Genomic DNA, 72,089 nt, shown 5'->3' with positions numbered 1-72,089 from the left:
AATAAGGATATTAAAGAATTACTAACACATTATCCTGTTCCTTAACACATATTTTTTTTATATTTTTTTACCTTCAAAATGGAGGCCATACAAGCATAAATAAACGCATAGCGTAACTTCAAATGATTAATAACAAAAAGACATGCTAACATAGAAATTGTTTGCGCTGTGTGGGTCTATGTATGTCTTAGGTCTGTTAGGTTAGTAAACAAAATAGCTTCCACAATTCTGCTGCCGCATGGACCAAAATGCTGATAACAAAGCAGAGTAAAAAAAATGTGTAGAAATGCTAAACACACTTCTCAATAAATGTGAGTAAGAAAAAATGTTCGAATTTTTGTAGATTTCACATGCGCACTAGCACATCTGAAGGATATGAATTAACATAGTGAGTAAGAGGCTACATGGTGTGGTCCACATTTGTTTTTGGAGATACAAAACAAAACAAAAAAATCATTTTATATTGAAAACAAAAAAACATACAACAAACGTGAAGCATTTTTTTCCATTTGTCTATATGTCTGTTGGAATGTTACTTCTCTAGATTTACAGATTTACAGTATTCACACCCAAATGCAAACAATGTGTGCACGGCAAACTAAGAGTATTACACAAACAAATAAAATTGGTTTACTTTAAGGACACACATAGTAAAATATCGCAAACTACAATATCAAGAGAATCAACAAAATCGAAAACAATCAAAAACAGATTCTTTTCTTTTTTATTCTGATTTTTAGATAAAGTTTTAAAAGTGCTTTTTAAAACTCAACTTTATTGAAATTTCAAGGAATCATTCACTGTTTATTCCTATGCATACATACGGGTAATTGTATCGTCGCATCCTTAAAGACAAAAGGGAAAGTTTTCGTAACTGAGGAATTTCTGATTAGTCAAATAAAACTGAAACCAAAGTGAAAGATATATGCAATTTAATTTATATACTAACATACTTCACCCAAACTTTATACGGATTTTGTCCTTTTTAATGCCACTTTTTTTCACTTGAGCACATCTCAGTGCAAAATCTTACAGACAAAAACTTACACACAAACTCACACACAATGCCACCACGCATACGTATACTATATGCACACGCATTAACATTTTAAGATTTATTTGCCATAAAATACGTGCATATGTAGGCATATATTTTTGCAGAATTCTTTTACACTCGTATATTCTTTACATGTACGTGTGTTGTGGCCTACACATAAATTTCATATATATGAAGTGTATTTTATTAGTCTTCAATTAAGTAAAATAACAACGACAACACAATGATAACGGCAGCACCAAAAACAGCAACAACACCAACAACAACAGCTACAATAACAGCAACAATAACAGCTACAATAACAGCTGTAATGACTTGAAGTAGAACGGCAACTGACATTTGTTTTTAATAATGTAATGGATTTTATGTTTCATGTTAAATTGCTTTATTTATTTTTTGTAATTCATGCATTCACTCGCACTACTTTTAATTACATTTAAAAAACAACAACAGCAACAACAACAACAACACCAATTCTGGTATTATTTATACAAAATAAGTTTGAGAAATACTTAAAGTTTTTTGAATAAATAAATGCTTTTGAAATTTAATTGAAAGTTATGAAAGTTATAAAATATATTATACCATATATACTATATATATAAAGCATATGTTATGTACGTGTGTAATTTATTTTACTGAAAATAGTTTTAATTATAGAATAGAATTTCATATTTCATTAAAGCCACAAGCATTGCAATTTTAGCATGAATTTAACAGATTCATTTAATTTATTTTTAAGAATTTAATGATATTATATACTTTTGATAAATATAATAACAAATACTAAAATGTTTATATTGTTGACTTAACAAATTTAATTTGATTTTTTAACATTAAAAATGTCTTAAATAACAGTAACCAGCATATTTGACTTAAATTATTTGAGTGCAGTTCATGTAGTTTGATATATTCGGAGAGACTATAATATTAAATGGCTCGGATGAGGTTTTTCACAATTCTAACGAAACTAGTGTTGTTCCTGAACGTCATTTTATATAGGTATATCAATTTCATATGTAGTGGCATGAAGAATTATTCTAAACGTATTGTCAAAAATGATTTTGAAAACGACAAATAAATGGTCTGTGTTAATTTGTTTTTCTTGGATTTTCTCCAGAATTTGACGACCAGTAAATAATGGATCTTTTGTGAATGTCTCAGGTCTGAAACCACACTTGATTGACTTGATTGGTTAATGATTTAAATTTTTCACATACTTCGTATAACAGAACCTATGAGATATATAAGACACAGAACTCGAAATAATTGATACAATTTACAGAATCATCTTTTTTATAAATTAATCAAAACACACTTAAATTCCAATTTTTAAGTAAGTAGAAATATTGAATTAATGGTAATTAAATATTAACACAATATTATTATATTTGTTCAAAGTGATAGTACGTAAACGTCACTACATATAAGAAGCTCTCTTTTATTTTAATAAAAAGGTACATCGTTGCGTATGAGTGATTATTTTTGAAAACTGAAAAATAATCAGTAATAAATGTAAAAACCTATTAATAGTAAATGTGTATATGTTTGTATATATATATATATTTATATAATGTATATATATATATAATATATATTATATATATAATTTATATAATTTTGGTGTGTTTTTTTTTATACCTAGATATAAATTCTTACAAAATAATTACTCTTTATATCTACGTACCAAAAAAAACACACCAAAATTATAGTAAGGATACGAAATTGACAAATGTGACATGACACTCTCTCTAACCACTCTCTCTACCATTTGGTGATGACCAATATAAGAACAAAAAACATAAAAAACATGCCATGACCTTTCATCAAATGACTGTCTGTTAAGCATACCTCTTACTAATTTACTTACATATTTGACTTTAACATATATCAAAATAAAAAACTGTTTAAAAATACATACGCTACAAAACAAATTTATATTTATATTATATATATAAAAAATTAAAAATAAATAATTCTTTTAGACACACTAAGAAACATAATATCACTATTTCTTTTTTCATTACAGTTAGTTAAAACTTAAATCAAAACTTAACTTTATTTGATGAGATTAAATAAATAAATCATTAAAATAAAACTATAAAGTGTTTTGCAATAAAAAAATAAAAATTTAAAAGTTTTTTTAACTGTTTATTTTAAGATAATTTCAATTACCTTATAATAAATTTAGTTATGTAACACTTTTTCATAGTTGGTTGGTTGCAACAGAAATCTTTCCGTTGACCAAAATTAACGATTCGTCGCCGTTTTACTAACACATTTCCCGCAAGAAACCTTAAAAAATAAAAAAATACTAACCCATCCCGATGAATTTAAATAATTTAACAGATTTTTCAAACCTTACCGTGAAATAGTCTAACATACCATCTATAAAATACTTTCCTGAAAACCTTTTTCCTTTGGAGACCAGACCTAGACCTTAAGAGTGAAAATGTTTAATTGCCTCTTTTTTCGTAGGTTCCTATAAACCTGTGTCCAGAGAGAACTATAGTAAGACTTGCAGTACTTACGCGGTTCCTTTTTATGAATTTCCAAGATCTGGTAAGCTAAGTGTCTTTAATTTATTATTGGTAAGCTAAATAAAATTGAAGTAAGTACTTCTTTAAACGGTCACCAGAGAAACATAAGTCGGAACCCCAAGGGTGACAGCTAGAAAAGTGCTAATGCCGACCAAATCGCTTTTCATTCCCTTCAATAATCTTATTTACAGGAAATCAGATAAGAACATTACCTGCTAGCTGATTTAGTTCGTCAATAGCCTTTCTACATTCTTTAAATAGCTTTAATTTTTGGATGAAGAATTGAACAGTGTGATTGTCAATAAAAATAGTAACACTACATATGTCTTTGATGTGACTTACAATTAGCCGACATGCCACTCTAATAGCTGTAACTTCAGCTTGAGAAAACGTAACCCATTAGGTAGCCCAAGGGAGTGGATTATATCCTAAGGAAGCCCGAAAATGTTTGCTTCTATCCAGCGCCATCTGTCAAAATTGATACCTCACAGTTTGCCTTAAAGTCTCTTCTTTTCCATTCGTTTCTTGATAAAAATATTGTTGGAAAATTTCTTTTAAAGGAAAAAAATGGAAAGTCAGCTAATTTCATGTCATCATATATGGACAGTTTGGATCTGTTCTTAGAATCCAGTTATGTTCATACATTAATAAAAGAATATAACTGTATTTTATAATTTTTTAAAGTAATTGTGCTTCATCTACTACATTATAACCTAATAAATTAAGAATGCAAGTATTTTATTATTCTTAACTAAAATATTTTTTGCCTAAACGGAATTTAATTTTAAATTAAAGAATTTGTGTTTTAATAAAATTGCAATTCATTTGCGCCATCCATCCTTCACACCACTAAAAATGGAAACCAAATAAAAAATTGAGTATTCTCCTCTTCTTTGGTTTATGAAATGGATGATCTACTTAAACAAAAGCTATATTGAATTAAGATAATGAATTATTTAGTTGCATTCATTGAAGTATGGTTTGAAACTTGGCTTAATGCATTAGTAAAAAAAAACTCAGTGTAGTAACTTTAGCAAGTCATTCATAATTCATTCATAATTACGAATTTTAAAAGCTTTTTTTATAGCACCTAAAAATAAATTCCATGTAAAATAATTTGTATTAATTGGAAAAAAAGGGGAGTATTTTAATTACTTTCTCAATAACTTTAACTTTGGTATTTATGAACTCAAACTGATTAATTTTAGTTTCATTAAATTCTGCCTTTATTTATTAGGTCTTTTTTATGCGTTATTTCTGTAAGGCAAGTAAACTTCACCATTACACAGAAGTTACGACCGTACATAAAAACTAAATTAAATATAGAAAGACTAAATACAACACCCTGTACAATTAAGGACAGTTCCATTCGACGGATTCAGACACCCACCATTTTGCTAATAGTGTGTAGGATTTTATGAATTTGCAGATTTTTACGCACCTCAAAGGCCTTCATGCGATAGCTTATTTGTGCTAAGCAGTTTGAGTTTTACGTATACACTTTGTTCATTTCATTCGTTTGTGTTCGTGTCGTTGTTCGTGCATAATTTAGTTGGCATTAAATGCAGCTACATTAACAGTAAAAGGACAACACTCAAAAACTAAGTCCATCCACTACAAACAAAAGCAACGTTGCTCATAACCAAAATCAGTCAACTCGTGCTTGTGCTTGTGCTTATGCTTGGGCTCGTTTTTATATGCAACCAACGCTAACGGCCAACAGCCAACAGCTAACAGCTAAGAACTAACAGACAACGAGCAGTAGCAGCAACCTACAGCAATAAAAACAACAAAAACAATGACAAAAAGAATTTAGCGTATAAACGCAGCATAGCATCATAAAAATGTCATCATGATGACAATAATGAGGCGGAGAACACATATAAACACATATAATATATACTAATAAGCGAACACACCAATATACATACAAAATTGTTGTCCAATGTATGAGAGTTTGAGTGTCTGATACTCTGTTAGTTTGCACGTAGAGAATAGCAAAAATTTTACGATGCAAATCTAACAATCACAGCAGAAACAACAACAATAAAATAATACAAAAAAAAACAAAAAACAAAAAAAACAAAGAATTAATGAAAAACTTTGCATATTAAATGCTTCCCCAAACGGTGTAAAAGCATAGAGTTGTTGTTGTTATTGTTGTCGCTTATATTATACGTGAATATAATAAAATGACATACACACATATGCATACAATATTTTGTAAATAGCACTAGAATTCTGATTTAACTTGATTTTTCTTCATATAGACACACATGACCACTAAAAACTCGATTATGATTTCTTACTCCTGCATAGATTATTGTCAAGGAAATATGTTAACTTTAGCACAATTTTTAAAGAATAAAGTTTTTTAAACAAAATTCATAATTTCAGGAAAACTGAAATTTAAAATTGAAATTATTAAAGTAATAAAAAAAAAACATTTTGCCTTGGGACTGGAGATTATTTACATAGTAACATCCGTACAAAAAGCTTCTACATCATAACAAAATCTCTTTCTAAATTTTATTGTGTGTGTTGAATGTGATCTTATAGGAATACAAAAAAAACTTATAGTAACATAATACTTATAGTATGTTCCCATTGCTCTCATTAAAGCAGTTCACTTCATTTAGGTCGCTAATGAAGTTGTTTAAGCGCATGAAAAGTATTCATGATTTATACTATGTTCAGACACACCTTAATTTTGCAAACATCTTAATTTCGTCTCCATTTCTGGGAAATTAAGTTGTTTCGTCCATACAAAAATCAGTTTCAAGGTTAGAGCGAAATTAAGGAAAATAGCCTTGATTTCGTTGAAACGAAAACCGAAATTAAGGGAAATTTCAAATGCAACTATGCGTAAAATAAGTTTTAAGAAAAAGATAAGCTAGCCCCACCCATGATCGCTGCCATGATTAGCCCTACCCATCATCACACTTCGCTTTAAAATAGGTATAAGGTTAAAATAAGCGTTTAGTTCAGAATACATATTATTAAACCATTAATATAAAAATAAATTAATAAAGTTATTAGAAATCTGCTTTATTAACAGGTACTAAAGACCTAAACTACTTGCTTAAGGCAATACTGCTCTATCCACCATTAGAAACCTTTAAATTTATCAGAATGTTGTATTAAGATGTATGTTAAAAGTTCTATGATATATCAGAAATGAAGATTTACCCGAAAACTTTAGAGTCGAGAGTGTGCAAAAGTGCATCAAACATAAAGCGTTGATATTTTGTTGGTCATATGGTCCTTCTACTTAAGATACAGATGTTTTCTAAAGAATTTTTCACCAACGGATACTGAACCAAACACTTTTCTAGCCGACGCAATATCTTCCATTCATACAGTATGGTGAAGCCAGTAAAGTCGCTGTAGTTTTATGGTATAGCTTATACAGCTTATTATACCAACTAATTCGATACTCGTTGTCCACACATAAAGGGCCATAGTTCTTTAGAAGAATTTATCTCTAAAATGCTTATAACGCCTTTATATCACTGTTGATTATTACTATATTCCGCTGCACCATACAACTGAATAGGCCGGATAACAGACTAGTAGATCGTGAGTTTTAATATCGAGAGACTGCTTTTTTTCTCAATTGCCAACTTAACCCAAAGATGTGTTTACAAGAATGATACTTTGTTGAATCTCTGAACTGACATCATTTTTACTTTTTACTACAAAGTCTTACACTTTAATTCGAACTTATAGCTGTCCATAGTGACTTGGGTCCCAAGATACTTAAAAAATTTGTTAGTTGCCAGAAAATACTTTGTTTTTTCCTCATTTATCACAAAACCCATTTATTTCATTAGTTTTAACATACTTTAACTTCCACAATATATGATATAATATATAGTAAATGATATAACTTTCAAAATATAAAACTTTCTCTGATATATGAAAAATGGCAAACAAAATTTTTTTATATTTAATTAAGCAATACTCCAAATCTAAAATAAATAGTAAAAAAAAAGAAAAATGTTAACTAAATTGAGGCATATTTTATGAATACTCCCACAATTTTTGTGCTTGATAAAAGCACAGATTACTGCCATTTCCTTTTCCCTTGCATTTGCACTTGTTTTAGCTCTACTATTGTACTTTTTCCTGACATTTTAAAAAGGGTCACAGAAACTTTACTTAAACTCTCAACACCAAAGGTTCAAGTTGTCTTCATCTACTTTGAAAAATTCTCTATTAAAATACTTGTCCCCACGCCCATACATATACACACACACGCATCCATACGTATGTATGTAGACTGTAATTTACATATCCCCCAACAGAGGCACAAACACGCATTGCCATCATCACTTACACAAATTATTATAGTATATCAGGATAGTTTAGTGCAAATAATTGGGGTTTCCCGTATTCTCACAAATGACGCAAGCAAGTGCGTAATATGAAATTTAAAAAGAAAAAATATATACGTAATATAGAAAAAAAATAAAAAAGTAAAAAATAAAATAATTGAAAATAAAGGAAATAAAGAAAAAATTTTAAAAATGTAGAAAATAAATTTTATGCGCAACACTTGATCACAAAAGCGGCATTTCCTGATTTTTTTCCATTATTCTATAAAAATTTTTCTATTTTATTTTACTTTCATGCTTATCACAAAAATTCAATTCAGCCACACAATAACCGCATTGAAGAGCAAAAAATAAAATAAAATATTATAATATCTAATGCAAATGGAAAAAATAACTTAGAATAGTAGAAAAAAGGCAAAAAAATAGAACAAAAAAAAAAAAAGAAACTAAAGTACAAATACGTTTTATGGTCTTTGGGTCAGGTTTGAAAAGTTGTGGTTCACTTGGGTTTATTCAGGACAGCAAATCAGACACATCGATCTTAAAAAAATGCTTTAGTACTGCTACTACTATTGCCGCTACTACTGTTAAAAGATAAAAATATATATAGTAGTCACTACCTTAAAAGGACCACATTTATATTGATACGAAACTACATACTTTAAAGTGTAAATATGTATTTGTGTGACAGACACACACACACACACACACAGACAAATTGAAATTTTAGGTCTATACATTTAGGCATTGAAATAAATACCTTAAGGAAAGTGCAAGTTTGGCACTTGCCAACGCTTTGTAAAGACAAATATGTCATATTATTCTATTTCTTTCGTATTCCAGTTGCATATCTGCAAGTTTACATATTTATGTTATATGTACAGATGTATAACATAGCACTGTGTGCGCATACATGCATGTGTCAAACATGTAAAATATGAAGTATGCTCTGCTGCAGTAGTGCTTATGGGAATAGTCTGCAATGAAACAATAGAAGGCGAAGAAACAAAGGAACAAACAAAGCGTACAGGTTACGTTATTTCTCTGCGTAACAAGCAGCCCAGGAAATAATATTCTGTAATCATTTTTGAATGTCAGAGGAATTATGTACCATTGTCAACACCAGTCGTAGATATGTATATAACAGCAATGTAAGCATTAAATGTCTGTAAAGACTAAAGATTTCTGTGCAATTATCAAATTTGTACTAATAATTCAAAATATATAAGACATGTTGTTTATTAGTTTATAAAATCATTTATGAATTTATATGTCGAAAATTTATAATAAATTGAACTCATCATAAATACTCTAATATAATTTGTATATAATAAAATTTGCTATAAATCATAAGTAAATTATAAGTAAATAAACTCAAGCTAAATTGGTTGCCATCAAACTCAGTGCTCTTTCCCGATGATTTGTAATTTATATAGAACACGCTTTTGTATTGAATCAGGATTTGTTAGTCCCTAAAGTACTACATTTGCTCTAAACCAAACCTTAATCTAAAGTTAAACTTCTTTATGTCTAATAAGGAAAATTAGATAAAGTGATTTATGTTAACATAGTAGACATTTACACTGGAGACTCTAAAATAGTTGGAAGAATCGTCAAGAAGTAAAAAAAATAAATCAAGTCTTAAAAATGCATATTATTTAAAACAAGCGAATTTAGTTGCAACCTGACTCAGTGTTCTTTCCTGCTGGATTGTAATTGACAATAGACACACTTTCATACCGAATGAGGATTTGTTAGTCCCTGTTTTAAAGTACTACATTTGCTCTAATTCAAACCTCAATATAAAGTTAAACTTTCATATACCTAGTAATAAAAATTAGATAAAGTGATTTCTATTAATACGGTAGAGATTTATACTGGCGACGCTAAAATAGTTGAAAGAATCGTCAGTGGCATATTTTCGAATAAACTGGTTTTTCGACTACCAAACCATTGCAATGCCTTTTCGGCAGAAGTAATGGTGATTTACTATCTAGCATTGTATGTTCTAAGCAACAAGATATAAATATAGATGAACGAATTAGCAATGATATATTTTCTAATAAACTGGGTCTTTGACTACCGAACCATTGCAGTGTCTTTCAGGCAGAAGTAATGGTGATTCACTATCCAGCAAAGTGTGTTCTAAGAAAGAAGATATGAATATCAAAATCTTTTTGGACACCCTAGTTGCAACTAAATCTCTAGTAGGCGATACAACCACATCCTTAAGAGTTCAACCATAGTGGTTTTCTCTTAATAAGCTAACTAGACCTTTCAGTATCTGTTTTACATGAGTTCCTGGACACAGCGATATCTCGGGCAAAGACAAATGAGCTTATTAAGGCAATCAGTCTACTTCCTGAAAAGTATTCAGATAATTATCTCAGATATTGGTATCGTAATCTTACTAAATAAAAATTGATAATAATTTTGCATATCTTAAAAATCTAACATCTATTCTATTGAAATAGCGTCAGTTTCAAGATAACTGGTATCTATGAAAATAATTTATGTTATTTACAAATATTGACATTAAAGACAATATTCTATAATTGTGTGTAATATAATAATATTATTGTGTCTTAGTTTACTCCAGTTCTCCTGAGAATCCACTCAAGCCTATTGGTTCACTGTGCTATTGTATCTTACTGGTACAGTAAATAGATATAGTAAATAAATTGTGAGTAATATAAGAATATTTTTGTATCTTAGGTTATCTTAGGTTAGAGATCCCGAGGACACACTTAGGCCTACTATCGGTCCTGTGTGTTATTGTATTGTACTAGTACAGTAAATAGGTACAGAAAATAGGTTGTAAGTAATTTAAGAATATTATTGTATCTTAGATTATATGTTACCAGCAACCCTGAGATATACTTAGGCCTACTATCGGTCCTTTGTGTTAATGTGTCTTACTGGTACAGATAATAGATAATACTTATTCTGGAAGTTTTTAAAACATTCGTAAATAAAATTTTGTGTCTTTCATTTTTTAAAGGATGCATTAGTTCTGTTTGTCTTATATTACGAAAATAAAATCAGCTCCAAAAAGACTGTTCAAAAACTATATTGTAAACACATCACATCTTTGTTTTTTCGTTATATATATTTTTTAATGATAACTTGATTGTAAATTAGTTTTATTTTTATTGAGAGATACCTAATTCAAGATATAAATTAAGTAAAAAATCTATCTTAAAAATGTGTCAGAAAAGCGTTAATACATTATTCTCATCAGCCATCAAATAACGTTACTCATACGATATGTTGTACAAAATTTTTCACGTATTTCTTTTATAAACTCTAATATACTTAGTTTATAAATAATATTATAATTTATTATAATATTTGTATACATTAAAGCTAGCACTCACCTTTCCGGATGACGAGATCGTTGATGCCGATGGTGTACCCGATGATTGTGCACTTAGAGCGGTTCTACTGCTATTTGATTGCATTGCACAGTTTCAGAGGAGCGCGTTCAGACGCTGCAGATTTGCATTGTCGCGTATCTTATCAGGACAATTTTTTTGATAGTTTGTGCATTTTTTGTCGTATTATTACTTCTCTATTATATTCTTATATGCTATTTTGTGCGTTTTATGAGACTACAACTAACCTTGTTTAAAAAAGTTTAACGTTCATTGAAAATTTAGAAGCTTAAGAGGATTTGCTAGAATTAAACAGAAATTTTATTTCGTTTTTTTTTTTGTGTAAGTATCTAAGTAATATACTTTGATAAATATACAAACACACAAATATACACATCATTGAGCATTAAGTATGGTGCTAAATAATCGTGAAAAACATAAAAACAGAAAAAAATTCTTTCAAATTGTGTTTTAAAATTTTTGCACACGCGATATTTTTATGCAGGACCTAATTCCTATATAAGTATAAGCCACCTAAAAAAATATGTGCTATTTTAAGTAAAAATTGATGATAAAAACACTTCAGTTTTATGCACTCATTTTAATCCTTTACGCCAACCAACGCATTTACAACAGGGGGGAGAGCAGGAAAATCGCACAAGAACATTTTTAAATTTTCACATATTTTTTTTTTTTTGTTATTTTTATATATCCGAGAATACAGGTATGAGTACGTACGAGTATATTTTTTTGTACTAAATTCAGAAAAACAATATTAAATATACAGAATAAATAAATAGTCCATAGCTTAGAATTTAAAAATATGCTCAAATGCTGTATTTTTCCATCAGAAAATAAATATTGCAATGAAAATAAACAAATGAAAGATTAAACTTTGAAGCGTTAGAACTCATATTAATCTATATTTATTAATGCGAACAAAATAATTTATTATAGGATTATTTATTTGGGAACGCTATATATAAATAAAACTTAAAAATTATGAGCCAGTGCTAGATGCAGAAAGTACTGGCTCTCTTTTAAAAAATGTGGTCGACTAATTTATAATATATTGTCTTTTGAGATCAATAAATCATGTAGACATAAATGATGAATTATTATCATTCGTGTTCTTAAGAAAATGAATATTGCTCTCATATTAATTGGAATCCGCTTAATCAGATATATTTCAATGGTTAGTAAATGCTGAGAAGATCAAGGCAATGTTCATTACAACTCCTAAAAAGTAAAATCCAAAGAAAATAAAAGTCAATAAAATGGGAAAATAATGGAATGCTGAGAAGATCAAGGCAATGTTCATTACAACTCCTAAAAAGTAAAATCCAAAGAAAATAAAAATCAATAAATTTGGAAAAGAATGGAAGGCAACGCAAAATACTTTGTTCTAACTTTTGACAGAAGACACACTTCACTAAAGAATATATTTGTCAATATAACTCTGCTTGTAATATAACTCTGCATGCCCTAAAACCAGAGCTGCTCAAGCCACCATTAGAAAACTGCAAACTTTTTAGAATACATTGTACTGAGATGTAAACTTAAAGCTTTATTGTACATTAGAAATAAAGATATACACAAGGACTTAACAGTCGAGAGTATACAAAAGTATGTCAAAGAACCAGCGTTGAACTGGTTTGGTTTTGTAGATGCTTTCATTAATTTAAAATTGCAATCTCTTTAATCAAATGTAATATATTTTTTGTCAGGAAAATATACCGGGCTGCAAACTATATTTCTTTAAATTCACCTGAATAACTCATTATTTAATTCAGCGGAGCTTTTGTTACATGGAATCAACCAAGTGGTCACAGATTACTGAGTAAAAGTGTTTTAGACACTAACTCAGGTTTCAGCAAGCAAAGAAAAAAAAGAAGTTTTATCTTATTTTATATAACTAAACTGAAAGAAACAGTTACCGCAGCAAAAATATAAGAAAATTTCAATCCACTTGCGTTCAACAAAATCATCTACAAACTACTCTGACTAGAACCGCTATTAGAATTCAGAAAGGCTGTTTAACAGATTATATACATATGCTATTGGAAAAAAGATGCTTAAAAGATATAGATAAAAAATTTAATAAAAGAAAAACTCCTAAAATAATATTGTCCACATATTATTAACACTGATTGATATATCAAATAATAAAAAAATCTGACGAAGCGGTGGGTCAGAAATGAAATCAGAACTGAATTCATTTTCTTAGTAACCATTTGAGCTCAATTTATATCCAGATAATAATATTGTTAATATATTTTTAGCAATATCTATCTAATATGAAATAATAAAAAAAAATCTTGATGAAGTAATTAAGTAAAAAATCTGACGAAGAGGTGGGACAGAAAATGAAGTCAGACCTGATTTTACCTTCAGGAATCTTAGTAAGCAATTGAGCTCTATTTAATTCCGTATAATAATGCTGTAATATTATTCATATATAATCGGTAACGCCTAGAGTGATCCAGAAGAACCAATTAGTAAATTGAGTAAAGAAAAGTGATGTTATGAATACCTATATGAAAACGTGCATTACTAAAAAATTTGTAGAGACAAATGGAGAAGAGACTAAATTACACTTGGAAATTTTTATAATAAAAATAAATATTTAAATAAAAATACACACAAGATTTTTAAATCTTAACGAACACATTATTAATAGAAACGAAAGTGGACTCAAAACAGTCAATTAATATTAATTTTATTTTTTTTTATTAACAAAATAAGTGCCATTAAATGCAAAACTATTTTACCGGCACTTGACTAAGTCCACTACACATTTTTCGTAGACTACTTTTGGTATAGCCTTCAAGAGGTCTTTCTCGGAGTAGTGAATTTAGGTTTGGGAGCGTAGAAAGATTGGTGGAGATCATCTCAAATGGGTAAAATGCTCTTGATCTATCCCGTTTATTGAGTTTTTTCCAGAAACTTTTGCATAACTCATTATCTCTGGTATATTTTCGTTAAATAATAAATTTCTGAATCTACATAAACTAAAATAAATAATTTCGAAAATTTCAGACACCTTACTACTTTAATGAAACAAAGTTGCCCCATTACGACTCATATGTATTTATATAAATGGTAAAACAATTACATAAATAAACAACTATATATGATGTACATCAGTAACTTGAACCGGTTTATAAGTCTATTATGCACATAAACTTACAGTTACTTATATAAGTTGAGCGTGTATAGTTCTAACGGCCTTATACAGTCGGATAGTTTTTCGAGATATATGAGAATAATACACATTGAAAGAAATTAACAGTGAAAACAAGACTGTAGGGGAACTTCCTAGGTTGGTAAACCGGAAAAAACACATAAAAGGATATTTTATGGATCATAAGAATTCAAGATTAGGAAAGATAGACTGTGTACTGTCTTTCATAAAAGAAATCGGACTTGGAGAAACACTCTAATCCGACTAAGGGGGACACAATAGATCTTGTGCGCGATCCCTTCTTTTGAATAAACTATTCTTAATGTTTTTTTAATATTCTGTATATCACAACAGACCATTTTTTGGATTTTAGAGGGTTTTGGCCATAAGGCCGATACTTCTATCTAATATTGTATATGTTATACTTGCTTGTCAAAATTATTTGGTGCCCTATGACTATTGCGTCCAGTTCAATTTGTTATATAGAGCAGCATTTACAAGTTTTTAATTTTTTTTTTGGTGTTTTCTTGGAAATATACTATATAAGAACGAAAACTTTATGAACTTCTATAAAGTTAAAAACTGTTGCGATAAACTTTAGAAAATTTTATTCTAATTTTCTTTAAAAAATTTTGTACATAATTTTTATGTATATTTATTTATTTTTGTTTTTTTTTTTCTTGGATTTTTTTGATTTTTTGATTTTACTAAATAATATTTTCAAAGTTTTCTACTTTGGAAATGCTTTATTATTTTAACTTTTTGGCCACAGACACCAAAATTACGAGAAATGCCAAACCGAACCGACAAAAACTTTTATGAAAAGCACAAAAATATGTGAAAATTTGTTTGATTTTCAGACGAGCGAGCCACAATTATCTACATTTACATACATTTCAAGTATACATTAAATGTCCTTACATGGGAAAAAATTTAAAACTAACTTTTGCGAGGACAAAAAATAGGGCTAGGTCACTTGCAAGAAATTCAACTGAAAGCAAGAAACACGAGCAGGGACACAGCAGTGAATACACTGAATATGGCCGACAAAAAATAGAATAGGACTTGGATAGAGGTTAGAAGGTAAAAGATAGAAAACAGAGGATGTAAGATGGAAGATGGAAGACTATGGCAAAATACACACAAACAAAAAAAACTTGCAATCAGATGTGCTCATGTTTGCATAAATATGTTTAGAGAAATAGGAAACTGTGTTTGCATAAGTTTTTTTATGTGTCTGTGTGTGTGTGTCTGTTTGTAGGCATTTGCACGAGCACATGTTACCGAAAATCTTTCATTTTTAAACAGACACACACATACCTATACACCTACAACAGCATTGCCACAGTCATAGCCACAGCAATACTTACGAATTAAGCATATGACGACGGTTGTGTTGACTGACTTAACTGACTGGCTGACAAAATGTCGATTGGTGTTCGCACAAATAAGTAGCATAAAATCAACAACAAAAAGCAACAACAACAACAACAAACAACAAATAAGTGAAACAAGAAGCTGAGGAAAAAAAAGCAGAATCAAAAGCAAAAGAACGGTAAACCACGAAGTTGAAGAGGCTCTGCACCACTAAGAATAAAGATGTGCGCTTCGCGTTATCGTTTGCTAATGTTGGTGCCTTTGTGTGCACACACGTGTACATTTATAAATGTTTGTTGGTATATGTGTGTGTGTGTGTGTGTTTATCTGTTTTAGACTTATACTCATATATACTATATATATATGTGGAGTACTTATGGTATAAGTTGGTAAGCTCGCATACGACATTTTGTGAATTTATGGAGCCATCGTACTTTTCCTCGCATACACATAACACTTGCAAATATTTAGTTTATGCTGCATGGAATTGAATTTCAGCGTAAATTAAGCCATCGAATTAAATAAAAATCAAATACACAAGCTACAACAACAACGACAACAACAACAAGAAGAAAAAGAAATTCAAGTTGAACATTCTTAAGCTGTGTGCAACTTTCTCTGTTTTGTATACACTAAAGGGTTAATATGTTAGTAAGTCAAACAATTTTCTAGTGGAATAGTGTTTGCGTGCGTGCAATTTGTATGTTTCATATAAGTTTATATGTGTGTGTGTGTGTATATTTAGGATATAAATGAATTTATTATTGTGCGCGTGCAGAAGCCGCCAAATAACGTTGTCGCCACAGTCTATGTAGTTAGCGTTTAACGTTGCCGTTGCCGTTGCTGTTACTGTTACTGTTTGTGTTAATGTTGTTGTTGCTGTTGCTGTTGCTGTTGCCAGCGCAATAAACAAATTAGCGGTAATTTTTCATATGAGCAAAATGAAATTTTGGAAAATTTTCTATTTATTTTTGGTAAATTATGTGTCAAGGTAATAGTAATGCATAAATTTTGTGGGCGTTTCTTAATGGTTAAGTAATCACTACAAAATGTTTTGTAAGCAAAAAAAGGAGCAACCGAAAATGCGTAGGTAAGCGCTTTGACTAAAACTTTAGCACGTTTCAGATTTTCAATAAAGTTTCAGTTATTTTTTTTTGTAATTTTTTTTTGATTTAAATTTTGTTCCAATTTAATTTTTATTTTTTAATATTTTTTTTATAAAAAATTTTTTTTTTCATCTATATAATATTTTTTTTTAAATAAATATTTTTGTTTAAATGTTATATTTTAATTTTTTTTGTTATTATTTTCTTTTTTTATTCTTTCTTAATCAGTAGATTTTTATGCTTCGTAATTTTCGTTTGGTAAGCAAATGTTTCTGCTGCCACGTATCTGCCCAATGCCCACCCACATCGTGCAAATTGTATGTGTGCTTTACACACAAAGGCGTACACAATTTTTTGTTTTCATTTGTTTTTAGTTGAGAAAAAAAAAATAAATAATTTTTAAAGCACTCCTTTTGCCTTATCCCTTCAATTGAGATATTAATTATTTTATTTTTATAAAATAATTATTACTTAAATGCAAAATTATTGCTAACAATTTTTTTCCAAAAAAGGCATATATTATAAAAAAATATTTAACACACGCCGCACGTTTCACGAGTGTACAATTTTTGTGTAAATCTTGCGCGTAACTGAGCACAATTCTTTGAAATTTTTCCTTCCTTGGATGCTTGGATGCTTGACACTCGTTTGTGGATACAGGATACACGAGGTTGCAAAGGATGCTGCGTTCATCCATTGGTTTGTATGTGTGTTAGCACACAGATTTTTGTAGAGTTTTTACTATTTCACTCTCAACGATACTCTCAGTAACACTCTCAGCTGTTCTTGAATTGTATACTCTCACACTTCGGAATACTCATACTACTTTAGTATCCACAAATTGTTTGTGGAGTGTTACCATACATAAATAATATTTTAAACTGAATTACCGTTACATTTACCTAAGCATTTAAATTTAAATAATATACGCTTAATATTTAGTATGAGATTAACATTTAGTATGAGAATTATTACGAGATTATTGACCGGTCACTGCAGATTGAATAATCACCTATCGTAGTTAGGAATTCTAGCCAACTCAGACTGCAGATACTGTAGAGTAGAGAGAGAAACTGCATACCATGTGTTTGGAGAGTGCCCGACACTGATGCACAAGCGAAAGAAACACCTAGCAGGGTATTTCATAGATCATAAAGATTCAAGACGAGGAAAGATAAGCTCTATATTAACTTTCATTAAAGAAATTGTACTTGGAGAAACACTCTAACCCGAGTAAGGGGCACAATAGATCTTTTAGGTCGCAGTGCACAATCCCTTCTTCTAATAATAATAAAAATAATAGTATAAGTTTCAGCGTTTATTGTGTTTGAAAGAAGTACATGTTATCTTGAAAGTACTGGAAAAAGTAAGTTTTGAATCTTCTTCTTTTTTTGTGGAAACGCAAGTTAGAGTTTAAAGCCGTGTGTGAATTCGAGTGAATTGATGGTAAATTTAAAGAAATATTAAATTATGTCGGTATAACAGCAAATCTTGGTATTTACAAAAATTTCGAGTAGGGTAAATTAAATAAAAATTAGATAAATTAAGTATTACCATTGTGAAAATTTTATAAGATGTTTAATAAATAAATAAATAAATTTGAAAACTTTTAAGCAAAAATAAAATAAATATATAAAATATAATAAATATAAAAACATAAAATATATAACAAAATATAAACTTCAATTTATTTTACCTAAATTTACTCGAACTCGCACACGGCCTAAAGCACTTTTACTTTATAATATCTGAGACCACTTAGATGATGTACTAAAACAAGAAGTCTATTAAATTATGATAATGAGCTATTCAGGTGAATATACAGAAATGTGTTTTGAAGCCCAGCATATCTTCAATCAAGAAGATTTCATTTAATAGAGTACAATTCAAAATGAAGTGAGCAACCTTAGAATCAAACTAGGTATATCAGCGCACTCTCTTTGATATATATTTATAAACTCTCGACTTTCATGTCTTTGTGTATAGGTTCATTTCTAAAGTGGAGTTTTTAACATACATCTCAATAAAATATTCTGTTAAGCTTGACCTTTTTTTATGTTGGATGCAGCAGTACTGGCAGTCATAAAGTAATTTATATCTAATTACTTGCTTATAAAGTAGAGTTTTACACTCAACTTTCCTTATGCTGACAATGAGCATTCAGTGTAACATTACAAGCCTGTTTTGTTTTTTGACCTTTATATTCTCAAGCGAAGTATATCTCTATCAGAAGTTAGACCTAACTATTATACATTGTCTTCCTAGTCTATTTCACATGATTTATCTTTATTTTCCTTGAAGACTTTTAATTTCAAGTCTTGTAATGAACATAGCTTTCGTTTTTTAATATTCACTCTGATTCTCTACCTTCTAAAGTACCTAATTATCAATGGGATAGTGAGGTTATCCTTATATTATCAATTTAAATGAATAACTAAGAAAAAACATAATTTTATTTAACCGAACTTAAGGTCGATTATTTACTTCTCAAATTGTTAATAAGTTACGAAGGCGGTTTGATAAGTCAGTGGCTTTTTGAATTTCCCGCGCAGTTACTCCAAATGCAACAGTGCTGCCGCCAGCTGTAATCTACCAGTGGGCAACTTTTTAATTTTGAGAAAGCTAAGTCGTTCAGTTGGTGTTTGATAGCCGTTCAAAGTAGACAACCTCGTGAATTTTTACAAAAATGGAAAAAAGTGAATTCCCCAAAAGAACTGCGTACAGACAAACCTGAAAGGCACAAGTCCCCCATTCAAGTGAAAGAGAAACAACCTGACAAGTCTATAAACTTTGCCAAGTCTAAAATTTTGCAAGATGACAACACATTCATATTGTTATGAAAAGGGAACCAAAGATTTTTAATCTTCTATTGACCAAATATGGGTATTGATAAAAAAATGGAAAAACAGACTATTTCTCCATTTCAGAGCTACAACTTCGACAAAAATCATTATAGAGTAGATACAGGTTCATAGCATGACTTCCTAGTACAAACAACACTAAAAAGCTCCACTTCCCCATTCAAATCGAAGTAAACCAAGTATATAAGTCTACAAACTTTTCTAAGCCCCTAATTTTGTGGATTAAGAGTTATGCTAGGTTAGTAAGAGAAGGGTCCGAAAATTTTTGAATCTTCTTTTAGCCAACGATAGACATCAATACATGAGGTAGAGTTAAATATCCTCCTTATCCGTTGAGTCAATATTGAATAATCAGCAAGACTTTGATGGTGAAAATGAGAGCCTAAGACCCAATTTTTAAAAAAAATATGCCACTATCTATTTATATTAATCTATTCTATTTGTCACAGCATCTATTTAACATTAAACTTTATTTTGTTGGATTGAATAAATTCTATTATTCGAACCGTTTGAAAAAACTGAAAAATTATAGAATCAAACTTATTCAGCTGAAAGAACAGTATGTTGGTAAATAAAATCAATCAATTAAAAAAATAGAACTAAGGTCTCAATGACTAAGACAGTTAAAGAGATCTCAAAAGTCTATTTTTGTTAATTTTGAAAGGCAGTAAAGAAAGTCATTAACATTAGATGTACTTCATCTGTAGTCCCACCAGAGACATAGACAATGATTGACTATTGCTTTTCTCAAAAGTTTGTTTTTGTTAACTTTTCCAGGCAGTGAAAAAACGATTTCCAAGACATTAAAGCCGCTTCATCTGTAGTCCCAGCCAGAAATATTGAAAGTGACTGATTATTGTTTTAATGTTTCATCATGTTACCTCATACGCAGTCCGCTTGTTGAAATATGTCAATGTTAAATCGTTGGTACAAAAGTATAGTGCCATGTTTGTACTCCAGTAACGACACGAAGTATGAAATTACTGAAGCCCAAAATTAGACCAAAATCTAATCCAACATAAAATTGTATTGTGTTTGCACAGCGTTGGACAATGACAGTGGATTCATTATTAACAGATTTTAAAGCAAAGGAAACACAATATTAGAGAAGACAGGAGATAATTAAAGAAAGATGAAGAAAAGTGATTAAGAATTTCAAATATTATATTATTCAAATATTATATTATCAAATATTTTATGCCTTATAGAGAATTAGAATTAGAGAAAATGTTTTGTATCTTTCTTGTTTTTTGTAAGCGGCTAATATAACTATTTTTCCCAGAACTCAGAGTTCTATAGTTCCTAATTCTAGAGAAATCTTAGATTGAAAACAAAAGCAATAAAAATAAAATCTAATTTCTAAACTTTCTAAATTATAAGAAAAAATCAATAATACTCACTGTTAAAAATAGTTAATCGAAAGAACCCAGTGCACCTCCTAGTACGTAGTTCATACAACTATTTTATCTAGAACTCAACTCAGTTTGAAATTTTAGTGAAAATAATATCTTATTTCTAATCTTTATAATTTATCATAAGATTTTAATAATAACTTTTGATAAAAATATACAATATAGTAAACCCAATTGATGTCCTGGTGCGCATTTAATATTAATAGAAATCAGCTAGAGTAAGAAATGTTAGATTTGAAGTAAAACCAGTGAAAATAAAATATAGCTTTTCATCTTTGTAAGTTTGTAACCCAGTAGACGTCCTAGTAAGTGATTAAGTACGTGATTTTTCCTAGAACTTCGCTAGACTTAGGAATATTACAATTACTTACCAGTAAAAATTAAATCTGATATTTTATCTTCTCAACGTTGCAAAGAATATAAATAATATCACTGAATAATATCGTAGATTTTTTTTAAAAGTAATAGTATATTTCACTTACTTCATTAGATTCTTAAATACTTACTTGAGATTCAAGAAATTCAAGCAAACTCAAGTAAGTTAACTTGTCTAACGAAGCCAGTGGAAAGATACTATAAGCAACAGAGAGTACCTAGAAGACGTAATGGAGATGACTAAAAAGTTTTCGATCTACTTAAAGAAGGATAAAAAGTTAAATGAGATTAAAATAAAAAAAAAATACTGTTAACTAAAAAACAACTAAATAGCAAATATGATAAATTTATATTTTAGATAAATATCATGCCACAAATCTTATTTGAATATATCTCATTTTGGAATATGTATGTATATTGCATATTTATTTTAGGTATATAAAAAAATAAATACTATAAATTCATCACTAAAAGTTTTTATATTATAAATAAATTCTAATAAACTACAAATAAAAACTCTTAAGTTTTGAATTTTTCTGAGACAGGGTTGTTTTCGTGTCATGTTACTTATTATCAAAATATGCTGTATATAATCAAATAATATGAATTTAAATTATTGAAATAAAACATATTTTTTTATTTATTAATAGAAGAAGTAACTAATTAATTCAATATATTTATTTTTTTCAGATATACAAATTCTGTTTTTAAAATTTTTTTATTACATTCACAAAATTATTTCATTTAGCAAATACACGAACCATAACCATCTGACATTTGAATGTTTTGACACATATGCAAAATCTTCAACATTACCTTTTCGTTTGACATTTGTTTTGTACAAAATTTGTAACATAAAGAAAATCAAAAATAAATGGCGAACGAAAAGAACACAGCAGCAGCGAAAAAAACGACACAATAAAAGCAAATGAATAAAATTTGCATTAAAAATACGATTAAAATAATATAAAATTAATAAAAAACGAAAATTTAACAAAAATACTATATGAAATAAATAAAATTTGTATATTAATATTAGAATATAATAACGAAATCAGTGAAAGATTTTCTTGTGTCTTTTTTGTGTGAAAAACGACGAACGTAAAAGAAAAAGTAAAAAATTAAAATATTTTTATTCGAGTTTCAGACAAGTTATGTCTGCAATTTCATAATATGTTACTGTGCTAATATTATTTTATAATTTGTGTTTAATTAAATATACGTGTTTACATACCGGAATTATAGTAACGGTAGGCGTGGTAGTCCAGATTATATGTATATTATAATATATATAAATATATTTCCATGTTTTTTTTTTATTATTGGTGTCAAGTGCAGCCACTGTGCAATTGTCAATTTGATTTTAAGCAGCGCGGCGCTACAACACCCCACCCTCTTTGTTGCATTATTAACTGTTTGTTGTTGTTTAGCTGCTTTCATGTTTTTGTGTAGTTGCAATTTAAAAAATAGTAAATAATTGTTTAATTAAATATGTTTTTGTTGTTTTTGGTTTAAAAGTTTTAGAGCGTTTTAACACGTTTTGCATTTGTTGTAAACTGTGTACCGAATATACGGGTTAATAATATATTTTTTTAATTTGATAATATTTACAGTTTATGAAATTGTGTACATGATCGGAGACATGAAAGCATTTTACGCATTTTGGCAATCGATGCTTCAAAACCGCGGGAGGTCAAATTTTTATTATGTTTTAGAGACAAAAAAAGAAACTCCGCACTTTCTTTAAATATGCAATATAGAAAACTAGTTTATGTTGGTAATTAATTTAATAAAACTATCACAAAACTATCACAGCCCTGTTTGCGCAATAATAATTAATAACTATTACTTTTACGATTACGTTTTTTTGCTAATCCGCTTTTATCCGTTAAGACGCTTTGATAAAGCAACACTAACCGTGCATTGCACTGCAATTGTAAGAAAGGCTTTACGATCTCCTTTTGTCATCCTCTTCTTTTTCCCCATTGAATAAGGGTTTAAGGTGAACATAATAAATATTTTAATATTACAACAACAACAATAATATTTGAAATGAATGAATTAATTGCTTCAAAAAACAAACGGTTAGAACCGTTTGATATTGGCTTGGTATGCATACGGGGGTAGTCATACATTTCCATTGGAAAAAACTATTTGAAATAATCATACAAAAATAAAAACAGTTGTCATTAATCTTCTAAAAAAAAAATTCATGCATTTTATGTAATTAAAATTATAATAGCAATTGTAAATATAATTAAACAGTTCTTCAATATAATATTTTACTGTCGTAGTTATACTCGGACCATTAGAATTTCTCTAACGATTGTTCATAGCTGTGGATATACTAATGTAGCAAGTAACAAGCATGCAGATGAGCTAGCTAGACTTGACTTCTCTTCTATGGAACCTCCCATTTTAATCCCTGCTCCTACTAGCCACAGACAAAAGTTGACTTATGGACTTACAACCAGTTTTTGCTGCAGGCAAATAGAAAACAGACTCATATATCCTCTAGAGTCAGTCAGAGTAGAGTTACTTTGCTCCTGTACTTCAAATATAGAACCTCCGACTTGTTTCATAGAAGTAAATCGGAAGTAACTATGTTAATATCTATGCTAACAAGACAGTAGACTATAGGACGGCATGAAACCAAGCTGTAATATAAGTCTACAAGTACTCGAAGAAAACACACCAAAACAATTGTGTCTATGAGTATGTTAGTATTATCTAGAAACAAGCTTTAACTATTAGCCACCCCAGGTGTTATTTTCAGAATTAGCATTAGCCAGATGCTTGCGTTTATTAATGCGTTTGACTGGTACTAATATGCCTATTCTTTTATCTGGATTTAAAAACAATGTGAAATCAAAACGGCTTTCTTAGATAATAGAGAAGACGCTGTTGTTGTTGTAGCCCACAAGGATCTGCTATAATTAGTTAAATAACTTTTAGAGATGGAGAACGGATCTTCATTGCCGTGATGAACGAATAGTTCCGGAGCGTTAATCTGACTATTATTGAAACCTTGAAAAGTCGTTTCTCTTTACCGACCTACTTATCTACCTTCCACTATTGTGTTCATTTCTATTATGTATGAGAGTATGTATTTAGGTGCGGAGAAAGGTAATATGCATATATAATAGATCTTTTCTTACCTAAACAGCAGCTTACTTTTCTTATTTAAATATCAATTTGATTTTTTTTATCTATGGAACGAATTACTTTTCATAATAAAATATTTTTCTGCGCCTAGGCTTTTACTGCTATTACTTTTTAGTTCATTCGATTCTTTCAGGTGGAAATATAATTACTAGCTATTACCAACTTTATTAAACCACAATTTATTATTATTTCCGTACTCCATTAGGAGCTTAAGTAATCTACAAAAGTTTTCCACTGGTTTCTATTTTGTGCTCTGAACTCGTTAAACGATTTGCCCGTCTCCTACTAAACTGTTTTTCTCCAGGTCATTGCTGGTCTGAAAACCACAATTTACCATAATAAAAAACATAATTAATATGTTTTTCAAATAATTAATAATACTATTTAGATAAATGTTTGGATTCGCTATAAGCGATATATACTTGCGGATCAAAATTCAGTTCAACTATATGCTTGGCACTCAGTAGCTATTGATGCTGCCAATAATGAAAAAGAGATGTTAAGAGTATTGGACACATTTTTTGCTAAAAGTTTTATCAATGCATATGCATTGGTTAAAAGTCAATAAACTGTGATGAAATTGTCAGAGTGTAGAAATCAATTTACTGGTTTTTGAATGAGTTTTAATAATACATAGGTGCGTTCTACCAGCTACCGTCAGAAAAAGACTAGTACAACTCAAGCTCTCTTATGCTTGTATGAATCAAAGTAACTTGAAGTCACTTAGAGAAGTTGTTAGAACAAACCTAATATTTCAAGACACGTTACAGTTATTTTGTTTCTTCTTCTTTGTTAGATGTAGAGAAAGTGGAGATACATTGTAGATATTCTGTAAATCTTTTGTTAGACCTGAAGAAAGTAAAACTCGATATATTTTATTATATTTTTTAGTAAAAATCAATAAGCATGTGTTAATAATAGTTAATAAATTGTGTAGAAATATATGCAGATAAAGATAAAGAACAATATCAAGTTATTTACATAAATTCTTTTCGATTTTATGTTAATAATTTGTGTTTAAAAATAAATATAAAAGTAAAAATTTTGAAGCCATCATCTTCTCTATTGATAAAAATAAAATTTTGACAATGAATTTTTATTTATGCTGATGGAGCAACATAAATTGATACTGCGTATCAAAAACTGGTCAAACCAATCAAACCAAAATTTACACAATCTTTTCTTTTCAACATTTACCTTGTCTAATCTTTATAGACTTTTTCAAAAAATTTTATTTGTTTTTATCATAAAATATTTTTTATTTTTATTTTTTGTTTTTTTCTTTCAGTTAACGAAATTAATTTGAGAGTGAAATCACAAATTAGCACGTATGGCTTACAAATGGGGCATAGGAGAAACGCTCATCTATAGCAAAATAAGAAACGTGCAGTATTAGGAAGAGAAGAGTAGCAGATTTATTTGTTAAGTATCGGAAAGGATTTATGCCTACACGTAAGACCTCAATAAACAACAGTAACATTAACCAAATGCTTGCCATAAGTGAAGAACATCATACAGATTCCGGCACAGTTACATCAGATACCACCAATAATGGCAACATCAATTCATCCAACATTACAAACAACAACAACAACAATAACACAAATAGCATCAGTAACTCCACGATGCCACCATTACCTGATGGCAGCTTGTGGACAGCTTTATATGATTATGAAGCACAAGGTGATGATGAATTATCCCTGCGATGTGGTCAAATTGTGATAGTATTATCGATGGATAGTAATATCTCAGGAGATGAAGGCTGGTGGACTGGAAAAATTGGTGACGAGGTAATGTGTTGAGATTGCAACGAGTGTATACGTCACTTCCTCAAAAGCACTTCATTATATTATGGCATAATAAATTATTTGCTACAATTTCCAGTTTTTATGAGTATAAATAAATTATATCGAGTTACCTTAACGCTTGAGAATAACTCACCACTTAAGAGTTTGATAAGCTTTTATTTATTATTTAATATTTATATTTGATAAGCGTTCGCTTATCTCGTGGAAAAATATTAAAATAGAATATTTTCTAGCATCTTACTAATGCAATACTTTACTTAATATCTTTAAAGGTATTGTTTGCTTAAATAAAATAAAATGAAAAAAATTTCAAATCAATTAGTAAATAATTCATAGTTAATCTTATCGATTAATTGGTATTTATTGCATATGAAATAAAATTTAGAATGCTTTTATATACCACTCTAACATATTGTTAAAAATCTGTCCCTGACCTTTGAAATACAAGTTTTTTTTTAAATAATTTGCTATGCCATATTAATTTTATGCTTTTTTAAGTTAGTTACCTTACACTAACATACTGCCGTTTTCATGAATTTCTACTAAAATTGTATATTTTCTTTAGGTTGGCATATTTCCTAGCAATTTCGTTACGAACAAGGATCCTATGTTATTAAATGTGCCTTCAGCGATTGGTGATATACAACCGCGTGAAATCGCTTACGAGGAATTAGACATAAAAGAAGTAATCGGTATTGGTGGCTTTTGTGAAGTACATCGTGGTTATTATGGCAACGAAGAAGTTGCTATAAAGGCAGCACGTCAGAATCCTGATGAAGATATGCAAACCGCACGCGAAAATGTTTTACAGGAAGCCACACTTTTATGGGCTCTAAAGCATGAGAATATTGTCGCATTGCATGGCGTGTGCTTAAAGTCAAAATTATGTCTAGTTATGGAATATGCACGTGGTGGGAGTTTGAATCGTATTTTGGCTGGTCGCAAAATACCGCCCGATGTGCTGGTTGATTGGGCAATACAAATAGCACGTGGCATGAATTATGTACATAATGAAGCTAAAATTTCGATTATACATCGAGACTTAAAGAGTTCAAATGGTGAGTGAAAGTGCAGAGAATTAGCAAAATGTATATTAAATTTACAAAATTGTTTACTTTCTTAACACGATTATTATCGGATCGATTATTACCTATATATAATGTTTATATTTATTATTGCTATTTTTGTTTATATTTTATCAGTATGCACTATTGATAACAGTCACAAATGTTTTACAATGTTTATAAGCAATTATTATTTATTTCCTATGTATTATTAAACAGAGTATTAATTTAAGATAATTATTATTTAATAGTTTTACTTTTTGTAACTTAGTTTATTTTATTATATTTTTTTTTTTAACAATTAACGGTAGCGAATCGTCGAGGTTTTCAGGGTGTGTAATAAACACCCATAAGTATTTAAATATATTTTATATATTGCTAAAAGCTTGTATTAACTTTAATGAAAAATATTAGTTTTTTCTTGTATATAGTTATTTTATATAGAAAAGCTTTTTGAACAGTGGTGAATTGCAACAACAAATTGTATTATTTTTAATTAATTGCATTTTTTTGCTGATCATATAGCTGTTTCAAATATTGCCAAATATCCATTATCAGTGGGCTCTTGGAATTATTTCTTCTTCGTAAACAATTTTTTTGAAACTGCAAGTACTAAGGTTTGAACTTGCACCCTGTCAAAAAGGAAAAGTAATTTTATATAGTTATAAAAGTTCGACGGCGTTACAGCACCAGCTACCTATTATTACAATCGAACATAACATAATATTATTATATTTGATTTATTATTTATTTATTTGTGAGTTAACATTAAAATTTATTTTGAAGTTAACTAAGAAAAAGTAGCTGGACTACTAGGTCTTTCGTCCTGTATTGTATTTTTATTTGTTTGCTATTTCGAATTTAATTTGTCAACAGATAGTGTTTCAGTATTAATAACCTCCTATAATGTTTTCTAGACATCTAGACAGCCTCCGCGTTCTCCGCCGTAAGGTAGAATTTATATAAACTTGGATATGCCATTGCGAAAGTCAATTAATAGTTTTTTTATTTAGGTTCCCATAAGCCTTCAACATCATATATAATACTATAAAACAAGTGCACTCGTGACTATTTTCAGTTTTTAAATATTAGTGTTTCAAATATTAATCCAGTTGTTTAAAGCTTCGACCATTTTAATTACCCACTTTGGCTGGCGTACAGTTAGCTTGACAAAGTTCGAACACAATATGATATTCGAACATTTGCTTCTTTATATATATTTATGTATATAAAACTAAACAGAAATAAAATATAATAAAACTCTAATTGATGTTTAAACAATTGGTATCATATATAATATATTTAAATATATTAGTAATTAAATTAAAACATTATGCGTATGAATTGGTTGAACTGTTCGTTTCAAATCTTTGAATTCGAAGATGTACATTCGAAGTGCACGATTATTGTAATACTCGATATTAGTAATTTAGCTCCAACATTTACATATTAATTATTAAACAATTTTTTTTAAGTGTATTCTTGGGCTAACCCTACAGCTATTTCGGATACCGCCTATTAGTAATACCTATTGGTGCAATTGACTGTACATAAAATGACTATACATCACAATAAAAGCGGTAGAAAAATTATTTATTTTTATATTGTATTACTATATACATAAATAAATATATATTGAGTAGTCTTATTTTATTAGACAAAAATAGAAACAAAAATTAATCATTTCTATTAGTTTTTATTTTATACTAGAGGAATTTTTTTAAGCGTTATCATATTTTTCTTATTTTTCATGTCATATTTTGCTAAATTTATTATATTTATTCACGTATTACAAATTAGGTACTTCCTGTTAAATATATACGTACCATTAAAATGTAACATTTTTATGAATTCACCTAATTGTTTAATATATAATTTGTTTCACATTCTTATTTATCTATTATTTTTCTTCTGTCTTTTGTTTTTTGCAATAGTTTTAATATTTGAAGCAATTGAAGGTGATAATCTGCATAAGAAAACGTTAAAAATAACAGATTTTGGTTTAGCACGTGAACTCTATAATACAAAGCGTATGTCGGCGGCTGGCACATATGCATGGATGCCGCCGGAAGTGATAAGCAGGGGCACGTACTCCAAGTAAGTATCAAGTAACATATAAAAATAATTATTTTCTAAATATATTTTTCATTTATACTTTAATTCAGATCATCGGATGTTTGGAGTTATGGTGTCCTGTTATGGGAGTTAATTACTGGAGAAACACCTTATAAAGGTTTCGATTCACTATCAGTGGCATATGGTGTTGCTGTAAATACTTTAGCTTTACCGATACCTAAAACCTGTCCAGAAGCTTGGGGAAAACTCATGAAAAGTATAATTATTCATAAAATTAATAGAATAATGTTATTTATAAATTTCATTATTATTACTTTTATTCTTCAACAGGCTGCTGGGAGAGTGACCCTCATAATCGACCTGGTTTTAAAGATATTCTAATTAAATTGGAAGATATAGCGCGTTCTGGTTTCACACTAACTCCACAGGAATCTTTTCATACAATGCAAGATGGTTGGAAAAAAGAAATTGCTGAAGTCTTGCATGAGTTACGCTTGAAAGAAAAGGTATATATAGTTTATATATGTATAATACATAATGTATATGTAAGCAATTAGCTTTGTATAAAAAATTCTTTTAAGTTTCATTCAAAATTGTTAGGTGGTGTGCTATATTATATATATATATATAAAGAAGTTATCATTATAGAATTGTATTTATAGTATTATTCATAGTTTCATATATATTGTCATTCATATTATTACATTTATTTTTTTATTATTTTATATGTAGTAATTATATTAAAAATTCACATGCTTCGAAAAAAATTTGGTTCATTTCTTAACTTTTTTCACGCATTATTTTGCTAACTAATGAAAAATCGTATTTGTTTAATCATTATTTGCTGAATAGAATAATTTTTTCTAAAAATAATTTATTTATTAATTATTAATGGTTATTTCATTCAGCGTTTTCAATCACTTGAAGAGGTAAGCAAAAGTTTAGTACAAATGCAATATTTTATTGTAGTTTTACTAAAACTTTGTTTATGCAAAGCATGTAAATTTGTTATAGTATAATTAAAGTTAAAAATATTTTTTTTGTAAAACGTTATTTAAAGAATACTATATTATTTTTATAGTATAACAGAACAAGTTTTGGTAATTTATATTTAAAAAAAATTATTATATATATTTATAGTCTAACTAGAAGATCACTTACACATATAAATTATTATAAGTAATATATTTTACATTTTATATTGAAATATATATAAATATATATATATTGCTGTTTATCTTATATTTGATTGTTTTTCTATTTGTGTATATATTGGGAAAAATCTTAATAATACTATCATAATGATTTTAACTTATTTTCAAATGTCAGTTAGTTAACATTTATGATGGAAGTACTACCAAGTATTTTTCCATAAAAGATTAATGATTTTCAATATTTGACAGTATACAATATTGCTGTATTGTCAGTCTAAACACTGAATAAAAATCTTCAGATTTATGTATTTAATTCTGTTTTTCAAATATTAATCAATTTTATTTAAACAATAAATATGAACAATAAATATATATTAAAAAAAATAGTTAAATAAATTTTTAAATCTTGAAATATATGTATTGAAACTATTAATAAATTTTATTTTATTTTTTAATTAATTATTAAAACTTCAAACATTAATAACATACATACAAATAACCCTGCGGCCAAAATATAATTTTAAATTAATAAATAGTTATTTAAAATAATAATATTCATATAAACTTTTTCATTAATGAAGTTATCATTTTTTAAAATTTTTTGTTGAATAAATAATTAGCAGTATTTTTATAAACTTTATATAAAAATTATTTACATTTATTATTTTATTTATTTATTGTTAATATAACAATTTATTTATCTTTCCTAACTATTATAATTGCATCAGTTTATACTCTTCAATAATTAAAAATTATATAAAAGTATTTTTTATTTATAGTAGATTAGGATTAAGAATAAATTGTGAATATATTAGAAAGTACCTCTTGTAAGATAAAAATAACAAATAATATAGTAAGAATTGTTAAATTATTATAAATAAGAATTTATAAAATAAAAAAAATAAATAATTATAAATGTTAGCTGCTTAGTTACAATAGTTTTTTTGTTGCACTATAATATAATTTATCTGCACATAAGTTTTTAAAAATAGAAATTGTTTTTTTTTTTCAAATATATGTATTAACTATTTTTATTGTTTGTATTATTATTCCCAATAGTACATATCCCATATATGCACATGAGTTCTTAATAATAAAACTTGTTTTACTTTAACTCTATATATTTATATATTAAATAATTTTATTATTTTTTTATTATTAATAATTATAAATAAATAAAAACTTAATAAAACTTTCTAACATACACAAATTATAAAAAATTAATTAAAAATTATTAAATTATTTTGTTAAAAAAGTAGCATGTACACCACCTTTAATGCATGTTAGTTTCGAAGTTCATTTTAATTTTATAAAATTAAAATTCCTTATTAATTATAACAAAAAAAATTTTGTAAATATTTATAATTAATCTTAATTGATTACAATTTTTAAGGAACTGCGTAATAAAGAAGAGGAGCTGCTGTTAGTACAAGCACAACAAAAAGAAAAGGCTGATCATTTAAAATTAATGGAGGAACGATTGGTGGCACGTGAGATAGAACTGATCGGACGTGAATTAATTGTTTTACAAACTCCTGTACCTAATAAAAGGAAAGGAAAGTTTAGTAAATTAAAGGTATAATATAATATAATTTTTTAATTTTTTTTTTTGATTTTTATATTGAAATACTAAGATAATTTGAAATATTTTTAGGTATTAAAAAGCAAAGAACCTGTAAAAATATCACACCCAACTGATTTTCGTCATACATTGACAACAATTCGTGATAATTCTCGTGTACGCACTGACACACCGCCTGGATCACCTGCCATATCGGGATTACGCATTGTAGCACGTAAGTAAAATGGAATAGTTAATTATTTGCAATGAGAAAGACAGTAGAATATATTGAGGATTTTGTTAAACTTAGTATTAAGTAGATGAAAATTAAAAACTTCTACTTAAAAATTTCCATAGCAATATTTTCGTAACATTTAATATCAAATTTGACGAAAAATTTTAGTTTAGAATAATTATCGACTTCCGAATTTGGCAGTCACATGCCCCAAATGGATCGATTGTTTAAACCAAAAGATTGGTATGAAATAACAACAAAATAAAACGTTTTTATTAATATAATTTAAACTACGTATGCACTAGAAACTAAGAAAATCTTTTGTGATTTCTTCTATTTAAATCACCCCAGTTCAAGACCGACTGCTGTAGGTTTAATTTTAATTGTGTCCGGGACCTAAATCCCAATCGCAACTGGACATATGCGTAGTACGTTTTCTGTTGTTTCTTGATCCTTATAACGAAGTCTTCTGGATGAGAAAAAGTAATAATATCGTATTAATACATTCCAAAATTTTATTTGCAGCATTATAAACATTTTTCTAAAGAAATATAATATTTTTAAAAATCAAATAGTTTTATTAAAATATTTAGAAATCTATAAACTAAATAAAAGTCTTATGGAAAAGCCTTTATAAAAAAACTTGTAGTTGAAATTTGCATTATAAATTTTAAGAAATAGCTCAAAAAAATTTTTTTATTTAAGAATGTAGGTCTTACCATTATTTTAATTCATTCTCCAAAATTTTCTACACCCCAAAATAGTAACAACAACTCTATTAAAAGAAGTAAATCTAAATAATATAATATATACAGTTTGTTTTAATTATTTTTATTTTCCAATTGTGAGCACAATATATATTTTTTTTATTAATTTGTTTAATATTAATTATTTCTTTTTTTTATTAATTTTATTTTAATAATATTTATTTTTGTTTTATTTTTTTTTAAATTGATTCAACAAAAAATGTATACATAATAGTGCCAGATGGTTATAAAGGTAAAACATGGGGGCCTTCAACGGTACATCAACGTGAACGTTCACATTTGCCAACTTTACGTTCTACAGAATGGCATGCAAATGTATCGACTCATGCATCATTTAGCAAAAGCGCTCCAGATCTCGATAAAAAAATTACCCGACAACAGCAGCAAAGAGAGAATAATTCAGGCTCAACTCCAACGTCACCAACGCATCCACCCGCAACGATAATTGGCTTCAATTCACAAGGTATTCGTATAACCACGAACACCAACAGCTACAACAGCGCAAATATGCAAACTGTGTCCAATTTTAATTCATCCAATTCATCTTCGGTACCATCAATGGTTGCAAATGCATTGCTCAATAATAATCATGCTAAAAATAACATTAGTAACAGCATTAATACAGCATTATCCATTAATAGTTTTAATAGTAATAATACCACTACTTCTACTAGTACACTGACCCAGAATAATTATAATAATGGTAAAATTAATATTGGTGGATATTGTAACGATCATTTGCGTAATAGTAAAAAATCTAAAAAGATATTGGGGAAGAGTCATGAATGCATGTTGGAAACATTTCAATATACAAATAATCGTAGTCGTTTTCCTATTATACATACACTGGATAGCGATTCAGAAAGCGAACCAATTACACCAACAACAGGCTGTTTTCCATTTCGTAAAGTCACACCAAATAACACATTACCTGATCGTAGTCCATTATCCGAGCATGCTTGTAATAGTCTTGGTAATAGTCCAGCATTTACACGAAAAAAGTTTTCTTTGGATAGTAAATTATTACCAACAATGAGTCAACAGAATCAGTCACGACTGGCAGTCCATTGGTTTGACAAGACAACTTTAACAAGTCAACTATCTGATAATGATAATATATTATTAACCAAAACGAGTGATCCAGATGCACCTACATATGATCGTTTCTTTTACAAGTCAATGGAGCAATCCTTAAATGAAATATTTTCAACTGTAGGTAATACAGAAGATACAAATTTTCAGCGTTCCACTTCGAATCGATCGTTTTGGCAACGTTCTGAACGTGTAAGTTCAAAGTCAAGCGGCGATTTAACAATGTACAATTCCACTTCACACATCGCTGATGAAAATGTCGAAGAAATGGAAAGTGCATATCGATTTCAACGTAACGGTTCAGGATCTCAGTTTCCACGTCACTGTTTCTTTCGTCAACCATCAAACAGTGATGAACATGAAAATTATGAAAGGAGTGAACTGAAATCCTCTGATACGTCTGCTCAGAATAGTAGCATACATGATATATTACGTCGTTCTACTTCCGGAGATGATCGTTTCAATTCTATTTGTTCCGATCAATCATCATCGATTGATACAAATAACTCGCAACAAGTATCACGGAAGTCATCAGTAACTTTTCAGGTGAACACCTCATCCACTTCACATAATACCTCTTTTGCTTCAATAGAAGAATGGCAAAATAGTTCCATCAATAATTCGATGGACTCACCAATTGCAGCAAATCACTCAATAAGTTTTGCCACTTATTATTCAGATGACAACAATTCAATGAGTCGTATAGCAGCAAATAATGTAAGCGATAATCCAGAAGCAATACGAAATTTTCCTGCATCACGCGGTATATCGGAGAATTCCTTTTTTGCAACACGAAAACTACAGGATGTACAACCAGATCCCGAAGTAATCAAAATGAAAGAAAAATTATTGAAACAACAACAATTACAAGAACAGAAATTACGAAAACAAAAAGAAAATTCCAACAAACTGAAATCCTCCAAATCAAAGTCATCAACAACACATTCATCCTCCGATACAAATTCGTCCAATTCAGCCAAATTTAAAAAGTCTATAATGAATTTTTTAACATTTGGGACGCTGCGCAGTTCGAAAAAGAAATATCGAACAAATTCAAAGAGCGCATATAAATTATTCGAAAATGCAAATGCCGAATTCGCAACCGACATTGGCAATCATGAACCAAAACTACGTACACAATCCTGTGAACAATTGGAAAGTGTATGAGACATAATTGCTTTAAGTAAAAAATAGACAATAATGTGGTAGGAGCTATACTAAATAAAATAGTTGCAAAATAGTTCATAACAATCGCTTAAGGATACTAGCAAGTGTTCGGCTGTTTTCGCACAACTATTCACTAAGAATGAGGAAGTTTATGATGTATGATGTAAATAAAACTAAACTGTTCTGTCAATGAATATTGGTTATACCTAGTTATAAATATGTTTATATATAGTTTTGTATTCATACTAAAAACTATGTAGATATGTAGATACATATGATAATGAATGAAAGCTTTATTAAAGGAACAGTTCACATAACCTTGTAATGCTACTAGTCTGGGGTTATCATTTTTCATAAAAAACATGTTCTTTTGAATAAACAATTAGTTTCTCAATCGAACAGAATTGCTGGTCCTGTAGTTGTCCGCTTAGGACTGCCTTCTACGTATCTTAATATTTAATGAATAAATATAAAAGATAAATATAAGAGATTTTGGTGTACGCTTTACTGCACAGAATTCGCTGGTCCCATAGAAGGCAATGCGATGCTGACAGTCATAATCACGTCAAGTGTGAATTTCTTGTAATTTTCAATGCAAGTTAAAATTTTGACATTGAAAAAATAGGAATTTGGTTTAAAATTTGAACATACTGCCAAGCTTTCTGGACCTGGTCACAATAGTCACAATAGTGTTGTACACTAATAAATGTCAGGTTAGTTGCCCTTTAGGAGCATAATTACGCAAAAAATATTACATTTTCAAAACAGGCACAACCTAAAAGTAACAAAAAGATAGTTACAGTACGAAATAATTGAATGTAATTTATTAGTAACTAAAGTCATAATGCCAAATTATGTATTAACAAAATGAATAGTTAATCAGTGAATTGTAATTATTTGCATTTTGAAAATAAGCCGAACTTGCTAATATCACCGCTTTTTGCATTTTTTTAAATGACACTTTATATTTAATTTATAGAAACGTGTATTATACAAATCGGAATTTGCATTTAAAATGCCATCTAAACCATGTTTTATATTAAAACCTTTAAGTGGACGTAAAAGTTGTTGCTTAAATAAAAATAAAAAAAAAAAAGAAATTCTTCATGCCGTATTAGAAAATAAAAACAAAAAAAAAACAATTTTACTTACCATAATTTTTTGAACCATTTATCATGTTTGGATATAAATATTCCTAAGTAGTCATCATTAGAAATAATTTTATATTTAAGTATATAGAATATTATAAGTTTAAACAGACTTGAGTGCCTTTTATAGTTTAAAACAAACAAAAAAAAAATTTAATTATAGGAAAATAATTGCATTTCAATTTTTTAAATGTATGCTTAAATATAGTATATAATTTATTATTATTTTTAAAAAGTATAATTTAATTTTTATATGCTGTAAAAATGTATAATTTTTTAATTTTTTTTTAAGTCTGCACTTGATAAATTTTTTTTTTTATTATATACAACAACACATGACTAAGTACTGAAAATTATATTCTAGTTGTATAAATATTTTCAACTTTTTATACTGCTTTCCTAAATATTTGTAAATAAATAGAACTAAATATTAATTCTATTAGAATTTTTTTTTTTTGCCTTATATATTTTTAATAACAAAATATTAAAATCATATTTACTTTTTTTATATAAACGATAAATATTGTTAAATGAAAACGAATTCGTTTTTTGATTCTAATAGAAATGTATTATATAGTATCTTTTTTAAATAAAGCTTCAAATATTCAAGCTGTTCATAGTTTTTAACATTTTAAAGTTCGAATACACTTGTAAAGAAGCATTGTATCGAAAATGTTCGAACACATCTAAGTGTTCAAGTATATAGATAAAAGTAAATAAAATGAAACTAGAATATAACATAAAGCTAAAGCATAACTAAAATAAAACAAATTTTTAAAGCAGATATGCTATTCGTACAATTCGAACATCTTCAAGCAGCTTAAACATTTTAAGTATTTGGTGCAAATGTTCGAAACCAAGTATACTCGAAATAACTGAATACCGTCATGATCGAGTATAAATGAATCCAATATAAAATAACTCTTTATTTAGAATGCGGTTATTCAAATATATTTAGAATACTAGGCATTATTCTATAGCATTTACTTATATTTAAAATACCATTCTTATGCTTCAGTACTTAGTCATATAATTAAAATTTATCAATACTAAATTTTTTATTTTATAAAACTGTGACAACTTATTTTTATTTCTTATTAAAAAATTATAAATTAAATACTTGTTTATAAAATTATATTTTTATTTTTAACTGTGATTTTTAAAATCGTTTGTATTATTATTCAATTTCTTCTATTATTGACTTATGTGTTCTGTGCTATTCTATTTTGGTGTTTATTAATTTATTTAAAAAACAAATTTTTAAGTAATTATATTTAAAAAATAAACCTCTTATTTTTGGCATATTTAATATTTTTATGTTGATTTATTTAAGATAAACAATATTCCATACGAAAAAAAAAACCATTAAAAATTTTAATTTATACAAAAACACAAAAAATAATAAAAAAAATTCATAAAACAATTTAATTTACTTTTTTACTTATAAACAAATATTGGTTAACATGTAATAAAATTCCCAGTATCTGAAATAGAAATTTGGTGTAGGTTCGTCAAATACTATACTAAAGTTCCCCAATAAAACAAAAACCAAACAAAAAAAACAAAAAAAAATAATAAATGACAAATAAAAGTATTTTTTTAACTCTTTGGTTTGCTTGTGGTATATTTTTTATTTAATTAATAAATAAAAATAAAAAAAAATTTTATTATATGAAATTCATATTATTATTATTCTGGACGCTGCGTTACATATGAATCAGGTTATAATTCCAAAGATGATTGGTGTTCACAACTACCTGTACTGGCTGGCGGTGGTCCTAAGCTTCCAATAATGTCTCCAAATCCCTACCTTTTAAGTCGTTTCACTTCTAACATACCAATGCCAACACTATACGCTGGCGACTCCGCACGTAAACCAAAATTATCAGTTATTGAAGTATTGCTATATAATATGGCAGCGTTATTAGCCGGAGTTGCGGCTGGTTACGATGTACGAGTATCAAACGTATCGCCCGTGCATCCCACATTATTGAATGAGGTGCCTGCACTAAAAGCACCAATTGATATGCAATTTTCAAACATTGTTGATGAACGTAGATTTGCTGCTAACACTTATCATGGCACGGGTAAACATTGTCGGTGAGTTAAATCATCACTACATAAAAAATTTAACAATATTAATTCATGTATATTTTTATCATTATAAATTACAGCATTCCATTAAGTGCATTAACATATATGCCCACAGAGGAACATTTGATTATGCGTCGTTCCGAATCTCCACAACCAATAGGCACACAACCATTTTATTCAAAAATTATACAACCAACTTCAAGTTTACAAAACACTCCGTTTCATCAACGTCACGCACAACAACATCATCAATTACCCTCAACAATTTCTACTACGAGTGGACTGGGTTCCAATTTTACTACAAATACGTCTGGTATGTTATCAACTTCATTAGGTAGTCATACACAACCTCCAACACCGTCGCCTCGTCGTAAAATTAGCACATCGTCTTTCACTGAAAATTTTGAATATTCCGAATGTGATGAACCAGCTCCTCCACTGAGACCATTTGAACGCTTTGCTGTAGAAAATAATATACGACAGACTTACACACCCGCTGATTTCCTAAGGAATGGACCGAGCTTTTCCAATGATGGCGGAGCTTACGGTGCTGGCGCACATCGAACTGGATATTTTGGTAAGACAGTTTTGAGAAGTTCTAGAATTAAAAATAAGTATATTTGAAAGCATTAAAAAATCTTTTAAATAACTAACAAACGAACCAAATAAGTACAATCAGGGACATATGCTAAACTTCAAACTATACTTTGAAAATTTCACCCAATATTCACAGTTATTCTTGAATGTTTCAGATACTTGTATTTTTTATCAAACACCATAAATATTATATTAAGCAATCAATAAATTATGAACAAGAATTTTGGAAAATACTTATCATCGTTATCAGAATAAACTAGCATTTCCCATATTCTTTTCCTAACGTTACGGGGATTTCGTCTGGAATCAGTTAAGAAATTTTCTATTATCACCGAATTACCGAGTGTATCTTTTTCTTTGTACCTAAAATAAGAAGTGAGAGAATAAAATTGGCAACTCTTCAGATCGCGGTCAGAGACAAATAGGAAAGCAGAGGAAGTTCTAAAGAACAACTTATAAAATTTTCAAAATTATTTTTCTTATAAAAGATCATAAAAAGCCGATTTATATTCCTTGAACCCTTCTTTCTTTACGATATATCAATTCAAGTGCAATTGCATGTGGCCCATCGATCCTTATGTCCCACTTTGCTAAGCCCGTGGGTCGACTTAACCACTACATTTTGTCAAAATTTGTCATGACATTAAAATCTTCAATACAATTGGCTAAAATTAATCCTTATAGTTCTATCAACTTCTAACTTTTTTTAAAGTCTCTTGGTATATCGTAATTTTCATGCTTTTTATATAAATTATATACTTAGTTCACAGAATTAAATAGTACTTAAGCATAGATATTAGAAATCTCTTTCGCTATTTTAAAATTGAACATAAATAATACAGAACTCAGCAGAGAATATATATATTTAAGGAAAACTCCAAACTGTACACGAATTCATTATAGACAATATATTTATAGACAATATAAATAAATATTTTTTTCCAGATATTCAAATATTTTTATTTTACAGGTTCAAACTATTTCCCATATCGCCCGGATATCAATCTATCCTATGAACGTGATTGTAAATCATACCCCGACTATTCATATGACTATAATCATCGCTTGCCCAACTACTATGACTATGAGTACAATACCCAACACTCACAACAACAACAGGAACTTCAGCAACAGCAAACACGTTCACCTCCTCCCAGAATGCCACAAATGGGTATAACTGCAGCTGGTCATCGACGAACACCATCCACAATATCAAACAGTTCCAATTTTAACCAAAGTTTCACTTTGGAACGCGATGAATTACCAACTTCTCTCTACGATTATAATAATTTAAATGTAAATATTTCCACCACAACGACTGATTATGCACAATTTCGAGAACCTACTAAAGTGGTTCCGCCACCCAGCAAACATGAACTTTATAAAAGTTCACCGAAACTAACAAATCGTATTACTAGTCGTGCTGAAATTGTGGGCACTAGTTTAAATCGAATGCGAGACTATGAAAACTTACATCCATATATGGGTGAGAGTCCTTTACATAAAACTAAATTTCAACAACAACAACAACCGCAGCAACAAATTATATTGCTACAACAACAGCAGCAACAGCAACAACAACAAAATCAAATTTCAACAATACAAATAAATGCTTACACGCACACACGCTCAACACCGTTGAGTCCAATCAATACTAAGCCATTGGTGATACAGGAAAGACCAGCGAGTTTGCCGTTTGAACAGACTTTGCTTGGCTTCAGTAATGCCGGCACGAAATTACGTTCCTCACTTAAGAAGTACAACTATAAAACGAGTAATGGTACAACAGGAAACACTTCAAATGGTCTTGCAACGGCAGGTATTGGCAGTTTGCTGGGTACCAATGGTGGGAGCATATCATCGCAACAAGGTACACCAACTAATCCCACACCACCCGATTCACTTACCAGTGATGACAGCTCATATTTAAGTGCCAAAGAAGGTTCGATTTCATCACAACATAGTCGTGTTCGTTTCAGTCCAGAAGCATATCTGGATGCGAATAGTGGAATAGCCAAAAATGGAAATCTAACCACAACAACAAATACAGCGAATACGACGAATACACAATGTCATGAATATGTTAATCGTGCTTCAATCTCTATAATGAATCGTCGATTATCACGTCGTCACACAAATGAGCTACAAAGTACAACAGCAGCGCCATCTTCAACAACATAGCAGGCTATACTGGCAACTTTGCAAATGGCACGTAGTCCTGGCGCTGTTATAAATAATAGCACATTGTCATTAAACTCACAACAGCAACAACCACAACAACAACAATTACCTTATCGTTGGTATTCTGGTGCTCGACGTTCACGTTCCGCTCATTATGAATATAAATTGTAAATAATGTAGAGAAAAACAATTCATCTAATTAATATCGTAATTTTTTATTTTTAATATATAATTTTAGTTCTTTTTTATTGTATATTATTAAGAAATTTATTTCCAGCTTATATAGCACATATGCATAAATTAATTTATAAGCATTTGTTAATGTTAAGCAGCCAATTTGTATATAATATTTTTTATATCAAATTTTCATACTGTCTTATTCTATTCAGCTAAATAGTTAATAATTAAGTTAATACCTTTTTGATTTGCTCATATAAATTAGCTTAAATTAAGTTTTAATTTATGCCATTATTAATTAAAATAACTTTTTAGTATCATTTTTATATTAATGCATTATTTCACAATCTAAGTCATAATTTCAGTTTATACTAGAGTTTTAAATATATTCTAGCATACTATTCGAAGTTTCGTTCGAAAACAAGCGAACACATATGGTGTTCGAGCATTTACTGTTATACCTATCTGTGTATACAACAATAAAAATAAAATGAGAAATAAAGCAAATTTGCTATTCTACTCGAACATTTAGTTTTCTTTTCGATCTACATGTTCGAACATAAGTATACTTGTGCTGTTCGATGATTGTAATGCTCGCAGAATTTGAAACACTAGATTACAGTAATTTTTTTTTGTTTCCATCAGAGTCATTTTAGAATAAATTGTATATAAATTAATAACTCAAAGAAATTAAATATATATTATTTACATTAATTAAAGAAATTAAATATATTTTAATTGAAGTTCACATCTCCACTGGTGGGATCGTTATATCTATAAAATTTGGTGATTAATTTGTATTGAATAAATATGATTGTAATGCTCGAACAGTTTGAAGTAATATATTATACTAATTTTATTTTTGTTACTATCAGATTCGCTCTAGAGTAGACTGTATGTTTATAGAAATCAATATCTTAAAAAAATTTAATATATTTTATTTAAAGTTTAAAATAAAATAACTATGTGCACTCAAATTATATCTGGTGGGATCAAAAATTGTATGATAGTTTATATTAAAAAAAAGTTTCTAATGCTTATTTAAAGGAAAGCGAATGAATACCCATAACATTATACCTATATCTTTAATAAAACTTATATTAAATTCGATAAAGATTATTGTAACCCAGTGCTCACTCGTAAATTAAAACAAAAAAAGAGAGAATAAAAAAAGAGAGAGAGAGAGAGTAATAAAAACCAAGCTGTTATCATATAGTAGTGTACCTTCTAAATTGTGACTGCAGAGAACATAAAATCTATTTCCAGTGTTTCTCAAAGACTGCCTTTTCAAGTAATGTTAATAAGTTTATATAACTTAAATATTTTAGATAGCTTTTATATTTTGTCTCAAATAAAAACAGTAATACCGCATTTATACATAGACCAGTCGAATTTAAAGAGATATGAAATCTATTATTCAATTTCATGTGCTTGGGAGTAGGTTGTTAAATGAAGGGATACGGAATAAACTCCGAAATCTATAGCAATTGTTTTAAACCATATCTATACTTTGTCATAAAGTTCTTCTATATTTACTTTGATGATTTATATTTATAACACCTTATGGACTGCATAAAGAGTATAAAATTGCAACACTCACTTTCATAAGATGTGAACTGTACTGGTAGAAAACTAATAATAATTTCCAGAACTTTAATATTGCTGTTTAAAATCTATAAATAATTTCATTATTATTTATTTATAATAAACATATCTATGAAGCTTTACTTTCAGTACATTCTACATATATCATTGATTTTAACCATAACTATAATTTTTCTCATCCATGTTTTCTACTCTCAGTTTCTTCCTTAAAAAACCTCTTCTAATAGATAAGTAGTAAAAAATGGCTTTACTCACTTTTGGTTAGTAAGAATTCGACTATCAGAAGACTAATAAAATCATTAGCAGATCTTTATCATTCCTGTTTAATATTAATTACGAAAGGCATTATTTTCAAACATATCTTAAAAGCTTTCCTTTCAATAGCTTTTGTCTTTTATAAATTCATTAAATTTTTATAAAAAAATATCTGAAAAATATTCAAAAATAACTGCAAACACCCAGCCATCTAAATGTGAAGCGAAATATTAATATAATTATTGTTAACTACTTTCATACAGAGTATCTAACCTCACTTTCTTGTCAATAAACCCTAATAAGACTATTTATATTAAAATTTGTTATTAATACAAATGAAACTTAATTTTATTTTTCTTTTGATTAAATTTATTTTTCTATTAATTTTAAAAATTTTATAAAGGAATCAAAAAATTGTTTACTTAAAATATATTATAAATATTTATAATATAAAATTTTTAAATTATTTAATTGTATTACAAAATATATATATCTTCGCTTGCCAAATGTATGTAAACAAAAAAAATGTAAATAATAGATATAAAATAAAATTAATGTTTAAAAATAAAACGTTAACAAAGTCTGTATATTCATAAACTTTTAAATTACGTATAGAATAAATCTAAAAATAAAATTTTAATAAATAAAGCATAAATTAATTTGATTAAAAATTAAGAACAAAAATGTATATATATATGCCTTGTAAAGCAAAAATTTAAATAACAAATATAATATATAATTAAAAACTAATATATATATAAATATATATATTGAAAAAAAATATAGCGATATACAATGTAATCAAATTTAGCTTTAAGTGTTTCTGCATTTTTTTAAATATATATTAAAAGTATATATTAATATATATATAATAAATATTTAAGGCTGAAGTCATTCACTTTTTACCATGAACAAATTTAATAAAGATTTATATAAAGTATTATTAACATAACTTAAAACCTTTTAAAATCATTAATAAAATATATATATAAAAATTTTATAATTAAAATTATAACATAAACACACATTTTTTGATTGATTATTAATGTTAATATCTACACCATAGCAGTTTTATATAAAAAATATTTTGCATAAAATGTGCAATATTAAAATGCAATAACTGACTAATTCAGCATTAATAAAAATATACGTGATTAATATATAAAAATAATATTAAACAATTAAATTCAGTATTAAGCCAAAAACTATTCAATCTCAATAACATGCAATTATAATTCCACTTCAGTTTGAATTTAACTTAAATATAGCACTCATACGCAACGTTGAGCAGTGTTTTGTGTAATAAGGTACAAAATACAATTTTTGTATTTAATAATTATTTAAATATATTTTATTATATATTGTACAATGATTAGAAAATTATAATTAAATTTTAAGACATATTAAATACTTAAAGAACACAAAACTATAAGTACCAATGAGTGTATACTTTTTCAAAAGTACCACATTACTGCAACTTCATATATATACTCACATACCGTTTGTTCTACAAAATGAAAAAACTTTAAAGAATATATTTGCATTTCTGGAATTATTTGAATTTAAAAATTTCTTAAAAATTGCATTATGTTTAAAGAACTTATTTAAAATTATGAACAACTGTGCTACTGAATCTCAACTAATGATGTCTAACATTATATTATATTATATATAACATAATGTGGACTGCTTTGAAACTATTTCATACAAATTTTGTATAACAATATTAATAAGAGTAGTTCTAATATTATTTAAAAAGATTTTCACATATCACCAAAAACATACCCATTTGTATCCATTTGCAGAGTGTTGAGGGACCAAACATAGAATCATAGCCCTTCACATAGATCCAGTATTGGATGATATCACAACATAGTTCTCAACAGGCTTTCGCCTAATATCTGTCAGAAAGAACGACGTCTTCCCCGTGCAGCATAAAATGTCCTAGCTCAATCAGGATAAGATTAGGATTTAGCCTAGTGTCAAACATTTATTTGTCATGCATGTACATATCCATTCCAGCGAATGTCCAACTGCAGCTCTACTACCTATGACGTCGCCCATCTGTTCTTATGCTCCGTTGTATACACAAATCTCTATACAGTTAACATTTGGACCGACCCCATTGAAGTAGCAAGGTTTCTACATCTAGACACTTTTTAATTCTCAATTAAAATCCTAAACATCCCCAATTCACTCCTTCTCATTTATTCCCTCTCTCCTTGCCACCAACCATCCACATCCCAACTCATGCATTCGTCTTGTAAAACTTTTCATGTTTTCTGCTTCTAGCCCCCAGTAAGTAACCACAACAATAACCTAAGAGAACCAAATACACAAATTAATAATGTTGAATGCAAAAGACACTTTCATAGCTTTTTCAGCACGTTGACAAACAATTTCTAGATAACTCGTTGTCGTTGGTATTGTAGCTCGAGACGAACTGTACTACAGGATCTCTTTAGTCTTTTATACCCTTTTTATCACGTAAACAAGTGACTACTAAATAACTCGTTGTTTAACCGTTGTTATAGCTCGAAGAGAACAATATTCCAGTCCACCTAAAAGGAATTACAAAATACGACTAACTAGGTTAGGATATCGATTAAATATGTAGTAAGAAGTTTGGGTTATGGAATAAGGAGCGGGTGGAATTTAATTGAAACTAACTTGATCCAGAAAGAAAAATCTTACAACTTCAATAGGTCCGGCTCAAAGATCAAAAGGGTTCATATTTGTGTGAGCTGTAAGACATTTACATATAATGGATAGCAGCTGGGGTATATATAAAAAATTAACGTATGTATGCGGACAAGTGGCTGTCAGAGCATATAGCTATACCCTGAGCTCATTTGAACTACGATAGTTCTTGGTGCAGGAGGAAACCGTCGTTCTTTTCTGGTTATATAAGGTGAAGTGTAGTTGAGATTGGCAGTCCTAATCTTGGAAACGATGCTGCGCTTGTGTGGATAGCTGTTAGTTTACGTTCGTGTTGATTTGCAGTCCTAGTCTTGGAAACGATGCTGCGTTTTTGTGAATAGCTGTTAGTTCACATTCATTTTCGACCTTCATTGAGTTGTTTTCTCCATTACAATCCATTACATGATACAAAGAAAAAGTTCGACGGATAATTTGTGGAGGGAGGGATCTACTGTTTATTTTGCGATTAGGATATCCAAGATAATTTATACTTTGCTTTATTATTAAGGATCTAAACTAAAAGCTGTTTCGCAGTACAGAGAAGCATAAAAATAATTAGGCTTCTTACACAGGGTTCTTAAAAAGTCAACATGTAAAATGGTTTCAATTTTCTTACAGCAGTGGACTAATGGATGCTAATGAATTTTTCATATTAAATTATAAGTTGTACAATTATAATAGGACTTACGATTATTAGACTAGACATTAGACATTTTATTTTATTTTATATAACTTTTTCCGTAAATTTTGTATAAATTTATTTTTCCACAGTTTATATAATGTAAAGAATTTTTGAAAACCTACTAGACAGCCGTAGCACCTGCTCAACCCGCATGTTTGTCTGAAGTAATAAAACACTGGTCCATTGTGTACTGGACCCCTATAAACATTATACACCTATTGTATACATAATATTACTATTGTTCTTAACAACCTTTAACAATAATGATTTTATTTAAAAAAACGTATTGATTATAAACTATATTAACATGCGGAATGTGGATCAATAAAAATATTGAGAAAGCAGAAATTTTTGCCGTGAAATTTCAATTATAGAAATCATATTAATAAAATTTATAGATTATAAACTGTATTGATTTAAAAAAAAATGCAATTTTTTAGAAAAATTTTGTAAAATGAAAAATGTATTAGTCTTGCCTGTTTATAATATCTTCATGTCCCCACTATAATCAACCCGATGTTACCCAAATATAAGCCTTTGCTGAAATGTGTAAAAAATTTAGCTTTAATATATTTGTTATTTGCTTTTTTTTTGGTTTTAAATTAATAAAAATTTGAGAAAATATACAAATAATAAAATCTGAAATAAATTGTTGAAAATCCTTTAAAGATAAAGAAAGAGTTATGCTTCAGCTTAATAAATAAACTGTTATATGTTATAAAGTTTTCATATGTATAGTAAAATATATAAACAGAAAATTTTTAAATATTTTAAATTTTATATTTAAAAAAAAATATAATTAGCTTAAATAATAATTTGCCTCAGAAAGTTAAAAGCATATAAATAATTATTTTAGTAAATTTTTATTTTTGCTTTTTTTTATATTTAAGTTTTATATTCGAAATACTAAAAAAAATTTCTTTTAAGATGATTTGTTTAAAAGGTATTATCAAAAAGTTCAAATAAATTATTTTTATAAAAACATATACATTTGTTTTTTATGTTATAAGTTTTGGGGCAATCTTTAAATTTTGAACAAAGTATGATCGTATATGGTATAGGGAGACAAATTGTAACGGCCTTGCAGAGAGTATCAGATTCCAGCCATTTATGTTATGGACTTAATCAAAATAGCAATGTTTGTGCTTATCGGAGTACTAACATGACAAAGTTCTTTGCACGAATCAATCTTTATTGGGATTACAAACTAATCGACTCCAATGTCAAGGCGACTTTTACTTCACTGCCTGGCACAGTTAATAAAAATAGACTTGTCAGAGCAACATCTATTTTATACCACATATATCACATTATTATCAAATCTCAGAATGGTTACAGGCTCCTCGGGGAGGTATGCAGATCTGAGGTTAATTATTGTTTAGTCTGATGAAGAAATAAACAATCCAGTCAAGGCGCTACTCCGGCCAGGTTAGACCTATTGTACCAGTTTCACTATTGATTAAACAAAGTCCCTTAAAGCTTTGTGAATTATGTCTAAAACTAAATCTAGAGAAGAGTTCTTAATCTGTTCTGATGACAGAAATTCTTTATGAAACAGGTTGCTTCTGTGATTCAACATATTTATATACCAACATCTACATAATGGAAGTCTTTCTATAATAAAAAAAAATATATATATGTCGGGTCATTTTTATTTTATCGTCATCATGTCATCGTATAATATCATGTCATTTTTATTTTAATTTGATTTGTAACAAAAAATAAATTTAAGGGCTAATGTTTAAATTTTGATTGAATGTAGAACGACAAACGTTATATTCTTGCTCTTTCATATTTAACACTATGTATGTGCTTTTAACATTCTTTAGAAGAGACATCAAATTTTTTTAAGAACTTCAAAATTAAAACATAATTTGATGGCTCTTCTAGCTCACTCTCCTACCGCTAGTTTTTACAAGTTATATAAGAGTAGTTAATATGCATTCTTGAATATATCACTCGGTTTAAACTCTCTTGTTTTATGTTTCAATGAAATACAAAATTAAGTTATATTTCCAAAGTAATTAGTTAATTTTATTGCCAAATATACTTGTAAAAAACGTTCAGAACATATATAACGTTTTTAAATGCAGGTTCTTCTACAACACACCGAACAATAGACATCAATCGCATATTTTAATCCCACACATGAAAGTTTATTTCTTGCATTCCCAGCGACTCATTCCGACATATATTCATGTCTCTCAAAGCAAGGTTTTTAGACGTTTCTCCTTTAAAACCTTACGCTGTAATTATACATATAATAAAATCAACTCAGATTTGTAATTAAAATGATATATATGGTATTGTACTTACCCAAGAAATAATTCACACAAAGGCTCATAACAAGTCGTTCCATTCAACTTCAAATAGGTTTCAGAATGGTATTATACCTAAAAAATTATTGCGAAAAAAATAAATTGGTTATGCTTGGTACTCAAAATAATATGCTTCTTCTCTTACCAAAACTGATATTTTTTTTAACTTTTTTTACGTTTTGCTATACATTAGGCCAAGCACACATCATGTTGAAATCGCTATGCATTTATATATTGTACTTAATTATAATTTGGAGTTTACTCAACCCCAGTTAAATTTCAATTTTTATCAACCTTAGACGTTCAAAAGTACTGCCAACCAATGTTTTTTTAGGTTTACTATATTAAATTGTTGAATTGCAGTATCCAGTATCTGATACATATTTAATACTAATAGTTTAATATTTAAATTAAATAAATATGAACCTACCAGGAATTTTCTTAGTACAGTATTCAGGTCCTATCCATTTTATCCTCACCTTTCTCGGTTCAATAATGGATGTTCTGGAATTTTAAACTATGGACTAAACTACATCCTTGACTGAATACTGCTTTTGAATTGGCTGGCCATTATGAACTACATATTATTTTGAAGCTTCATTATTGAAAAATTCTGAACAGAATAACTCCTCTGCACTCTCACACTCACATTCCAACTTTTCATCTTCACTGGAGATGTCTTTACTATTACTGGATTCATCAATTTGTTCATTGGAAGCGAGCTCTTTGTTTATAGATTTTAATACTCTCTTTAGTACCTCTCCAATTAAATTATTATCATTTGAAGTGTAGATTGTAAATATTTTATCTTGATCAACACTATTTGGTTCCGCTTTATTAGTGTAAGTTAAAAGTATTTCTGGTATTTCAAATATATTTGATTGCACTTCAAGCTTTTTTAAAAATTGATCTACAGAACGATCAATAAAATCTTGTTCAAGCTTTATTTGACTCAAGTTCTGCGACCCATTGGAACATGATGCGAAGCTCCAATTATTTTCCATCTTAAGTTCAGAAAATGTGAACAATAATATATATAAAAATTATAAAAAAATTAATATTAAATTAAAATAATATAACTCACTAGTTCGGTTTGAGATGCGGTCATTGGTATTTCCTCATTTTGAACAACATTTTCAGATACAATTTTTGATTCAACTTTTAAATAGTTTATACACATTTTAAGGGCCTTTTGCAAATCGGGATCTTTCAGTACTTCTTCACTCAATATATCAATGATTGATACATCCTTTTTCAATACAACACAAGAATAAAATGAAATTATATTTAATAATAAATTTATAAGGGAAAAACCACTTACGTCCGTTTGGCTACTTTTGGAAACCATTTCTTTTATTTCGTTGTCGTTACCATTATCTTTAGAATTTGCATTTTCCATGTCTCCTGCTAATTTCTCTGTGTCGTCCATCAAAAATGTAAATTTAGAATTGACTGATTAATTTAAAAACTGATAATTTTTTACTTTTAAATTTGGAAACATTACCTTGGATATAAAATATAAATATGCATACAGAAAAAATTTCTTTTCATTTATGATTTATATTCCTTCAAAACAATCAAAGCTTACTATTAATTTTTATTAAAGTTTTATTGTCATAAATCATTACGATATCAGTAAGGATACCAGACAGACCATGGATCCAAAGATAGCTTACGGCCAGCCAAATTAACTTAATCTAATTTTAAATAAGTTTTATTGTTATAAACTATTACGACATTACTAAGGATACCAGATAGACTGTAGATCCATTTATAGCTTACGGCCAGCCAAACGAACCAAACTTAATTTTTATAAAAGTTTTATTGTCACAAATTACTATCGTATCAATAAGGAAACCAGATAAACCGTAGATAAATAAAGAGCTTAGAGTTAGCCAAATTAACTTATTCCACTTATATATAAGCCTTATTATCATAAATTTGACGGGTGCCAAATTTAAGAATGTAGTTCATAGCACAAAGTCCAATCTTGATCGCAGCGACACAACTCTTCCCTTTAATTGATGAGTGGGTTCTTTCTGGTTTTAATATATGCGAACCTTTGAACTTGTGTACCGTTCAAGAAGAAATTAAAAATAATTGATTATATTTACATTAACCATTTAATAACAATACATTCCATTATATATTCTAACTATTTATTATTATTGCAAATTTTTTTTTTGTACTTCTGAAAAAGTCTTAAATAAATAAAAAAAAATGAAATCAGATTAAATAAAATTAAATACGTTTACTGGCACAAAAAAAACGGTTAAGTGTTAAAACTAAAAGTTAAAAATATGCAAATAGACTTGAAATAAAATTTTATGAACTCTGCGAAGTTTCGACAAACTCCCAAAAAAGCCGTCTCAGCAAGGGAGAAAAGTTGTTATCTCCATAATTATGCATCGCTGTCTATGCCGTGTACAAAAACTTAAAGGTTGAGTGCAATAAGCTCATCCAAAAATTGCTGGCAATTGAAATCAAACAACAAAGGCAACGCAGTAAACAAAAGCACTACTTTCCAAAACTGTGGAACACAGCAGAGGCGTCGACTAATAAAGATGACTTAAAAGCACTTTTAAAGTTAATCAGGGAGATAAGTGCCAAGAGAATATTTGCCTTGCAGATGTTAAGGATAAAAATTGTTCCCTGTCGTGAATAAGAGTGAGCTGCTTTCAGTTTGGGAACGTAACTTTAATAGAACTTTAAATATCTGTAATGGAAGTGTGTGAACTTAAGCAGCTGGCGGCGTTAAGAAGGCGTAATCCAAGTAAGTCAATTAAATGCTACCCACCCTGCATGAGAGCAATTCAAGTCATTCTAATAAGTTTGGCAAATCGTGCTTATACTGTGAAATATCAGCAGAGTTTTTTTGTATTTCTTGACTTATTGACCGTAATATTATATATGCTATTTCATTCTAACATAGCGAAAAATACCAGTTATTGTAAAAATTGTGATGAGTGGAAATTAACGAGTAGCAATGAAATATTAATACAATGTAATGATATTAAAAATTATTATAGTACCTGTAAATCAAAGCTTTACCAACAGATGCCTAGGTGATATTTTGAGAAATTGGTGGCCACGTGAAATTTAAATATGGAATTTCTTCAACGAACAAACCAAGAAGATATCAACAAATAATCCAAGCGTCGGAAATTTAATTGGATCGGCCACAATCTTCGAAAGGACGAAATATGCCACGCAATACTTCAATGGAACTCAGGTCAGAGGAAGATCATGTAACACCTGGAAAAAAGCGATAACAAATGAAACCGGCAAATCTCTAAATGAATTACGTTATATTGCTAGATATAAAAATAGTTGGAAATTCTATGATTCTAGATTCAAGTCTATGATCCTAATGGATTTTCAAAGTTATTATAAATTAAAATTTCTTGGTTATACTGATTTTTGTTCTACTTTTAGTTTTATTTATTAAAACTAATTTTATTAAATTAATTTTATTTATTTTATTATTTTTAGTCCTGCTTTAAATATATTAAATGGACATTTAGTTGAATTCAGTACAAATAATATATAAATTGCTATAATAACAGAAAACTACTAAGTGGTCTTTACCTGTTCACATTTCCAAAAACTAATTACTATCGTTCTAGAAGTACATGTTAAGCAGTTAACTGAAGATTTTGAGAAAAGTTAGGTTACTTCATACTCATAAGTAACAAGTTTACTTTTACAGACGTAATTTTATCTATAAAGGAATAAGGAAAAGCATAACGTCGTTATCCTACATACGGCATTTCGGAAAACTATTCCCCAACCCAAATTCAAACGATTTTGTGCTTATTCAAGATAGTTTAACAAATTTTTTGAATAGATTTTTATACTCATCTGCCGGAATTGCTTTTAATATGTCTACTAAAGCGTTTTTGATGATCAGCATAGAATCGAAACGATACTATTCAATCGTCTCAATTTCATCTTTAATTTTAATTTGGGGAAAAGCGATTAGTTGAACAGAGACTATTCTTATAGAAATGATGGATGGTCGATAAAATGTTGGCTTGTAGGTCAAGTTTTCAAACACTACAAAATAGCACAAAGCCATGTACGATTGTGACTATTATACAATAAAAACTAACTGTCAAGTGACTCTTTATATTCCGATCGAATTCGTCAAAATTTTGACCCACAATCGCTTTGGAACACTTAAGTAACAGTCAGCGTTCTCTATATGTTTATATTCTGATCATAATCGTAAAATTTTGACCCACAATCGCTATGAAGCACTTAAATAACATTCAGCGTTCACTATATGATTATGTTTTGATCATATTCGTAAAATTTTGACCCACAATCGCTTTGGAATACTTAAGTAACAGTCAGCGTTCTCTATATGTTTATATTCTGATCATATTCGTAAAATTTGGACCCACAATCGCTATCAGTGGCGGAGCTAGACCAACTTTGCTCGTCGGCGACATCAGAATTGCAAGGCCCCCTTTATAACCAAGTTGTAAAAGTAAATAAGTTACATTCATTAATATGACAAACCATGATTGAAAGTTTTATTGCTAATCAAATTAAAATAAACAAAAATTAAAATAAATGAATGTTCCTGCTTTTAGCCTCACTCAATTTTTTATTAAATTATATCATAATTTCCGCCAGCTGTTATTTTTGCTTCAGTTTATAGAATTTCCAATGAAGATAGTCTCTCTTGGATCATCATACTTTTCTAGTACGTCTTAAACAATTTTAACTTGGCTTCTTTCTTTTTGTCGAAGCTATACTGACTGGAACTGTGAACATGAATCTAATTACTATATAAACATTTGAGAATACTTCGAATATGGTTAATGCCATTATCAAACCAAATTGTTCAAAATATTTATTAAGTGCTTAGAATCCACAGTGGGTAAGTTTTTGTGAGGCCCTGCAGGCGCGAGGCCGTCGGCGGTCGCCGACATCGCTGACGCCTAGCGACGCCATTGATCGCTATGGAGCACTTAAGTAACATTTTGCGTTCACTGTCTGATTATCTGTAACGAATATATTGTGAACGGTTTCGTTGAATCAAAGAAAATGATCGGAATTGTTTTTAAACATCATTTTCCATTACTACAAATATACATATCTAAAACCATTAGAAGTACTAGAATAAAATCTGTTGCTCTTTTTTAGTTAGACATTAAAGACTTGTGTCAACCTTGAATGCATCCAGCAGCCTCCTTCAATTGGAAAGAAGGATTCTTTATTGAATCAACTGAAGACGGGACATTTTTAATGTTTTCCCTGGTTCCCAAAAAACCGACGTCTTCACAACTTCGAACTTATAGTTACCAATAGTGTCGTGGGATCCAAAACGCTCGCAAAATTTTTTTATTAAATAAAATAAAATACAGAAATAAATAAATAAATATATCATTTATAAAAACAAATAAAATAAATAATTCATTTATGTGAAATAATTTTTAAAGCGTTCACTTCAATAATTCCATTTATTTGGCGACTTCAATTTCTATGCAACTTGCCAATTGTTGAGTTTCCCATAGAACAAAAAGTTTATTTAATTAATAAATTGTACAAACAAATTAAATAATTTTATTAAATATGCATTAAATTCCTTGCCATTTATGCTAAAAGTAATTATAGCTTTTCAAATACTTCTGACTAATTCGTTATATAAATATTCCATTCCATTCCACAAATTGCAAGTAATTCTAGAAATTTTACCAAGAAATTCTTGATTCGGATTAATAGAGAAATAAATTTCAGTATCTTACAAAAAATTATTAAATATGAGCAATAAAGTATTCCAAAGGATAGGTAATTTCCTAAATATATATATCATAAATAAAATATAAAATATATTTATTATTCAATTAAATAATTAAATTAATTTATATACATATATATAATATACTTAAAGCTTCTGTGGATGCTTTAAGTTACTTCAGCATTTTCACTTCAATACAAGGACTCGACATGCCAGAGAATTATAAGTATACTTACTTACTTTATTCGATTTTATGGAACACTTCTGTCAACTTTTATATGCCCTTTGGTTTTATTATGGGTTTCTTCACCATACCAGACGCGGAACTTCAAATTGGTAATCTGCTAACATCACTTCAAGTTAATTTTGATGTTTGTGGTGGATCCTTAAAGTTAATTTATCTCATATTTTTTATACGTAAATTGCGTTCTGCACATGCAATCCTAGACATCTTAGATAAACGTTGTCGTGACGCTGATGAAATAAATGAAATCGAAAATGCAAATACCTTTGGACGTGGTTGTATACTCGCATTTGCATTCGCCTATGTAAGCTACACCATAACTACATGTTTAGGTTCTGTTATAATGGGTCACCCACCATATTCACTCTATTTTCCTCATATAAATTGGCGTCGTTCGAGTATGGAGTTTTTTGCAGCATCCACAATGGAAACATTTTTGATGTTCCAAGGATGTGTACAACAAATTGTGAATGACTCTTATGCTGTGATTTATGTACGAATCTTACGCGCTCATATGAAAATTCTACTCCTACGCATACAAAAGTTATGCACCGATAGGACTTTAAGTTTAGAACAGAACAATCAAGCATTGAAATTGTGCGTAAAGGATCATCAAAATATATTGGAGTAAGTACACCCTATTTGACCAAAAAAATAATTACTTTTTTATTTTAAAATCGGATTATTAAAAATATATTTCAAATTTATTAATTACTTAATATTTCAGACTCTACAATATCATATCTCCGATTATCTCTGTGACCATGTTCATACAACTTATGATAACTGCTACAATACTTGGTACTACTTTGATCAACCTTACGATCTTTGCTCCTGATCTAACTTCACGCATCGGTTCATGTTTTTTTATATTGGCTGTGGTTACACAAAGCTTTCCGATCTGTTATCAGGCGCAGTGTTTAATGGATGAGAGCAGTCGTCTAGCTGAAGTAATTTTACACTCCCATTGGGTGGATCAGGATATGAGCTATCGTAAAATGCTGATTTTTTATATGCAACGAACACAAATTTTAATGAAATTAACGGCTGGAAAAATTATACCCATTAATTTAAATAGTTTTTTAAGTGTAAGTTCTAAAAACCCTTAAAATATCTTAAATATTTTAAAATGTCAACATCAGTTAGCATTGGTGTTAGGCTATAGACTCTAATTACTGCAATTATTTATATCAACTATAATTAATTTAGGATGGACATCTAAACTTTTATATACTTGGAATTCACCTTACAGGTATATTTATATCTTATCCGTCATTTTACCATTGAGTTGCTCTCTGATCTAATCATTATATCTTACGATATATTCAAATATGGTATATCTTTGAATGAGGCGTCAGTATTTTTGTAACTTAATAAAGATACATTCCTATAAATTTTTCTATAAATAAGCTACCTAAAGAATGTACACAACTGTTGTCAATATTAATTTTCATTAGTTTTATTTCCATACATTCCAAACATAACAGAAGTGTACCTTTCCAAATGAAACCATTTATATCTACTTTATTGTCTTAAGAATACCAATATACGTTCAATACAAATATTATATTAAGGATGGATCTCACACCCCTTATAAAAACGGAACAACACAAAGCAATTGATTGGCTCATATTACTCTTCGCTATTCAATATGTGTGACAACAGAAATATCACCAAAGACGTTTCTTACATATATAGGTTGAACGGATGCATATACATAGGTTGAACGGGAAGTTAAAAATATAGAAAAAATTATTTACACCCTTTTTTATATTAATTGCTATATATATATTATAACAATTAAATTTTATATATATTACTTTATATTTTCAGATTGCTAAATTTTCATTTTCACTATACACATTCATCAAGGAAATGAATATCAAAGAGAAATTTGATTTGACTTAACTTTCTGCAGAATGGGGATATAAAGGATATTAGATGCCATTTCTTTATAATTTATAAATTAGAAGCACTGTTTCACTGGCTTATACCCTATCGAGGTTTTAATTCACCACTGTAAGATGGCTGCTTTTTAAATATTGCACCTAACCGGAGGTAATATACATCGATATTTCTGGTACAATAGCCGTTTTTGGACGATCTTCACAAAATTCGTCGTAGAGAATAGAAATATCAAAATCAATCTGGCAATACTTAGTGTATGTGCAATACTTAAAAGGCAGCTTACGTATTAATTTTACGCTTACTTCACTATATGTAGATTATTGTAAATAAAGTATTATATGGAAAAACAATTTACTTTTAATTAAGGACTATATATTTATGTATTGAACGAGAGATTTAAAGCTTATTAAAGCTCATCTTTTATTGCATATCTTAAAGATGCGCTTTCACTATAGATTACTATTTTTAACTATGATTATGATCGGTGAAATCAATTTTCAATTTCACCAAATAATTAATTCAAGAAAATAAATTTTATTGAACAAAAAGTTCTTATAGAAAGTATACCAGTCTCTATGTCGCCTTTATTTTGATGAGAATAAAAACCCCAGTAGCATGGCTTAAAATCCTATAATCCTAAATCCTATAAATATTCTATAAATCTTTTAGCGTAGCTTTCATGTTTCTCTATGCTCTTTGCGGAAATACTTTTAAAGAAACCCACACCACAATACCGATCTTCCTGTTACCAGATTAGATGTAACATAGGGGAAACAAAGTAATGGTTTGAGGCCGTTTTTCCTATTCGTCAGTTGGTTTAAAAATTTGAATTTACATAAAAATAAACGTGATATATCGATTAAAGAAATCTATTTATAAAAAAATATTAAATTTTGTTCTACATTATCTCTAAAGATTAAACAATTTTTTTTTAATTGGTATTTGGGAAAGTGCAGTTGTTAATGAAAATAAATCGCTTAATCGACATAGAAGCTAGTTGAAACACTTATACTGACATCCGACATCACTATAGACTCAATAACTCAGTTTTTATTAGTCCAAATGTCATACATTTTTGACAGTACATCTTTAAACGATCTGCCTTATCGACGTATATAATGGCCAATAGATGACCTTACTATAAAAACCACTTTATAGAAAGTCCAAATCACTTTGAAATATTCCTTGTATACATATACGAAATATTGATTCTATTGGAAAGCGTTGAAAAATATTAAATGTTGACCACTATATCACTATATATCGAAATATACACCTTAAATATGTTCTTTTGATGAAACTTTAAATAAATACAGCAATATCAAAAATAAATTAATAAAAAAAACTTAAGCATATTATTATCTCGACAGTTTCAACAAATAACATTAATATGTACTCCTGTGTCCTCCTGTGAAAAGAAAATCAGTTTATATCCTAACATGAAAGGAAATATACTGATTTCATTGTAATTATTAATAAAATTGATTACGTCGTTCTTATAGGCACTACCATTATCAAATATAATCGAATTGAATAATTTTATATCACAAATCAAACTTTGAAACCCATAATTAAAGGCGTTACCGACAAATCACTACACTTTAATCCAATACCTTTCGGTTATTCTTAGTGAATGAATCGATTTAATATAAATTGAAAACTCAAGTCAGTTCATGTTACCTCCATATAGAGTGACTTCTCTTTGGCTAAATTTATTTTGATTTAAGAACTAAAATAGTTAACTTTTATTTAAAAGGTGGTGCCTAAATATTGAAATATAATAAAGTAATTAATAGCTGCGCTTTGGTGGAACCCCATAATTATTTATAAGTTCGAAGTAAAATTTGGGCTTTATGGTCTATCATTTGATTTACTTCGCCAATAAATTTAATGAACTTGATTTTATATAAAGACCTTGGCAATAAATTTAAAAGTCAATGTAAAATTATAACTCGAATTAGTTCAGTTCAGTTTAGTTTACTCAGTTGAGGTAAATTGTAATATTTGAATTATTAATATAGTAATTAAATATGATAGGGAAAAAAAGAAATTAATTAAATAAAATAATTTAAAAACAAAAAATACTTAAAGGGAATAAAAGCAAATACAATTGAATAAAAAGTAATAAATTTTGAAAAAAAATTATTTCATTCAATATAGTCTGGAACTAAATTGATGATAGTATTTTTAAATATTTATATAAATAATATATGTTTGACCTATATATACCGAGTGTTGCCCGAATAATATAACTTCAGCGGGCCAAGAAATAAAAAACATCATTTGATATGTATTCCATTTTTAGTATAAATCGAAATATAAAATATCAAAGAAAATTCTGCTAAAAATATTTATCAAAATACTTTCCGTATTTCCGTGACTCGTATCGTTAAGAATCAAGAGTAAATAAATCTTTTCGAAAAAAGAGTGCTTTAATTCGTATATGGTACTCCATATTAATATTTAAGAAAGTCGGGAACACCATTCCGACGACGGTAGTGGTGCATAAAGCATTCCATATTCTCACCTAGAAAAAAATATTAAAAGATATTATATTTGACATAATGATGGTTTTTTTGTCTAAGGTTTTTTTTCGCGTAGATTTTTCTTTGTTACTGTGGTTAGTATTGGATAAAGATACAGCTTCAGCTCTCTTTATTTAGTACCAGCAGTTTCGCATTCATATTATCACTATTAATAATTAATATTTAAGTGGAGTATAATATACGAACTCCAATGACAATAGCCGATCTTTAAGCATTTAATAAATGTGTGTAGATTTAACAGTTTTATACTGTTCCACATATTAGTAGTCTGTTCCCCAGAGTGTATAGATTTGCTGCTAGTCAGTTCAACACATTTACAAAGAATGTGTCCAGAAATTTCAACAACCTGCAGAGCCTTATCATACACCCAGCAAGAGTTTTAATATTCTGTATTCTGGGTCAACACTCTACTTAAGGCTTCCTTAGAGAGATTAATAAAATTCTGAGGCCTATCTTAAACCTTTATAATGCATCAAATAGTTCTGAGGTAGGGACTCTTCCCATTGGTTTAGTTTGTTCATATATATTGAATATTGAACATATTGGAAGACTGTTAACGTTTTCGTTGGCTACCACAAAATACCTCAGTTACTTTGTTCCAGCTGTTTGAAACTGTTAAGCAGTCAATTTTATTTTCAGTTACCTTAAGATCTGTCACAGTCATTAAATCATCCTAGAAACTGTAGTCAAGCTCTATCCGTGACTTCAAAGCTGAATCGCTGTTCTTTTCAATGTGCCTTTAAACCCTTTTTTCTCAATAATTTAAGTTACATACGATCTATATAAAGTAGATAGTCTTTTTGACCTCTACACTATGACTTTATATACATTTGTATAAATTGTAATAAAACTCTGTGAGTACTCTTATAGCTGAATCGAAGAAAGGTTCCGTTCCTCTCAATGTAACATTTAAAAATTTTGTGTTGTTATGAACTACATGAGATCTGATTGAATTTCTCAATATTTTAATCCTAAACATAGGGCAGGTGTCCGACGGCATTTTTTTATATGTTTTGCATATAACTTCATCATCATAAAAAATTCCAAAAATGGAATAAAAGCCCTAAACAATGAAGTAAAATAATTTTCGAATTTATAAATATATTTAACATCTTATTATAATTACATTTTGTGTAAAAATTATCTGGATTTATTAAACGAAACACCAAAAATTTTTCACATCACTACAAAATATAAAAATATCGTACGGTAGCACAGTAATAAAACTAATAAAAAAAGTTGTGACTGTGTCTTTTTAGTGCTTTTTCCAAACATTTTGAGCACCCGGGTATTTTCTGCAAATAATTTAAAAATCATAAAATTTTTGTTACAACTGAAATTATTAATTATCATTTATTATTATTATGTTAAGCCTTTTCCGAGTTAGTGCATCAGGGCACTTTTATTCTATGATAGCTGGGGGGATTCTGCAGAGTCCCGCCCATCTCACAGACTAATTTGAGTATTCCTGATAATCTTCGTGATTATTCAATGATTAATCTAAGATCTGCGTACCGCCTCGTGCGGTTAGTGATTAGATAGAGATTAGATAGTGCTAAGTAGGGCAGCCTGTTAGTTTTCGCATAAAGCTTCAGAGCTCAGTCCCTTATGTATTTTTTGATCGGATCAATTCTAAGGTCTCTTAGCATGTTATTCATGCGGATGTACCATGGTACTTTGAAGAACCTTTGGAGAGCCTGACTTTGAGCAACTTGTAGCTTTTGGATAGTAGAGTCTGCAGCTTTGCTATATGCGACACACCCATAAAGTAGTGCTGGTCTAATTATCTGGCTGTAGATCAGCGCTCTGTTCTTCACGCTAAGGTTTTTGTGTTTGAAAAGTTGTTGTAAGCAGTGCAGTGTTTTTGGCCAACTACGTCTTTTGACTTATATGTGCTTGTGCCAAGTGAACCGCTTATCAAATGTGATTCCTAAGTATTTAAAGGTGTCCTTCCAATTAATCGCGATATCACCGACTCTCACTCTAAGTGGATATTGCCTGTGTTTACAAGTAATAAATAGAGCTTTAGTTTTCTCATCGTTAATTTTTATTTTTCATTTCTGGAAGAACTCTAGAATGAGATGCTGCAAGAGTATCGTGTTGGTCATTTATTATAATTATAATAATATCGTTTCAATTTATTATATTAGTTACTAAATATATATACTAAATAAAGTATTTGTATTAAAACTCTAATACTATATAAATAATTATTACTATATACTATATAATGTAAATACTATATAATGTAAATTTCTTATTAGCAATATGAATGAAAATAGATTTTCTATCAACAATGAATTTGCGCCATCCATCTCGAATCAAAAGATTAAACCAAAACTTGTAAAAGTAAACACATTATTAAATAAGTTTGGTAAATATAATATAATAAACATTACACATATATAAATAATATATATTTATAATAATACTCACAGCATCTATAGACGCAACCAAATATTTATACAAATTCGCTGTTGTTCAAGGCGTGCAAGTTCCCGAAACCTACAAAATCCCGTACATAATCTACTCCCTAATTTGGAACTTTCTGGCGAATATTTACTTACCAATTGCATTCGTCATTGGCATTTTCAATGTCTCGGCGGCTGAACTACAAATCGGCAATTTGCTCACATCATTTCAAGTCACCTTTGATGTCTATGCTGGTGCCTTCAAAATTATTTATTTAGCGTTCTTCATTCATAAATTACGTCTGGCTGATCCAGTTTTAGAACGTTTGGATAAACGATGCAAGGAACCGGATGAAATAGCAGAAATTGAAAATGTTGTCAGATTTGGACGTATTTGTGTCATGGGTTTTGCAACGGCTTATTTCAGTTATTCAGCAAGTACATTTCTGGGAGCTGTGATAATGGGACATCCACCATATTCACTTTATTTTCCTTATATCAACTGGCGTCATTCGAAGTCGGAATTTGTAGTTGCTTCCATAATTGAACATCTTATGATGGATCAGGCTTGTGTGCAACAAGTTGTAAATGATTCATATGCGGTGATATATGTACGCATATTACGTACACATGTAAATATTTTACTGTTGCGGTTACAGAAATTGAGTACTAATAAAGCACTGAGTCTGGAACAGAACTATGAGGAATTGAAACTATGTATAAAGGATCATAAAGCACTTATAGAGTAAATTATTTATTTAATGCTCATTTAAAATATTTTTTCCATGAAAATTTTTATAGGCTCTATGATATTATTTCTCCGATTATATCGGTTACTATGTTTATACAACTTATGATAACCGCATCTATACTGGGTACTACGCTGATCAATATTATGATATTCGCTACAGACTTCACTACCCGTGTGGGGTCCTGTTTTTATATTTTGGCAGTAATCACTCAAAGTTTCCCACTTTGTTATCAAGCACAGTGTCTCTTGGATGAGAGTAGTCGATTGGCAGAGGTTATATTGCATTCAAATTGGATCGAACAGAATGTGCAGTATCGAAAATTGCTTATATTCTTTATACAACGTTCTCAAAGGTCTATGCAATTAACTGCTGGAAAAATCATACCAATAACTCTGAATAGTTTTCTTAGTGTAAGTTTGGTGTGAATTAAAATGGGATATAATAAATAATTAATTATTTTATTAACTTTCAGATTGCAAAATTTTCATTCACACTATATACTTTCATCAAAGAAATGAATATTAAAGAAAAATTTGGCTTGGAGTAGTAAATTTGAGTATTTACTAAGATATTTTTTTAATGAAATGAATTTTGGTATATAGTTATTGAAATAATAATATAATATATAATACCATATACGGTATTATATATATTTCAAATGTTCAACAATTTAGCGAAACTCATGATTTTCTTTATAGATTTTCACAATATGTTTTAGATAATAAAATATCAAGAAAAGATATTTATTAAACGCATTGAAGTGTATCTACATTTATTTATATAATATAAGCTATTATTATTTATATTTTGAGAATAGAGTATCACATGTTTTTTCTTTCAGAATTTTTAATAGCTAAAACCAGGTTTATATTAGATAAACAATTCGTACATTTAATCAGTGGCATATTTTAATAGAATTTAGGAGATACTACGCTTGACAATATAATCTGAAAATAAAACAATTTTATTCTTATATATTAATATTTTTATATCGGGCGTTTTTTTAGCTGCATGAGAACTTAAAATGATAATACATGACAGATATTTAAATTTCCGGAATATGTCCGCTGCCGCTACAAGTTACATGCTTCATTCGATCAGTCTAATTTATGACCCTATACTCTTGAAGCCGTACAGTGTCCATGTGTCAAGAGTAATTGGTTTGTCGGCATAAACCAATGAATTAATGTAGCCCTTTAACATAAAAAGTAATCGAGAGACATTAAATCGCACGAACGAAGTGACCAGTTAACCGAACCACTTCTAGAAATAAAGTTATCAAATTGATTTCACAATAAATCGATTGTTAAGCGCGCTGTTTGGGAAGCTTCTCAGTCTTGTTGGAACCAAATCTCTTCGAAACGGAATGTCACCGTCAATGGCGTCCGGCACTGAATCACGATCAATAACTTATTTTTCCAGGTGTGAGTGATGATGTTCTAAATGACGGTAACTTTCAATAAGAATATGTTACATGTTTTCTTAACAGATCAATTCGGTTCAATTTGATCAATTATTGATCAAATTTGTTAAACCAAATTTTCGATGAAGTTATAGTCTCCAGTAATAAATCTGTGTTGTGGTCACATAGATCTTGTGTCTTGTTGTCGACAAAGAATTTAGTAATTATACCATTCGTGAGATACAAACCTGAATCGTCGAAAAAGTAATGGAAAACTGGAGCTCCAAAATAAAATTTCGAAAGTGTTTTCGTAACGATTTGACTGAAATAATTATTCATCGTTAATGCTAATAAATTATCCATCGCACAAAAAAAAATATTTGACTCATTTGATTCATTTGCTCATATGTATTAATTTACTTTCTATAATATTTAAAATTTTTCACCTCTTAAAAAATATTCAATATAATATTTCTGAGAACGATTGGTGTTAGGTATTACCCTAAAACTACGTATGAGACAAATACTTAGAAACGTAGAGTAACCAAAGCCAATACCAGTCTGTAATGCTTTGAATTATCAAAATTACGAATGAAAACATATTCTGATTATAACGGATAAATCACAAAAATTAATTCGTTAATGTTAACAATCCTTAATTCAAATTATTTTAGTTATTGAAAAATGTTATAACTACAATAAAATAAGAGAAGTATGGAACACTAATTAAAACTTTAAGTAATTAAAGTTTTCTATTACGCATTCTACACAATTCACTTAATTAGTTTAACAAAAATAATTAAAAGAACTATAGTTAAACTTTCTTTAAAAACTTTTGCATTTCTCCACAATTAAGTTACACTAGAAAAAATCTTTTCATATTACATATTATTATATTATCATATACATATTATTAAAATTAATATATCAATATATGTGCGATGCATATATTATATTATTACTAAAGTACTTATGATGCTTGGAAATAGGGAAAATAATAGAAGCTGTGACATCAGCATTAATTTAAAGATATTTGCCATATGATTTAATATATATTGTACTTAAAATTATCTTAAGACTCAAACATAAGATATCAATTTTTTTAAACTCTTTGTCTTTGTTTATATATATTAATATTTATGATCAATAATATATATATATGAGGTCTCCAATATCTTCCATGCCACGTTATAGGTGGGGAGTACTAAACTATAGTACTGACGTAAACTGCAGACTCTACATTACAATCTACATTACAAAGCTACTGCAGCCTGTGTTACAGGAGAGAAAAAGTAGATATCATTCATTTCATAGCCCCAAAAAAAGGGACATTCTGTTGGATTGTAAATGCGCTAGCTCCATTGATTATTACATTTTACAGAGTGACGTAAACTGGTAGTATCATAATATTCCTTAAAGAGATACGATTATTTAAGAAAGAAATTTTTATGGCTTCCAGTGACTATTTACAGTTCCTTCCTACTGTTTTATGCAAAACAACTTTTTTACTTTTTATAACTTTTTTAATTGAATTTTTCTAAAGTTCTCAATCCATTATAGTAGTTTAATTATATATTATAAGTCATGAAGACAGGCGACACGAAGTCATTGTCATATTGTAACTCTCAGTATTTTTTCTACTGTTCAATTATTAGTAAAAATTTGAATGTAAAATTTTTGAATTTTATAAAAGAGAATTACTAATACAACATTGAAAAATATATAAAATGCATCCATACTTCTTAAAAACACTTATATGTTAACACTTTTTCAAAAACTTTCATAAAAAATTAAGAAAATTATATTTTAATTGCTAGGTTCATATAAAAGCAATATGAAATAGACGACCAAATTCAGTAATTCTCTATTTGAAACGATTATGTATCTCAACTTGTATTGGCATATCTCATCGAAAAACAAATTTACGTTTAAACAGACAAACCTACAGTTAGTCAGACATGTCAGTTAATTTGCATATTCTCTTTAAGCTAATTAAGTAAGTAATTACAATTCTGTCAATTAAATTGAAATGGTGAAGTAAGACCGACACGGAAGCTGTCAGATAACAGCGAGACAGTAGACATCACCTATATTACAGTTGGGTGCTAATATGGGTACTACAAGAATTTACGCAAAGAAATTAGATTGAACAAATTACCATCAGTGAAGGTTAAAATTGACCGACCCAAGGAGCCGCTGAAAATCAGTTAACCAAGTTTTTCGCCAATAAACCACAAAAGTTCTACACCTATGGAAGTATAAAACTACCCGAAAAATGACAAAAGGTTTTAAATAATAGTGGTCAATATAATTTCATTGGAATTACTTAAAATAACATAAAAAAATATTTATTTAAATACTCGTATGTATTAAAAAAAGTCGAACATTTTTCATATCATTTAATACGTTATAAAGTCTACAGTCAGTGGAGACGGTAATGTATCATAAATACCTTCAAAAACTTAGGTTTCAGGTTTAACACTTTTTGTATAGCGTCCAAAAAAGTAATTATTTTGATTAATATAAAAATTTTATATGGAGACATCAATGGATATAGTTTTTAAATTGTTATACTATATACAAATGAAAACGATATTTTAACAATAGAGTTTTAATGAATAATATAGACCTAAAATGCAGGGTATAAAAATTATTATATTTGAATACGAATTATATTCGTAAATTAATATACATAAATTTATATTAAATATAGATAATATTTATATTAATACAAAAATTTTACATAATCAACAATAGATATAGCATTTAAATTACTATACTATTAGGTTGTTCGGAAAGTAATTTCGTTTTTTTTTTGTGGAAATGAAAGATAGTTTTCGTATAATAAACACAGTTTTTAACCTTCGAGGATAATCCCAGGCCTTTCAAGTTGTCATAAACTGTTAAATTTAATGAATTTAACTTCAATCCGATCTCACGCATCAACTAATGCCTTTATCACGTTTTTATCAGCTTTAACTGGCCTTTCCGAACGTGGTGCACCTTCGACATTAAAATTGCCGGACCGAAATTTAGAGAACCCGTTCTGGCACTGGCATACTGTCAACACACTTTCTCCATACACATCGGTCAATTTCTTTCTGGCTTGAACAGCATTTTTACCCATTCTGTAGTAAAACAGTAAGATATGTCGAAAATCGCTCTCCATATTTAAAAGGGGCACCAATAAAAACTGCTGCATAGAATTAATTGCAATTTTTCACACACAGGTATTGCTATATGAGCTCTCAAAGTATATAAAAATGATACGGCTTAAGTGTGAAGTTGGGTGCAAACTTTTGTCGGAAAAAAACGAAATTACTTTCCGAATAACCTAATATATGTGCAGAGGAATGACATTTAAATAACAATAGAGATTTCAAATGCACGGTATTAATAATATGATATAAAATATATATAAAATATATAATACATATATAAAAATGTGTAATATATATATAAATATATATAATTTATATATAAATACATGTAATATTTATAAGTATATATACAGACCTATTCTGTGAACTTTACAGATTTGTCAATTTTTTCAAAATAATTTTTAAATTTTTATGAAGCACAGAATATGTATAAAATATATATAAGATCTGATATAAAATAATCATAATCAATAAACATATATATAAGATGTAAAAATATATCAGACAAATATATAAACTTCAACCTCATACATACATATATACGAAATTTTAGTCTATGCATACCATACACAACACAGAAAGCCCATTTTCTTTAAATAAATTTGAGATTTAGTTTGCAGTGTATTAGGATCTATAGGCGAGTATTTAATTAGTCATCAATTTTGTTGAGCTAAAAAAAATATAATGAATAAAAAAAAAATTTTTTGTCTTTACGAATTTTTAAATATGTTCGTTGTTGCTTTTTTCAATATATCCAACACAACACATCACATCACTTATGAAATGTATCTCAGTGTAGTAATTAATTCTACTTGATTGACTAATTAAAGAGCATAAATGTGAAAATTTTTATTCCTTCTCGAGTTTAGCTTTTGAATATAATTTATAAAAGGACCTCGTATCAAAAAATAATTTAACAGTAAATCATCAACCTTGGAAATGGACAGGAAATTGGCGGGAATTAAATATATTAAACCTGCCAAAAAACAAAGTATTGAATTTTTAAAATATGTTATAATTATTCTAAATATTTTAATTTAATTATTTATTTTAATTATATATTTTTAGTAACTTTAGATGTCGCTTCAGAGCAAGCAACAACTTATTTATACAGAGGATATCGTATATTGGGTTTACGTATACCTCAAACCTATAAAATTCCATATATTATCTACTCATTCATACTAAACGCGATCATAACCATATTTCTACCTTGCTCCTTTACAACACGTTATGTGGGTCTGGATCTTAGAGAACTTGACATGGGTAGTCTACTAACATCATTACAAGTGGGCATTAATGGTTATGGTTGTTCCAGTAAAATCATTATTATGGCATTTATGTTGCCCAGATTGAGTAATGCTCACAAATTATTAAAACAAATGGACAGCCGTTGCCGAGATGAAGATGAAATTGATGAATTGCATAAAGTCGTGCAATTCGGTCGAAAATGCTTTATATTCTTCGTTATTTGTTATTATAGCTATTCGACGGTCACCCTGATAGCGTCTATCTTAGTGGGTCATCCACCATTATCTTTATACTTGCCCTTTATTGATTGGCAACGTTCAAAGCTGGAATTATTTATTGTGATATTAATTGAATATTCTTTTATTAATTTTTCTGGTTTGCAACAATTATGCGATGATACTTATCCTGTGATTTATGTTGGCATTTTGCGAGGTCATGTTAAGATTTTACTAAAGCGGGTACAAAAATTATGCTTTCTTGGTCATTTAAATGAAGAAGAAAATTTAAAGGAATTAAAATTGGTTATTAAAGATCACAAAAACTTAATCGAGTAAGTAGTTTTTATATATATAATTTTATATATTTTAATATATATAATTTTTATAATAAATAGAAATATTAGCTAATACAATAGGTATTTGCAAAAATTTACTTTGAAAAGAGCTATCACATAAAGTACTGGATCGACTATAACTTTGTTGATCTTTCAATCTTATTATAATGAATTATTAACGAGTATTTAACGGATACATTCACTTAATAGCAATTCAATTTATTTTGTGGGAGAGGTTTTAAGCTTCAATCAGTCAAGCTGAAGGAAACCTGACACATTGGATAACATTACATGCTTAACATCGGGTATTCATGCAATAATATTGATAGAAATGTTTTTATAAATATTGAAGACGAGAATTACTGTTCAACTGTAATAAGTAATTTTAATAAAATTTATATACCATAAATATATATATATATATATAAAGTACTATATATATATATATATATCTTATATATATATTTCTTCTGTACGTGTGTTGACAGTGAACTCCTCCTAAACGGCTGAACCGATTTTGATGAAATTTTTTGTGTGTGTTCAAGTGGATTCAAGGTTTAGATTCACAATTTTGCCCACTGGATAATGTCTTTTTAATTAATTTTTTATTTTTTGGTATCCATATACATTTATATTAGAAATTTAAAATTTATTCATGCTTGCTTTGATTTGTTTAAAAAGTTTAAAATCTGCATTTAAATTCCGCAGTATAATTATAGGTGAGCCAATTTTTAATCTTAAGTTATGTGTTGGTATTCCTGGTATTCCAGCGAATTCAAAAATTCAACAGGATAGCTGAATTCGTGCTTTCAAATGACATCATTTGGAACAACAAAAATCGTTCAGAATGTGATTGGTCGCAATTTTCAATCAACGCTTAAGATTCAGGGCCAAGTGTATCACCAAATTGGTTCTTTAATGCCGATGCCCAATAATGACCCCAATTTCAGCAAATCTACTTTATGGGTGATGAGAAGCAGCAAATAAACGCACGTTGCCAGTACAACCATATCGAGCAGATGGAGGAGCAAGAAATTGTAGGTATTTTAGAACCGTTTTTAAAAAATCACAACCAGTTAGTCCAGTTGTTCAATACCGTTTCAAAGAGACTGCTAAACGACAACTATACAAACCAGGAATGCTACCATATAACTTAAGATTAAAAATTGGCTCACCTATAATCATGCTGCGGTGAAATTATTTGCGAAATCTGACAGACTTACCAACACCGCGTTATCAAATCTCTGAATAGTTCCAGGCTCCTCGGGGAGGTATGCAGATCTGAGGTCAATAATTGCTTAGTCTGATGAAGTGATAAACAATAACCTTTTTTCATTCAAAATGTAGTGCTTATAAGGATTTGAAATAACATGAAAATATTTGTAACATAAGTAATGCATGTGGGCTTTTTGTAGATCAAAAGAAAAAATCAATTCAAAATAATTTTCGCATTAAAATGCTAAAGGTTAAGTTGAATAACAACAAATATTATAACTCAGCTGAGCCAGGAAAATTAATTGCAAGGAGAAACAACGTTCGCCGGGTCAGCTAGTATATATATATATAGTAAAATACTTTTAATATTAAAATTTTTTATAAAAACTTGTTATATTAGATATCGAATTCTTTCTATATTTTTTCAGACTCTACAACATCATAGCACCTGTCATTTCTTTAACAACCTTCGTGCAGTTTCTATTCACTGCGTTTGTGCTAGCTTCGTCACTAATTAATGTAACTATCTACACTACAGAACTATCCGGACGTATTGGTTGTCTTTTATTCATGTTTGCTGCCGTTTTGCAAATTTTTCCTCTCTGTTATTTTGCCACTGGACTAACTGAAGATAGTAGCAAGCTGAGTAATGAAATTTTTCATAGCAGTTGGTTTGATCAGCACCAGCGATATAGACGTACGTTAATATTTTTCATACAACGCTCCCAGCAGAATATGCAATTGAAAGCCCAAAATTTTTTCCCAATTAATTTAAACAGTTTCGTCAGTGTAAGTTAAAAAATTTAATTTTTCTGTTTTAATATTTGTTATTATTATTTAATTATTATATTGCATTTAATTATATATAATCATAAGTTTCATATCTCTTTATATAAAAAATCAATTTTTTTTAAGTTTAGATTGTATCAAATTAAAGCTAGGTTATAGTGTAGTAGTAATCTGTGAGATATGTTTTTGCTATTAAAACATAAAATGATTAAAATTCATATATTGTTGCCATGCATAAATTATTTTAATTTTGGAATTTTAATGAACCTAACCTAACCTTACAAAAAGTGATCATTAAGATTAACACATATAACATACAAAGTTGTTTAGTAGTGTGATCTATTACTGAATACATAATAGCAACAAAAATTGCAATGATTACAGCAGTTAGGGAAGGAAAAAACCTAAACCTTCCCAGAAAAATATGCTCTAAGCAGACACTAGTTAAATTGACCTTATCTTTTTGTTAAAGAAATTTTAATTCATGTAGTAAAGAAGTTAAGAATGGTATGGTTGAACCAACATGATAAGTCGAGTAGAAATATTTTGATCTGAGATTTAGTCAAGATCTGGTTAAATCAACCAATAGTTTAACAAATATATACAGCGCTAGTGCGAAATCAGAATATGTAGGGTCTT

General features: G+C 28.7%; 5 protein-coding genes across 7 annotated transcripts in view; 3 read left to right on the top strand and 2 right to left on the bottom strand.

Moving 5' to 3' along the window:
- Nucleotides 1-11,551, bottom strand: part of LOC119669765 — a gene marked incomplete at its 3' end in the record, with an annotated part of 106,321 nt that extends 94,770 nt beyond the window's left edge. The window contains 1 exon segment of the mRNA XM_038079783.1: nucleotides 11,312-11,551. Coding sequence (XP_037935711.1) covers nucleotides 11,312-11,395 — 84 coding nt within the window.
- Nucleotides 11,552-22,742: 11,191 nt separating this feature from the next.
- LOC119666612 (mitogen-activated protein kinase kinase kinase) lies at nucleotides 22,743-41,950 on the top strand. Its single transcript, XM_038075893.1, has 13 exons — nucleotides 22,743-22,873; nucleotides 26,077-26,578; nucleotides 27,162-27,654; nucleotides 29,595-29,757; nucleotides 29,826-29,992; nucleotides 30,067-30,242; nucleotides 30,645-30,665; nucleotides 32,284-32,466; nucleotides 32,545-32,686; nucleotides 33,668-35,706; nucleotides 38,554-38,960; nucleotides 39,035-39,531; nucleotides 40,522-41,950. Exons 2-13 carry the CDS (start codon nucleotides 26,231-26,233, stop codon nucleotides 41,730-41,732), a joined length of 5,847 nt encoding a protein of 1,948 aa, XP_037931821.1. The 5' UTR covers nucleotides 22,743-22,873; nucleotides 26,077-26,230; the 3' UTR covers nucleotides 41,733-41,950.
- A 7,203-nt stretch (nucleotides 41,951-49,153) lies between these two features.
- On the bottom strand, nucleotides 49,154-50,972 carry LOC119669763. 3 transcript variants are annotated; one of them, XM_038079780.1, is made up of 6 exons: nucleotides 50,791-50,972; nucleotides 50,554-50,718; nucleotides 49,900-50,473; nucleotides 49,615-49,859; nucleotides 49,468-49,544; nucleotides 49,154-49,397 (listed from the first exon to the last, which is right to left on the bottom strand). In XM_038079780.1, the coding sequence occupies exons 1-3, from the start codon at nucleotides 50,896-50,898 to the stop codon at nucleotides 50,054-50,056; spliced, it is 693 nt and encodes a 230-aa protein (XP_037935708.1). In that variant the 5' UTR covers nucleotides 50,899-50,972; the 3' UTR covers nucleotides 49,154-49,397; nucleotides 49,468-49,544; nucleotides 49,615-49,859; nucleotides 49,900-50,053. The 3 variants fall into 3 exon arrangements, with proteins under 3 accessions (XP_037935708.1, XP_037935707.1, XP_037935709.1); XM_038079779.1 differs by having other exon boundaries at nucleotides 49,615-49,842; XM_038079781.1 differs by having other exon boundaries at nucleotides 49,615-49,808.
- Nucleotides 50,973-55,514: 4,542 nt separating this feature from the next.
- Nucleotides 55,515-57,370, top strand: LOC119666611 (odorant receptor 7a-like). The gene is made up of 3 exons (XM_038075892.1): nucleotides 55,515-56,089; nucleotides 56,190-56,550; nucleotides 57,296-57,370. The coding sequence occupies exons 1-3, from the start codon at nucleotides 55,515-55,517 to the stop codon at nucleotides 57,368-57,370; spliced, it is 1,011 nt and encodes a 336-aa protein (XP_037931820.1).
- Nucleotides 57,371-62,184: 4,814 nt separating this feature from the next.
- Nucleotides 62,185-63,626, top strand: LOC119666610 (odorant receptor 7a-like). The gene is made up of 4 exons (XM_038075891.1): nucleotides 62,185-62,290; nucleotides 62,355-63,072; nucleotides 63,129-63,489; nucleotides 63,552-63,626. The coding sequence occupies exons 1-4, from the start codon at nucleotides 62,185-62,187 to the stop codon at nucleotides 63,624-63,626; spliced, it is 1,260 nt and encodes a 419-aa protein (XP_037931819.1).
- The last annotated feature ends 8,463 nt before the right edge of the window (nucleotides 63,627-72,089 follow it).

The sequence above is a fragment of the Teleopsis dalmanni genome, chromosome 1 (assembly GCF_002237135.1).
Source record: "Teleopsis dalmanni isolate 2A chromosome 1, ASM223713v2, whole genome shotgun sequence".
NCBI classification, from domain to species: Eukaryota; Metazoa; Arthropoda; class Insecta; order Diptera; family Diopsidae; genus Teleopsis; species Teleopsis dalmanni.
The sequence above is the reverse complement of the archived record's forward strand: the minus strand, read 5'-3'. Positions and strand labels throughout refer to the sequence as shown.

Bases quoted from the DNA above. Each gene is read 5' to 3' on its own strand.
- LOC119666612 (XM_038075893.1), top strand. From the start codon at position 26,231: ATGCCTACACGTAAGACCTCAATAAACAACAGTAACATTAACCAAATG. The intron at 30,243-30,644 runs GTATATATAGTT...TATTTCATTCAG, and splicing joins AGTTACGCTTGAAAGAAAAG to CGTTTTCAATCACTTGAAGA. The intron at 30,666-32,283 runs GTAAGCAAAAGT...ACAATTTTTAAG, and splicing joins GTTTTCAATCACTTGAAGAG to GAACTGCGTAATAAAGAAGA.
- LOC119669763 (XM_038079780.1), bottom strand. From the start codon at position 50,898: ATGGACGACACAGAGAAATTAGCAGGAGACATGGAAAATGCAAATTCT. The intron at 50,719-50,790 runs GTAAGTGGTTTT...GTATTGAAAAAG, and splicing joins CCAAAAGTAGCCAAACGGAC to GATGTATCAATCATTGATAT. The intron at 50,474-50,553 runs GTGAGTTATATT...TCTGAACTTAAG, and splicing joins CCGCATCTCAAACCGAACTA to ATGGAAAATAATTGGAGCTT.
- LOC119666611 (XM_038075892.1), top strand. From the start codon at position 55,515: ATGGGTTTCTTCACCATACCAGACGCGGAACTTCAAATTGGTAATCTG. The intron at 56,090-56,189 runs GTAAGTACACCC...TTAATATTTCAG, and splicing joins GATCATCAAAATATATTGGA to ACTCTACAATATCATATCTC. The intron at 56,551-57,295 runs GTAAGTTCTAAA...TTATATTTTCAG, and splicing joins ATTTAAATAGTTTTTTAAGT to ATTGCTAAATTTTCATTTTC.
- LOC119666610 (XM_038075891.1), top strand. From the start codon at position 62,185: ATGAATGAAAATAGATTTTCTATCAACAATGAATTTGCGCCATCCATC. The intron at 63,073-63,128 runs GTAAATTATTTA...AAATTTTTATAG, and splicing joins GATCATAAAGCACTTATAGA to GCTCTATGATATTATTTCTC. The intron at 63,490-63,551 runs GTAAGTTTGGTG...ATTAACTTTCAG, and splicing joins CTCTGAATAGTTTTCTTAGT to ATTGCAAAATTTTCATTCAC.